The sequence below is a fragment of the Muntiacus reevesi genome, chromosome X (genome assembly GCF_963930625.1).
Source record: "Muntiacus reevesi chromosome X, mMunRee1.1, whole genome shotgun sequence".
Taxonomy (NCBI): Eukaryota; Metazoa; Chordata; class Mammalia; order Artiodactyla; family Cervidae; genus Muntiacus; species Muntiacus reevesi.
In genome coordinates this window covers 121562844-121633408 of record NC_089271.1, presented here as the reverse complement: position 1 = coordinate 121633408, position 70565 = coordinate 121562844, and the positions used below count along the sequence as shown (strand labels likewise).

The 70565-nt window shown below is 49.1% G+C and overlaps 2 protein-coding genes across 2 annotated transcripts; both read left to right on the top strand.

Moving 5' to 3' along the window:
- The first annotated feature begins 18962 nt into the window (after positions 1-18962).
- XPNPEP2 (X-prolyl aminopeptidase 2) lies at positions 18963-45537 on the top strand. The gene is made up of 21 exons (XM_065916212.1): positions 18963-19276; positions 22389-22459; positions 23773-23883; positions 25005-25068; positions 25881-25985; positions 26185-26271; positions 27296-27442; positions 30084-30185; positions 30825-30906; positions 31189-31384; positions 32156-32245; positions 33618-33727; positions 34424-34501; positions 35505-35576; positions 37847-37907; positions 39162-39231; positions 39675-39779; positions 40228-40287; positions 40549-40625; positions 43054-43143; positions 43428-45537. Exons 1-21 carry the CDS (start codon positions 19228-19230, stop codon positions 43620-43622), a joined length of 2022 nt encoding a protein of 673 aa, XP_065772284.1. The 5' UTR covers positions 18963-19227; the 3' UTR covers positions 43623-45537.
- A 7310-nt stretch (positions 45538-52847) lies between these two features.
- SASH3 (SAM and SH3 domain containing 3) lies at positions 52848-67356 on the top strand. The gene is made up of 8 exons (XM_065915696.1): positions 52848-53070; positions 60458-60553; positions 60926-61072; positions 62871-63012; positions 64485-64633; positions 64774-64983; positions 65108-65258; positions 65766-67356. Exons 1-8 carry the CDS (start codon positions 53014-53016, stop codon positions 65954-65956), a joined length of 1143 nt encoding a protein of 380 aa, XP_065771768.1. The 5' UTR covers positions 52848-53013; the 3' UTR covers positions 65957-67356.
- The last annotated feature ends 3209 nt before the right edge of the window (positions 67357-70565 follow it).

Sequence of the window (70565 nt, the reverse complement as noted above, 5' to 3'; positions counted from 1 at the left end):
AAAGCCCACGCAGCATGAAGACCCTGCACAACAATAAATAAATAAAATCATTAAAAAAAAAAAAAAAAAAGTATATGGATGTATCAGTTGAAAGGGATCCCTGTTACTAACATTGCAACTCAAGGACAGGTTAGTGGCCAGCACATCTTTGTCTCTGAGGGGGACCCTGTCTTCCCACAGTGCTGGGGTTGTTAAAAAGTGTTCTTGCCTAGTGAGAGCAATTTCTATGATGAAAGAAATCAATAAATTGCTATTGAATGAAGTCCAACTTCACTTACTCAAACTAATTGGAGGTAGCCCTTCAAAATTAGTGAATCATTTGTATTGTAGGTTACTTATAAAGAAACGAAGCTTTATTGCTTTGAATAATTCACAATCACTCCAAGTAGGCTAACAAATTGTAACCTAATCGAGCTCTTAGGAGACTTGCCTGAATGAAAAGATTCCCCAGCATCAATCATTTGTACACAAATGATGCTGCCAAAGGAATAACAAAGTTTGTTGCCTTGAAGTATGGAAACTCAGTGCATGGAGCCCATTTATTCAGATAACTCTTGCTGCTGAGAGTGAGCAAAGTAAGACCAGGTAAGGACCAAACCACCTGCATTTGGTACTCATGGAGTGTCTTCTAATGAGGTTTTACTGTAAAAGGAAACAATCATAGAGTGGCCTTAGGAGTAGCAGGTGCAATCTATCCACTGATGGAATAAAAGATAGTTTTGGAATACTGTCACTTCCTTTCATTTTTATTCCTGAGAAGACATTAAGGGGGAAAAAGTTACCAACGCAAGTCAAGTACCTCAGCGCTTTGTCAAAACCCGGAACAAACATTAAGAGGAAAAAAATCTGAAGGTCGAGGAAGGGAAATAAACAAGAAGAGTAAGTAAAGCATGAATCATCCACCACCACCTGATGGTTCCTTAAAAATAAAACCAGGGAAGGAAGTAGAGTCCGTGCCACAGCTTAGCATTTTGCTAGAGGACCTGGCACCGACTCTGCGCCCTTTATCTCACAGAAGGAACTGACCTTTGGCTTTTGACTTGTATTGCCTTTTCCTCAAGGCTGCCGAGAGCCCAGAGTGAGATGATGCTCACCCGAAGTACTGGTACCCACCTCTCCTCTGGATGCTGGGAGTGGAGACAGAAGAAATACATCCTATTTGCTTCAAATTGAATTACTTACACCTTGTTTCCTAAAGATTTCAGGTGGTTTACAGCAATAAAATAACAATAAAATAAAGAGTCAGGAGCAGTGGAAATATCAGTAGAACTTTTTAAAAGCCAAGTGTTAAATACCCTCAAGGCCATCTCGTGTTGAACCACAGGGAGCTAAAAAGAACAGAGTTGAGATTCAATCTGGCTCAGTCCAATGGACCATCCCCTGAAAAAGCACAGGCTCCCCAGATGGACCAATATTGAAGTGCAATCTTGAGCTAGATCGCTAACCTCTCTGAGCCTCAGTTTCTTTATCTGAATGATGAGTCTAATAAATATTATCTGTTTCATAGAGAATTCAGTGAGATGATGCCTGCAAACCACTGAGCCCCACTGTCTGGCAGAGAACACATGCTCAATAAATGGTAGCTGTGAGAACCCACATGAAGACAGCCTCACATTAGGCAATGCAAAGCATTTGCCCATGATGGCTCTTGTCTGATTCTCACACCAGCCAGGCCTTGAACCCAGGATCACAGAGAAGGGCAGCAGAAAATGGTGGGATGTTTTAGGGCAAGCATCTTGCAGACCGTGGTACCTCTGAAGGATGGATGGGATTGTCAGAGATGGAAGTGCAGTGTGGCCGTGGAATGAGGCAGCAGTGTATAGGGACAGTAAGAAGACCCTCCCTAGAGCAGAAGAACAGGTAGGAAATAAGAGAGGGGAGGGAGATAGGGCAGGATGGGCTTGCGGAATTGCTTGACTCTGGCCAGATGGTGAAGGAATTTGGATCCCATTTGACAGGAAATGGGGAGTCATTGAAAGATTTTGAGCAGGTTGAGCAGGGAAGGATGTGACATGTTGAAAGGGATGTTTTCAAAGGTGGAGTCCGTCTGCTGCTGTCTGCTCTGTGCAGGCTGGGGTGGGGGTTGGAAGGAGGCAGAGATGGCAGGCCAGCTGCAGGGACCCAAGGAAGAGACAGATGGCAAGAGCTCAAGCTGAGGCAGTGGGGATGGAGAAGGCGGGTGATGACCAGTCCCAGTGAGAGGGGCACGTATTGTGCATCTAGACTTAAAATTCCATGAAGGCAGGGACAGTGTTCACTTAGCTCATCATGGTATCCCCAGAATCTAGCATAGTGCTTGGCACAGAATAGGTGATCAGCAAGTATTGAATGAATGAATGAATGTGTTTCTGCATGCCTCCATGCAGACAGATACTGAATAAGCATAAGAATGGATGCTCGGCTGACAACAAGCAATAGTACAAGGAAGACAAAATGAGATGATCATCCTCCCAAAATCTCATTGCTTTCACTAACTTTCTTTCACTGTTCCTGGACCTACACTGGACAGTCTGATATAGGAAGGTGTCCCAGGAAAGCCAAAGCAGGCTGAGAAAGACGCCACTTAAAGCAGAACACGTATTGACATTAATGCTCTGTAGGAAGCATACCAAACACACATTCCCCAGACAGTTCACACAATATAGGAACATCACAGAGAAGGTAAATATGGATGAGAGGAGATTTTTTTTCAATGGGAGTATTTACCTTACAAAAGAATTAACTGAAAATCCACTTAAAGAAGCAAACTTCCTTGTTATTATACTTAAGACCAGGATTTTACTTATAAAATCAGATTTCCAACCAAGACAATGTAGAATAGTGATGAAAAGCCCTGATTTGGGAGTCTGGAGACCTAACCCTTGGTCTAGACGAGTAGCAGAACAAGGTGGTTAATTGAACAGCCCAAGGATCAGGCTGCCTGGGTTTATGTCCTAGCTGCACCTCGGGCAAATGGCTTAGCCTTTCTGAGCTTCAGTTTCCTGTGATAAGAAAACATCCGATTTGGCCTCATAAGGTTACTGTGAGGCTTAAGTGAGGTCATGTGTGTAAGGTGTGCGGCAGTACCTGTAGGATCTCAGTGAGGATTGACTTTGACATTGAATCTTAGCTATGTAACGATGGGCAAGTCATTTCCTCTCTCTAGGTTTTGGTTTCCCTTCTCATGAACCTGAGGTTTCTTTCATCCCTACTTTAGGAATGTGGTCCCTACCTATACTACAAATTCATCACTGAACACACATAAAGGTGTCTTCACCTTCTAGGGCCCCCAGTTGATAATTCTGCCCTTAGAAGGACCAGTGGGACTCCAAGAAAAGGGAGAAGGCAAACGGACACAAGACTAGGATAGATGCATTTCTTTAATATATTTGAGAACATCCCAACTTAATCACTTAAGTTCCACCCCTAAATTCAAGCTTTTTCGGCCCCTTGAAAGCTGCCCTACTCCATGAATCATATTCATTCCAGAGCCTAAGGGAGAGTGATCCCGAGAGCATGTCTCTTCTCTGAACCGCTTCCCCAGCCCAGTTTGGAATTAGGATCTCGAGTACTCTTTTAGGTTTCTCTTCCCCACCCCAACTCCAACCCAGGGAACTGTGATAGAATCAACCTCTGCTGCCCTCTGCTGTCTAGCCCCAGGCATGCAGGCTCCACTTGGGCAGGTTCAGCCTCTCCAGCCCCTAGCTGTGCTCAGGAGCACAATGCTAATGTCTTCTGCAACATTTGCCCTCAACCCTAATCAACACGAACACGCACTTAGTCTTTCCTATTCAGACCCAGCAACGTTCCCAAGCCACAGCTGCCATGGTCCATGAGTTTGGAGCTGCTGTTTTCAGCAAAGAAAGCGAGCTGCTCGAGCCAGCCATGTTCCCACCTATGCCTCCTTCTTGAAGGTTCCACAGTCTTTTATTGATCCTGAGCCCTTGCTGTATGCGGGGCACTGTGCTAAATGTTGCATATGCATTATCTTCATGAATCCTGGCCACAACCTCGTAAATAGGTAAAATCATTATCTCCTCACATGCCATAACTAAAGATCCCCCATGCTGCAACCAAGATCAAAGCTCCTATGTGTGACAACTAAGACCCGGCGCAACCAAATAAATAAATAATTTTTAAAACTTATTGTTATCTACATTTTACAGAAGAAATTGAGGCTCAGAGAAGTGAATGTCTTGCCTGAGGTCACAGAGCCAGGGAATGGCAGAGATGGAGCAATTGCCACCAGTCATAACTGTTTTGCCTGCCTCTACTCTCTTTCCCTCAAACTGGCCTCCACATCATGGTCAGTGGGTGAGAACACAGACTTTGGAGCTGCTCTAGCAGCTCACCGTCTTGGCTGAAGGAAACAGCTCCAAGCTCATGGACCACAGCAGCTGGGGCTTGGGTATGTCAGTTCTGATTTGTCTGTGCTGATCAGCGGAGACTGCAGATGCTTCAGAAGACAACCACAAAGATCTTCAAAAGTATTAGGAGGTGGAATTGACAAAATATGGTACCTGACTGACTGTGAGGGCAGGGGGGAGGGAAGGGTCTGAAGTGGTTGTCAATGTTCTGGCTGTGGCAACTGGGTGCCTAGGGATGCCAGTCACAGAGTTGGGAACTTGGAGATGCTGGGTGAGAAACCTTTTGGGGTACAGGAGAAATGAAGAGATCCATTTTGGAAATGGTGAGGGTGAGAGATCCAAGTGGAAACAGTCTGGGGGTAATTGGTTTTATGAGTCTTGAGCTCAGAAAAGAGGTGTGGACTGGCATCCCCTTGGTAGATCAGTGAGATTGTCCAGGGAGAGCGACATACAAGAGAAAAGAAGATGGCTGAGGGCAAGGCATCAAAATTTAAGGTGGGGAATATAAAGGAGTGTAGGCAGAGGACTAAGAAGCAATCATGGAAAACCAGGAAAAATTGTCAAGGACATCAAAGAAAGGGAACGTTTAAAGGAGGGGACATTTCTACTAGATCAACTACCACAGAGAGGTCAGCGCCCTTAAAATGGTCTTTCAGATTTTGTCATTAGAAGGCATTCTGGTTATCTACTGCTATGTTGTTGTTGTTGTTGTTGTTGTTTTAAAGAAAGTCACTCTAAAACTTAACGGCTTAAAACAACAAAAATCACTGTATTATCTATCCTATTCGCTTTTGTAGTTTGCATGCATTGGGAATTTGGGGCACTGAGCAGTCAGGCTCAGGGTCTCTCGCACAATTGAGCTAAAGAGTGACTGGAGCTAAACACTGGGTAATAGAGGCGGTGGAGCAGCTGAGGCCTAGCCGGGCAGCTCTCTTTCTCCATGTGGTCTCAGGGCCCCTCCAAACCACGTATCTGCATGGGCTACCTTAAGCTTTCTCATGGTGTGGAGGTCTCAAGCTATAGGTGGGCTACTGACATGGCAGCTGAAGGCTTCCAAAGTGAGGCTCCTGTATTTGTATATGCCAGAAACAAACAATCCTAGAAGAACTTAAGAAAATAATTTCAATTATAATAGCATGCAAAAAGATACAATATATATCATTAAATATAGCCAATGAAGTAAAAGACATGTATACTGAAAAGTACAAAACATTGCTTACAAGAATTAAAGAACACCTAAATAAATAGAAAGATATTCTGTGATACCCTGATTAGAAGATTTAATACTATAAAGATGGCAATACTGTCCAAAGTGATGAACACGATTCCTGTCAAAATTCCAGTGACCTGTTCATAAATAGAGACACATAGAGAACAAACATTTGAACACCAAGAGGGAAAGAGAGGGGTGGGATGAACTGGGAGGTTGGGATTGATATATATACACTTCTTTTTGTTGTTGCTCAGTCGCCCAGTTGTGTCTGACTCTTTGTGACCCACTATGTATAAAACCTACTGTCCAGCACAGGAACTCTACTCAAAGTTCTGTGGTGACCTAAACAGGAAGGAAATCACAAAAAAGGGGGATATATGTGTATGTATAGCTGATTCACTTTGCTGTACAGAAGAAATGAACACAACATTGTAAAGCAACTATACTCCAATAAAAATTAATTTTAAAAAATTCTAATGGCCTATTTTGCAGAACTGGGAAAGCTGAGCATCGAATTCATGTAGAATCATAAGGAGCCTTGAGAGCTAAAACAAACTTGAGAAAGAATAAAGTTGAAGTACTCACATTTCCCATTTTCTAAACTTACTAGAAAGCTAGAGTAACTAAAGCAGTGTGATACTGGCATAAATACACACATATAAGCCAATAAAATAAAACTGAGAGTCCAGAAATAAACACATATCTATGACCAATACATTTTCAATAAGGACACCAAGGCTATTTCATAAAAATTAACTCAAAATGAATCAATGACATAAATATAAAAGAAATAATTATAAAACCCTTAGAACAAAACATACAGGTAAATCTTCATGACCTCCCAGATTTGACAATGGATTTTTAGCTGTGACACCAAAAGCACAAGCAACAAAAGAAAAAAATAGATTAATTGAATTTCATCACAATGTAAAACTTTTGTTCATCAAAGGGCATATCAAGAAGGTGAAAATGTAACCTACAGAATGGGAGAAGATATTTCCAAATCATGAATCTGATAAGGGATTAGTGTCCAGAATATATAAAAACTCTTACAATTCAACAAACAAATTTTGAAATAAGTAAGAGGCTTGAATAGGCATTTTTACAAGAAGATTTACAAATAGCCAAAAGGCACTTGAAGAGATGCTCAGCTTTATCAGTCATTAGGAAAATGTGAATCAGAACCATGAGCTACCACTTCACACTCCCATTAGCATGTCTCTAATTTTAAAAATGGAAAATAACAAGTGCTGACAAGGCTGTGGAGAAACTGAAACTCTCAAACATTGCTAATAGGAAGGTAAAATGGTGTGAAAAATACTTTGGTGATTCCTTGAAAAGTTAAACATAATTACCATATGACACAGCAATTCGAATCACTCCTAGTCATAGGCACAGAGGAATTAAAAACAGATGTTAAACAAAAACTTGTACATGAATGTTCCTGGCAGAACTCTTCACAATGGCCAAAAGGTGGAAATAACCCAAATTTGGATTGGATCTATGGATGAATGGATGAGCAAATTGTGATATCTATGCAGTGAAATATTACTCAACCATAAAAAGAATGAAGTACTGATACAAGCTATTGATCCAACTTGCATGAACCTGGAAGACATTATGCTAAGTGAACGAAGTCAGACACAAAAGATCACATAATGTATGATTCCATTTATTTGAAATTTCCAGAATATATAAATCTACAAAGAGAGAAAGTAGATTAGTGGTTGCCAAGCATGGGAAGATGAGAGGGAAGAATGGGGTGTAACTGTTTAAAGGGTGTGGGGTTTCATCTTGGAGTGGTGGAAATGTTTTGAACTAGATAAAGATGATGGTTGCACAATGCTGTAAATGTACTAAATGTCACTGAAGTGCTCACTTTAAAATGATTAATTATATATTATGTGAATTTCACTTCCATTAAAAAAATGTTCCAACAAACAGGGCAGGAGCCTTTTAGCCTTTTCTGACCTCTCCTCACAAGCCACATGGTGTCACTTTCATCACATGCTATTGGCCAAAATTGTCACAAAAAACTGTTCAGCTTCAAAGGGAGTAGACACAGTCCCCCAGTCTCTGTGGGGGAACACCCAAATCTCCAAAGCTTATGGCTGACTCTAACAAGAGCAGCTGGAGTGGAGTGGTAGGGGCTAATATTGGGCCACAGTGGAGAAGGATCAGGATGGAAAACATAACCAAAAGGCATAAAATACCTGAATCAATAAAAAGACATGAAATGTTCCAGAATAAAAAGAAGTCACCTTAGAAAGACAGACACTTGGAAAAAAAAAAAAAAAAAGACAGACACTTGCCCCAGATTAACCCATACATTTAAGGCAATCTCAACTTGAATCATGACATAGATTTTTAAGGGACTTGAGGAGCTGATCTTGAGATCATGTAGAGCAGAAAATGTATAATTATGACAAAAGTATTTGAAAAGGGCTGGGAGGGGGAAGGCTTGCACTACCGGCTCTCAAAACGCAACACAGATTCTACTAATTAAAAGAGTGTGGGACTTCCCTGGTGGTCCAGTGGTTAAGAATCCGCCTGCCAAGGCAGGAGAGATGGGTTCCATCTCTGGTCTGGGAAAATGCCACGTGTCAACGGGCAACTAAGCCCATGTGCCACAACTACTGAGTCCTCAAACTCTAGAACCTGTGCTCCACCACAAGAGAAGTCACCCCAATGGGAAGCTCATGCACCACAGTGAAGAGTAGCCCCTGCTAGCTACAACCAGAGAAATCTCACAGGCAGCAGCAAAGACCCAAAGCAGCCAAAAATAAATTAAAAAAAAATTTTTTAAAGAGTGTGATGACACAGTAACAAACAGATCAATGGAACAAAACAGAGAGTCTAGTACAGTCCCAAGTATGTATGAGACTACAATACACACTAAAAAGGCGTTGCACATCAGTGAGGAAAGGTATACTAGTCAATGGGCTTCCCTGGTGGCTCAGACGGTAAAGAATCTGCCTGCCATTTGGGAGACCCAGGTTCGATCCCTGGGTCAGAAGATCCTGGAGGAGGGCATGGCAACCCACTCCAGTATTCTTGCCTGGAGAATCCCATGGACAGAGGAACCTGTCAGGCTACAGTCCACGGGGTCGCAAAGAGTCAGACATGACTGAAGTGACTGAGCACGCACACACATATACTAGTCAATAAATGGTGTTGCGACAATTAGTTCTCAAACTGGGGGGAGGGGAAAGCCACAGTACTATTGGATTTGTACCTCTTACTGTTGCAGGAAGGGGGACCCCTTCCAGGGCCCGAAACCAGGCTCTTGTCTAACACTTGGAAATGAACTGTCCAAGGAGACATATGCTGAAAAAGCAAGAGATTTTATTGGGAAAGGGCACCCGGGTGGAGAGCAGGAGGGTAAGGGAACCCAGGAGAACAGTTCTGTCACATGGCTGGCAGTCTCGGGTTTTACGGTGATGGGATTCGTTTCCAGGTTGTCCTTAGCCAATCATTCTGACTCAGAGTCCTTCTTGGTGGTGCACCCTTGTTCAGCCAAGATGGATGCCAGAGAAGGATTTTGGGGGTGGTCAGACAGGTGGTGTCTCCTTTTGACCTTTCCCGAACTCTTCTGGTTGGTGGGGGCTTATTAGTTCTCTGTTCCTTACCAGGACCTCCTGTTGTAAAACAACTCATGCAAATGGTTACTATGGCGCCTGGCCAGGGTGGGCAGTTTCAATCAGTGTGCTTCCCCTAACAACTCCCCCCTGAGAGACTTCATACTCAAGATGCTTCTTGGGAATTGGGACGGAGGTCTCTTTCTTCTGTAACTTCTTCCTGCTGTGCATGGGTGTAGGTCTGCCTAGGCGAGCAGAGGTCTCTCTCTACCTGATCTAAGTCAAGGTATTTTTTTTTTTGCCTGAAACCAGAATTCACCCTTGTAATAACAGCAATTTAGTTTGAAACTGTTGGCTTCTCTCAGAGATGAAATAGAAAGGGACCAAACAGGAGACCTAACAGGATGGTCATCACTGGTCCCCAGAAACAGGAAGCAACATTTGGGGTGAGGGCTACAGGGTTTGTGACTTTTTTTTCTTTTTTGATTGGTTGGTGGTGAAGCAACAGAGCTATGCTCCAGGAATCTTGTGTTTAGTCTGAAGTTACCATCCTCCACCTGGGAGGGGGCTCCAGTTCTGTAGAACTCAAAGACATTTTTATGCATATTTCTTTGAGAAGGAACCAGGACCGTCTCAGGGCTGTACCACCATTTGATTCTCCTGTTTCTGTATCCTCTCCCTTCCCTGATTAGCAATTGTTTGAATCCACGCTTTGGAACTCACGGAAGGTCAAGGAGACTGAATGAAGCCTATATCTTACAGATAAGAAATGGAGAACACACAACAGATCTGTACTCCAGAGCCCCACAGAGTCCTGCTCAGTTTTAATTTAGGGAACAGGGCAGCTATGACTGTGATAACTTCCTGTCAAAATGGGGCATAGGACTGCCTCAGCTTGGAGAATAGACACTGAATTGGAAATATTCCTGAGTTCCAAGTCCTAGATCTGAGCCTTGTATGATTAAAATATCAATCCCTTGGTCTGCCATTTTGTTGTAACAGGCCCAATTAGAAGTAGCTGGATGAGGGATAACTGGAATTTTAATAGACAAAATAAATCTCATTTCTTTTTAGAAGAATAGGCCTGAAACCCAGTCTGGACCTGGCACTTCGGGGAGACTTGTAGCCAGGTAGCCAGTTGCCTAGTTTTATAAAAAGTAAGGTTGCAGTTACTAACCTCCAGCAGACATTGTTTTGAGAATGGTGGCATCTAAGTCTGACACGACTCAGAAAACCCAAGTGTTTAGCAATACAACATCTAATCTGAAATTACACCCATAGTATCACCTAGTTATTTCCCAGGATATCTGAACCATAGCTACTCTATTTTGACTTTTAATTGTAAAATTTTCCTTAATAGCCAAAGCAGATGTCACCATTAATGATGTCAGTGTTTTTCTAGGTATGAGAAGATGCAAGAATTGGAACTTGTCTTACTAGCCTCTTGGTCCAAGAAAATATTTCCTTTTGTTGATTCTTCCCATATCTAGAGTTACACTGTTACCATCATCGATCTCATATGGGACTATATATTATTCTATTAGAGGCCTCAGACACACATTTGGCAGTGTAAGAAACAGCAATTTTGTAAAACAGGTGAAATACAAATAAGCATATTTGTTGGTTCATTCAGTCCTTTGTTAACTTTTGTGAAGTCATCAGGTTTTTCATTAGAATACCAGGACATATCAAAATGTTAAGAACTCCATATAATTTCTAGGATATCTGTATTAGTAATTTTACCATACATTATAACATGAGCGTATTTATTACTCATTTGATAATCTTTTTCATGTAATTTAACCAACCAAATAAACACAGTTGAATATCTCTCTTTGGGATGTTTCAGGGGCCCTCTGAAGCACCCCAAAGTTAGCTAGAGGTCAGAGGAACTTCAAAAGAATTTGATTTAGGAAGTTTTATCAAAAAGATCAATTAAAAGCATTTAGAACATTTGGTCAGATTTAGTCAATGTTGATGGGTATATTGAGCGACTGAACTGAACTGAACTGAACTGAACTGATGGGTGTATCATTTAGCTTGTTGATATGTCACAATGGGTATAAATACCAAGGTTCACGGTCTAGTGAAAGTCAGCTCCACCATCTTGGACCTAGTTGGCTCTAACCAGTTTTCTTATGGCTGTGTCATTCCTAACAAAATCCATTTACCTAACTAATTGTAATCCAATTTTAGAAAATTCTGATCATGTATAACTCTTTTTATATTCTTTCATACCTTTTTTTTTTTTTTTTTTTTACTGAAAACACACTTTCTACTTTCCTTTAGCAACCAAGAACTAACTTTTATATTAGCATTTTATAGATTGGTGAGCATAAATACCAGTGATAATTTCTAAAACCTTTGCTTTCTTAGAACATTTTAGGATGGCACCAAACATTATTCATTTATAGTCCCAAATGTCTTTAGTTTCTCTGTAGAAGGAAATTAGTGTTTAGTAGTAAATGTTTCAAAATCTTGTTTTATTTGGAAATGACGTAACTATTCAATAGACTTCCAACACTTAGCACAACCCTTAGAAATTCAAGTTACACCAATCTGGAGAGACTATTTTAGACAGATATTCCTAAAGAATAATTATACTTAATAGAGTTTATATAAAAGCCCATATCTGATTTACAATTTTTTAGAAGTTTCTTCACTCAAGGTAATTTCCTTGTTGACAAACTTGTAACAGATATAATGTTTAACTTATATTAAACCTAGGTACAATGAAAATATTTTACTTAATGTTAATTATTCTAAGACATGTCTATATTAGATAGGTCAGCAAACAAACATTAATATCAGATATTTAATACTGAATATTTCCCAGTTCACATGAACCTGGAATTTATTTTTTAATTTAGAATTATTTGATTTGTAAGCGCTTACCTTTCTTAAAGCCAGTTAAACAGAGCTCATTTACAAATTAACCTCAAAAATATTACCCAGAGACAAAGACATACCAAGACATATTTAGACAGACACACTGCAAGATCTAGCTTCATTTTCTAAGCTTAGTCATGAATTACAATATAAAATTTACTAGTTTATTTTAAAAGTTGAAATAAATACAAAATTTAAAGGCTTTTCCCCCTTTTCCCTCAGTCTCAGGAGTTAGAGATGGTCTAGATAAGTGTTCCTGAGAGCCCTGGTCTCAAGGCACAGGGAAAGAAAATTAAGTTTTAACAAAATGGCGGCAGGCCTAAACCAAATGGTGGCCAAACAAAGCAAAATGGCCATGAAAAATCACAACACAGAACACAGAGTTAAAACACACATATATAAACCTGGCAGTCCTCATCAGACACTCCCTTAAATACAAGAATACAGTCTCTCAGAAAACCTCTTATAGAGACACAGAACTTCAGATCCAAGAACTAACAGAGCAAAGGAAAATATCTCAGGTCTTCAAAGATTTCAAAGGGAGGAAAGGAAGCCAGGTTGAAAGAAGGGGGAGAAGGCGGGAGAGGGGGGCAAAGGGGTGGCCTTACAGACTTCTCCTGCCACCTGTAGATACCCAGGCGTTACGGGACTTTATCCTGGGCCTCCAGAGAAGTGAGGACTGGAACTCAGTCCTACCAGAAATCAGACCAGAATTCGAGTTCTCTGCCAAGAGGAGGTGATCAGTCTCCAATCCTCCTCTCACCAGAGTCGCCATTTGTTGCAGGAAGGGGGACCCCTTCCAGGGCCCGAAACCGGGCTCTTGTGTAACACTTGGAAATGAACTGTCCGAGGAGACATATGCTGACAAAGCAAGAGATTATATTGGGAAAGGGCACCCGGGTGGAGAACAGGAGGATAAGGGAACCCAGGAGAACAGTTCTGTCACATGGCTGGCAGTCTCGGTTTTTACGGTGATGGGATTCGTTTCCAGGTTGTCTTTAGCCAATCATTCTGACTCAGAGTCCTTCTTGGTGGTGCACCCTTGTTCAGCCCAGATGGATGCCAGAGAGAAGGATTTTGGGGGGTGGTCAGACAGGTGGTGTCTCCTTTTGACCTTTCCCGAACTCTTCTGGTTGGTGGAGGCTTATTAGTTCCCTGTTCCTTACCAGGACCTCCTGTTGTAAAACAACTCATGCAAATGGTTACTACGGCGCCTGGCCAGGGTGGGTGGTTTCAATCAGTGTGCTTCCCCTAACATTACCATATCCAAACATAAATTCCAGATGAAATAATGAGCTATAAGCACACATCCACTCATAAAAAAGAATCTAAAACTCTGAAGAAAATATGAGATAACATTTCCTTTTCAAGTAAGTCACAAATTCTAGAAATTATAAAATAATCTCTTGATAGATTTTTTTGATTACATAAAAAATCTAAGTCTTTTAAATAAAAAACAGACAAAACTAAAAGGAAGAAAATATTTGTGGTTTATAAATATTTGTCATATGTCAAACCGATAATGGAAAAATATGCAAAGTATATAAAGATCTCTTTTTTAGCCATGTCATGCAGCATGTGAGATCTTAGTTCCCTCACCAGACACTGAACCTATGCCCCCTGCAGTGGAAGCTTGGAGTCTTAACCACTGAACCACCAGGTAAGTCTCAAAGATTTTTTTTTAATCAATAAGAAAAAGACAAACCACCCAATAGGAAAATGAGCCAAGGCTTTCCTTGGTACTCAGAATGAAAAAAGTAAAGGGCAAATAAAAGCATATAAAACATATAAAAATATAATTAACCTTTACTAGCAATCAGGTAAGCATAAACAAAAGAATGTGAGGCCAATTTTCACCCATCAAACTGACAAAATTTTAAAACATTGATGAGGGACTTCCCTGGCAGCGTAACTGTAAGGGTTAATTTTGAATTCACCCTGGATCTGCTTCTGTGACTGTAAGTAACCCTTATTTTGCCACTTTTGTTATTATAGGCATACATAATGACCTGCCTCAGGGAGATAACCTAAACCCACCCACCTGTGAAGGGCTGTGACATTCTTGAATTCTTTGTGTGACAAATGGCACTGCGCCCCTCTTCTGCTGTTTACTGCCATGGCTCAGAAATTCACATTTGGGGAGGCCTGAATCGCAGATAGATGTGGCATCTTTGTTTGTTGATATGATAGAAGATACTCCATTTCACACCACCTGTGAAATGGCTGTAAGGAAGTGAAAGTAACACATCCTCCTGCCTGAGGCTTGCCACTCTAGATTTTATTTGAAGGATATCTCCTAGAGGATTAAATGGTCTTTTTACTTTGTTTCCTCACCTCCCCCCATATCTGATTCATAAAAGAACTTGGCATCCAGGCCCCAACAAGATGGTTCTTTTGAGACGGTGGCTTTCCAAATAAAGTTGTATTCCTTGCCTCAAGCCCTGGTCTCTCAGATTTATTGGCCTATCCTGCAGTGAGCAGAGAGCATGGACTCTGGTAATAGCAGCCCAATGGTTAAGACTTCACCTTCCAATGCAGGGAGTGTGGGTTTGATCCCTGGTTGGGAAGCTAAGATCCTGCATGCCTTGGTGCCAAAAAACCAAAATATAAAACAGAAGCAATATTGTAACAAATTCAAAAAAGTCTTTAAAAATGGTTCACATCAAAATAAAAAATAAAACATTGGTGAGATCCAGTGTTGATGAGATTGTAGAAACAGTTATTTTCATACCCTGTTGGTAGGAGTGTGAACTGGTACAGATGTTCTTGGAAGGCAATTCGGCAGAATCTATTAAAGTGAAAAATGTACACTTTTCTACTTCTAGATATGGGAACAAGAAAGGGAGCTAAGGCAGGACAAGTAAAAGGATTGCCAGGAAGCATCGAGAGACCTGCTGAGGTTGGACACCATGCGTTTGGAGTGGATCCAACCAATAGAGTTGTGATATTTTCTCCTGTGGAGAAGACACATGGTTCAAAAGCCCTGGGGTTCACTCAGTCATTAAATATTTGAGTGCCCACTAAGTGCTAGGCAGTGTTCTGGGCTGTGGGATACAGCAGTGAACAAAATAAGCAGGGTCCCTGCTCTCGTGGAGCTTGCATACTAGTGAGAGAGATGAACAAAAATAAACAGATACAAACTATAATGTCAGGTAAACGCTCTGAAGATAAAGCAGAATAAGGGAATACAGAATGATAGAGGTACTGTTTAGATAATGAGATTAGGGAAAGCCTCTCTGCAGAGGTGACATATGAACGGAAGTTTGAATGAAGTAGAGTGAGCCATGTTGATATTTGAAAAAAGAGCATGCCTATTAGTGGAACAGTGTATGCAAAGGCCCTGCAATAGAAGCACACTTTGCTTGAGCATGGAGATTGGCAGGATGGATGTGGTGGAAGGAGGAAGGGACAGGAGAGTTAAATGTGCTGGTAAAAAGGTTGGAGTGATGGGTTACATCATTTGAACCTAAGGAGGGAAGAGAGACCAGGGGATGCTGGTAAATGGAGAGGAAGAGCATAGGGTAAGTGACAGGAAGTTTTGGTGAAGTTGAAAAGCAGGTGTAATAGAAGTGAGGGAGGGAGGACTATTGCCAGAAGGATAAGAGGATGTGGTCACAAAATGGGAGGTCAGAGTTCATATCAGAGGATGGCGATCCCAAGAAATGATGAGGCCAGAGAATGTTGCTTTGGATGGAGGGTGGGGGTTGAAGAGGAATGGAGGAGAAAGAGCTCTGAACTTGAAAAACTAGGACATGAAGTGGATCATGGACAAGAACCTTGTTGTCACCCATAGTAAAGGCAGACATGTAGGGGAAAGGCAGACAGGAGCTGGTTGCCATGGTTTTGAGCCCACTCTTTGCTGGGCTCTGTCTTGGATGACTTGGTGCATACAGTGGTTTATAAAAGCAAGATTTTGCCCTCAGGGATGGTGACCTAGGAAGAGAGAGTCGAGAAAACAAAGGGTCAATGCAAGCTTTTAATATAGAAGCTCAAATGAAATGCTTTGGGAGCCTCCACAATGGAGGGATGAATTTGAGATAGGGGTCAGGACTGCTGGGCAAAGTGACCTTTGAACTAGACTCTGATGGTTGGAGAGAATGTGGGCAAAAAGAGAGAGGTGATGGGACATATCAGGGAGGAAGGCCTTGACTGCTCAGCTGGAGAGGCTGACTTCTATCCTGAGGACAGTGGGAGCCATAGAGGAATTTCAGATGGGGGTGACAGTAAGGTCTAATGGAGGAAGCAAGGGCTTTGAAGCCCCCAAATCCAGATTTGAGTCCCAGTTCTGCCACTGATCTGCTTGGACCTGGGCCACACCACTATTTTTCTCCAGCCTGCCTCCTCTTCTGCAGGTAAGGACCACTCTGTCTCGCAAGATGGTGGACTCACATGATGGAAGAGTGGAAAGGGGCTGGGAAGCAGCAGACATGGGCTCCACTCACATGGCAAGGGGGGCTGGTCTCTCACCTCAGAGGTCACATCAGCAGTTAGATCCGAAGTCCCCTCCCACCTGCAGAACCGCAGGAACACAGGTCCCATTTCAGGCTTCATCCTCAATACCTTGGGACATCCCCAGCATGCTGTTTCACAATGCCCCAAGTGCGCACCCTTGGGTCTCTGACTTTCTGGCTGCCACAGGCTGCTCCAGGCCATGGTGCCACCTGTTTGTAATCTCTCGGGCTGTTGTTTATGTCAGCACCACCAATCTGCCCCTGACCCCCATGACCACTGCCTGCGGGGCTGTTTCCACACCTCTCCTGCCAAAGCTCACCCCACTGGTACTGCGAGAGGCTGCCAGGATGCTCTCTGCAGCTCTGGCTCTCCTTTGCTCTCGGGCTATCCTTGGATTTCACTCTTCCAGAGAGTCCCACAGCAGGACTGCTTGCCACCCTGGTGCTAGACCTCCTGGCACGCTAGTCACTTTACATGCATTTTTCTGTCTCACACGAGATGGGCTGTGGTAGTGATCGGGACAGTGACTTAGGGCATCTATTTTCACCCAGTGGGAGAAGATGCAATTTATGAAGGTACATTCTGATGACGTCAGGCCATCCTGGGTGCCCAGATCAGGCGGATCCAGGTCAAAAGGCAGAGTGGCAAGCCTAAGGTGGGATCAGGGTGCCAAAAAAGAGATATGGACAGGAAGGACCCTGAAGAACACCTTTTCCCATTTCAGAATTTGGCCTTTCAGCTGGACTCGGACGTCTTGGCTGCCTGCGCTGTCACGCCCAGACTCCAGTGAGCAACGGATCATCTGAACAGCACTGATACAGAGTCTTGGCCATTCACCCTCTCCACCCTGAATCACTCTTTTCCACATCAGGTCTATTGCCAATGTGGGTTCAAGTCCCCAAACTGATGAGTAAAGACATTGCTTTTGAGATAAGGGAGGAGCTGAGGGTGAAGGTAAATGAGGTCATCTTTACCACCAGGGCCAAGACAGGGACCGTGGGGACAAAATCAGAGGGCTGAGTCCTGTGTGCAGCCCTGGGACCATCCCAGGGCAGAGTCCAGAAGATGGGGGAGGGATGTCTGGTCAGGTTATTTTTTTCCAGCTGATCTTTGCTAAAACATTAACTACCATTTCAGCAGTACTAGATGCCAGGGGCAGAGAGCACCAGGTACAGATGAGAATGGTTTGAGTTCTAGTTATGCATTTGGTTTAACAAACACTTAGACAGCATTTACTCCTTGTGGCAATGCACATTCTGAGAGCTTCACAATCATGAATGCATTTTGTCCTCATCATATCCCTAGGAAGATACTACAATTATTACCCATTTCACAGGTGATGAAACTGTGGGCTCAGAGATATGGCATCATTTGCCCAAGACCATGAGGCTAGTGGCAAAGCCTTCCCTAGTGGCTCAGCAGTAAAGAATTCACTTGTGATGCAAGAGACACAGGTTTGATCCCTGGGTTGGGAAGATCACCTAGAGAAGGAAATGGCAACCCACTCTAGTATTCTTGACTTGGAAATCCCGGGGACAGAGGAGCCAGGTGGGCTACAGTCCTCGGGGTCACAAGAGTCAGACATGACTTAGTGACTAAACCTCTATGAGGCTAGTAGGTGACAGAGCTGGGATGGAAGCCCTGGCAGTCTGGCTCCTAGGCCATTGATCCAGGCAGGGTTGTTTGTCCTAGAAGACTGTCTTCAGGGCCCCTCCCCTGCGTGACCCATGAAGTCTACCTGCTTGCAGTGAGGATGGCAAATACAGTGCACAGGAGAGGGAAAGGCCTTTGAGGGGGCATTTCCCCAGTCTTTTGGTCTTTGGCATAACCTCAGCTCCAGTCCTGGTCTGTCCTCTGAGGCCCTGGGCTCTGCCTCTACTTTTATTCCTGGAGATGGAGTTTCCTGAACCCCCTCACTCATTTAGACTCCCTTCCTTCAACGAGTCCCAAACTCCTCTTTCTGGGTGTTCCCTCTTCAATGTCATCCCCTGATCCCTCCGAATAGGACTTCGTTCCCTCAGGTGCAGATGGCACTAGCAGCTGAATGGACGCCACCATCCCGGTCATCCCAAGAGAAAGGAATCTTCCCCTTGGCCAGTGGCTGCTGCCACTTCTGCAGAAGGGGCTTTCCTGAGGTGATTCAGCCCTCAGTTCAGGAAAGTCAATCTCCGGCCATAACTAACTTTCCTGAGGGTCTGTGGTGCTTTGCAGGCACTAGGGAGAGAGGACACTGGCTTTTTCTGAGTCAGGCCAGCTCAGAAGAGGCGGAAGGATAAACATGCATCCCGATCTCGAAGCAAAAGTGGGGCCGTAGCCAGAGCCCGGGTGGGGGAGCTAATGGGAAACAGCTTGCAGGAGGGAGGGGGACAGAATTCGGGAATGGCCGGGGCTGGCTGCTGAAGAGGGGGCTGGGAGAAACAGGCTGATTGAGACCAGCTGCTGCTCCTCTGTCTCAGATCTTTGGACTCTGCCCGGGGCGGGCTCATACCCTATTCTGGATGATTGGGAGCCAGCAGAGGCTGCCTGGGGCAGTTGAGTCTTCTTGACCCAGCCCAACTCCTGGAATCCTCAGAAACGAAAGACCAGAGGAAGACTCTCCATCTACAAGCTGGACACCTCCTCCCCATTGCCAGCCCCCACCCTCTGGCTGCTGCTGCTCCGGAAAGGCCTGGAGGAAGAGGCCAAGGAAACAGCCTTGTCCACTCTCCCTTGACCCTACATTCACCCAGCACCAGCATCTGAAGACCCCATGGCCTGGGCTCGCTGGGGTGGCCACCCCTGGCTTGTCCTCCTCTGTGGTATGTGCATCCTGGCCTCCCCCCTCTGGGCTCAGAAAGGGTTGGCGTGAAGGCTGGGCCCAGGTTGTCTCTCTTTTCTTGATTCCTCTCTCTGTCGAACAAGAGGAACCCCAGGACAGTCCTGGGGACCCTCAAGACCCATCTCAAGTCTGGTTTGGCCCCTTTTCCATTCCCACCTGTTAAAGAAAAAATGATTCTGGCACTTGTTAAAAGAGTAAGAAAGATTTTATTCAAAACTATTGCAATAAGACTATTGGACTTATAGTCCAACTACTGGGCTTCCCTGGTGGCTCAGACAGTAAAGCGTCTGCCTACAATGCGGGAGACCTGGGTTCAATCCCTGGGTTGGGAAGATCTCCTGGAGAAAGAAATGGCAAGCCACTCCAGTATTCTTGCCTGGAAAATCCCATGGACAGAGGAACCTGGTAGGTTATAGTCCATGGGGTCGCAAAGAGTAGGACACGACTGAGCAACTTCACTTTCACTTTATTGCAATAAGCTAAGATTTAGTCACTCAGCCATGTCCAGCTCTTTGCGATCCTAGCAAGAATACTGGAGTGGGTAGCCGTTTCCTTCTCCAAGGCGTCTTCCCAACCAAGGGGTGGAACCTGGGTCTCCTGCATTGCAGGCAGATTCTTTACTGTCTGAGCTACCAGGGAAGCCCTAAATTGTTAATCACTCAGTCCTATCTGACTCTTTGCGACCCCATGGACTGTAGCCCTCTGTCCGTGGAATTCTCCCAGCAAGAATACTGCAGCGGGTTGCCATTTTCTTCTCCAGGGGATCTCCCTGACCCAGGGATCAAACCCAAGTCTCCTGAATTGCAGGCAGATTCTTTACCCACTGAGCTAGCAAGGAAACCCTCTACTGCAATAGGGGCACTGCAATAGGGGAGAAAGGGCTCAACTCTGAAAACGGTAAAGATGGATGAGAACTTCTTGAGCAGAGTGAGGGGTTCAGATGGATGAGAACTTCTTGAGTAGAGTGAGGGGGGTCAGTGGATGATGTAAAACTACCAAGAGGAGACATCAAGGGTGAAGCGATTTTTACTAAATTGACTTCATAGGATTCTTGCTGAAGGCAGGGTGATGAGATATCAAGGGTGGGAGATGAGGAATTTGATCAGATTTCAAGGCTGATAAGATACAAAAGGTGAGTGATTCTCTCTAAAGTGACTTACCAGGACTCTTGCTAAGGCTGGGCTTGCAGGCTCAGTAAGGACAGGATGGAGGTCTCCAGGCCTAATGGAGAAGAGGACTTGGAGGAGCCTAACTACAGTTTGGTCTTTGTCACCATTATGGTGTCCTGTTTGTTCTCTTTGTTCACAACCAAGTGCCCACCTCAACATCCTCCACACCCACTCCACACTGACCTTAGGGAGGCCCCCTTCCCTTTGCTCTGTGGCAGCAGGTCCCTGCTCATTCATTCAGTACCCAGCTCCTGACACCTCCCCAGTGCCAGGCCCTGTGCCAGGGACCACAGGCGGCAGAGCTGACCCTTGTGAGCCACAGCCCAGGCCTCAGAGAACAGTAATTGGGGTATCTGGAGGGACACGGGTTGGCTGTGTCTTGCTTCTTATGTAGATGTTTTAGCCCCACCATTTTGCCAGATCTGTTCCTGTGGAAACAAGTATTCACTTTCGAAATCAACAGGGTAGGTCTCATCTCCCCCTTGAGTTTATGTGACTGAGAGAGACAGCCAGGCGTGGCATTGACAGTGTTAAGAACCCAGCTGTACTCCTTCCATCTGTGGCTCAACCCCCTCAGAAAGGATTCCCCCAAAACATGGGGGGCTGGAGGGAACGCCTATCAGAAACCACTGGACTTTCAGGGTGCAAAGGCCCAGAGCCTGCAGGAGCTAGCCCAGGACCTGGCACACAGCAGGCACTTAGGAAACGTTTGCTCCATGAATACTGGGCGACTCTTCTTGGGACACACCAAATTTGTGGCAGAGTCTCAAGTAAGTAAGTAAGGAAGCGTTAGTCGATCATTCATGCCCGACTCTTTGCAACCCCGTGGACTACAGCCCACCAGGCTCCTCTGACCATGAACTTTTCCAGGCAAGGATACTGGAGTGGGTTGCTATTTCCTTCTCCAGGGGAATCTTCCCAACCCAGGGATCGAAACTGGGTCTCCTGCACTGCCGGCAGATTCTTTACCAACTAACCTACAAGGGAAGCCCGTGGCAGAGCCTCAAATGGAAACTAACTCTCCATATATTCTGTCCCTTCTGGGACACCAGCCTTCCATGGTTGGCTCTTTTGTACTCAGATGGCCCAGGTTCAAATCCCTGCTCTGCCACAGACTCACTGTGGCAAAACTTGGGTGAGTAACTAAATCTATCTGGGCTTCGACTTCCCCCTCTGTAGAAAGCAGACAATAATACCCAACTCACAGGGTTGTTGCAAGTATCAGATGATATATAGAGTTAGCCAAAAAGTTCGTTCAGATTTCTCTGTTGCTGCAGATGGGGCCGTAATCTAATACTATATAGATAAGTAGTGGAGTTCAGGGTCTAGCACACAGTAGGAGCTCTTTAAATGCTAACCCACCTTACCCCACCAGGGGACGATGTCAGCCTGGGATTGCTTGTCTTCTGTGGCCTGGAATGAGCCGCAGTGATTTGGAGTGTAAGAAACGGTATAAGTGGGCCTTGAATTTAAGTAAACCCAATATATATATAATTAGAGTTATAGAAGGGTAAAACGAAGGTGGGGTGATTATTTAGCGAGATCCTCTAGAGCATTTAAGGGAAAATCTGATTACAAAAATTTAATTTACACACAACTTTTCCAGTTCGGTAGACCCTGAAAAGACCCAACTAGATTAGAAGGGAAAAATTGATTTAATAAGCACTAAAACCCATCCAAAAGTGGCAATCACTTGTCGATGAAAAAGGTTTCTTTGATTGTGACCCAGGGTGCCATGCAATTCAGCCTGATTTCCTATGAAATGTGATTATTTTTATCCTCAAGTAGAGTTGGACAGCATCTCAGTGCTACAAAGGATGGCGGCTCTGCCGGGGTTCGGAGGCGGGTTGGGGGAACATGTCCCTGTGCTATTTAGGACCTATCTGGTCTCCGAGTGACCCTGGATTTTTCTCCGGTTTCTAGCTTATGCCTGGGGCCACCCAAAGTCACTGGACCAGAGAGACGATGTGAGAAACTGTTCCATCAGCCCTCCGGTGAGGCCCTCCCTTCGCCCCGCCCCACCGCTCCCACCTTCCTGCCCATCCCCCACGGGCCCAGCTGCTAGCCTCGCCCTCTGCCAGCCTTCCTCGCGATTTCCGGACCCGGGGGCCACAGTTTCTGATTAACCTCCCGCGGGCCGGGCTGCACATTCTCAGGTGTCTGACATCTGCCCCCATCCCGCCCTCTCAGCCATTCCCACGGCAGGTTATCTCCTTCCCTCCAGGCCCGGGCCTGGGCAGCCCCTGGGAGCGGGAGGGCGGTGGGAGGAGGGGCGGTAAGGAGGCGGGAGGCCCCTAGCTAGCCATTAGCTGAAGCTAGGCAGAGGCCAGTAGGAGGATGGGAGGAAAGAAAACAACAGTTCTGGAGGAACCGGGAGGAGGGCGGAAGACTGAGGGCTAGAAGAGCCAGCGGAAGGTCAAGAAAGGGAGGCCTCGGGTGTGAAGACTGGCCCAGCACATTGGAGCTGAACGGTCGTCAGCTCCTACCTGGAGACCAGAGCGATTCTTTCCACAGCTAGTTGAGAGTGTGAAAGAGCGGCCCAGGCAGGAGCAGCCCAGTCGGCGAGGGCTTGCGGGCCTGCTAGCAGGTCACTACAGTCTCAAGACACATGAGACACATGTGCGTGCCGTGCCCACTGTATGTGACCCCTGGGGCAGGCAGGTTGGTGGGCACTTTTATATTACAACCAACACGGATGTGTCCTTGAGTAGAAGGCAAAACCAAACAAAAAACCCGCACTTTTTATTTTTAAGATCAAATGACCTTTAACAAGGTAGGGCTGCCAGCTGAAATACAGGACAGCCCAATTACATCTGATTTGCTGATAGTGAATCGTGTTTTTAATATAAATATGCCCAAATAGTACATGGGACTTCCTTATACTAAAACATGATTCATTGTTGACCTGAAATTCAAATGTGACTTGGTGAACATCCTGTATGTTTATTTGCTAAACTGGTATCCAAAGAGGGGCCATTCCCTGGCCTGGCCCAGTGCCAGGGCTCAGACCCCCTACAGTTCTTACCCTCCCCTCCCTACCTCAGGTCTCATTACTGTCACAGAAAGTCCCTCTCCAAACTCGTAAACACCTCCATCTACACTTGACCCAGGCACTTTAATCTAGAATAATCCATAACATCCGCTGCTGCCCCTTCTCTGTCCAGGCTGGCCCAGCCTATGCACCCCCAACCCCTACCTAAAAGGAGGCTGGAGGCCCCTGCATTTTCTCAAAGCAATGTGTGTGTGTGTGTCTGTGTGTCTGTGTGTCTGTGTGTGTGTGTCTTGGTGTCTTCCTGTCACCTGTCAGTACCTTCCAGTTACTGCGGTCAATACCACAGCGCGGCTCACAGCCCTCCGCCAGCAGATGTACACCCAGAATCTCTCTGCCTACATCATCCCTGACACGGATGCCCACATGGTGAGGGATGGCTCTTCCCCCCAACCCCCACCCTCTCTGCTACCCAGGCCACAAACAGGACCGTTGAGACTCAGAAGATGGAAGACAGAGAAAGGGTTTGACAGGCAAAGGAAAGGAAGTGGGGAACCTGGACACGGGTGTTTTAGGGCAACTGAAAGAATGTATTCCTTTACATAGAACAGAAGACATTGCCCAATTTCCTTGACCTCAGGCCATGAAACTATAAACAACTTCAGAACAATTTTGATCAGTTCCTAGATGGTGGATCCAGAATGAATGTTTAGGATACCCCTGCCCTAGGAGGTTAGAATATAGCCTAGAAATTGAATTAGAGGAACCCTGAGCTGCCTTCTGGCTCAGCCCTTCCCATCAGCTGATGGATGGAGCGCTGAAATGATCTCACGTCCAAGACTATGAGGTACAGGCTGGAAGAGGGAGAGTAGTCAGGGAAGATGCTGGTCTGAACCAGAGCTGCCCACCCATCCCACTCTTGCCCACACTGGCTCAGCCTCCATCCCATTCACCCTGCCAGCACCTACCCAATTGGAAGAGAAGGCATTTTTAGTGTCAATACCATTACTTGAAATAGTTTCCCCACCTGCTGAAAAGGGCTAAGAAGCTTGGGTAAGGATCTGAACTTCTCAGAGCCTCAGTTTTCTCTACTGCAAAACGGGAATAATGAGATCTGTCTCCAAGAATTATGGGGACCAAAATACAATAATGTGTAAAGCTCTCTGCAGAAGTTATTTATGATATACCCATTCTACTGTGCTAGACTGGGGAGGGGGTCGACTGGAGGGGAGAACCCAGTAAAACAAAAAGGCATGATCCCAGATGTAGAGAATTTGCATCCTGGCTGGGGAGACAAAACTTCTTGGCAAAACAATCCAGTGCAGGACTGTGGGGTTTCGATGCCAAGAAATACAGTTGTTCAAAGGAAGGAAAGATCCTGAGAGCTGGGGGAGTTCCAGAGGGCTTCCTGGAAGAGGTGTCCAGTGTGCTCAGGCTTATAGGACTGATTGATTCTGACTAGACAGAAACAACTGGGATGTGGTTGGGGGCCTTCCAGGTGGGGTGTGACTCCATGAAGGAGACTAATGACAGTGTTGTTGATTTCCTAGAGCGAGTACATTGGTGAATATGACCAGAGGCGTGTGTGGATTACGGGCTTTACAGGGTCTGCAGGTAACAGTTATTACCTGCCCCTCATTGCTTCTGTTGGGAGACCAAGAGTGGTCAGAGAGGCCCTAATGTGACTAATTCTTAGCAGCCAGGACCCCAGGACTTAGTGTCCAGAGGCCCCTGCTACTCTCTCTGTCTCCCCTCCACTACTCCTAAAAGGGTCACCAGAGCACATCTTAAGGTTGACCAGCCACACTTCTGCACGAGGCAAATGGTCCTCTTGACTTCTTTCCTGTGTTCACAGCCTCGGCCACAGCCAGGCCCAGCCTCACACTCCCTGGGCTCCATTTCTGGGTCAGTTGCTACCTCTATATCTAGCCACTGACTTCTTTCACCCGATGGCTCATTTGGGGACAAGGTTTTACTTTGCTGGGCCCTTTATGGACAGCATCACCTCACGTGGTCCAATGAGATACAAACATAGAGACCCTTTCTGGGGTACCCTTTCCGGTTTCGGAATGGGCCTCTAACCCTGATCCTGACTCCTTGAGTGAAACCTAAGGTCCCCTTGCTGATGCTTAAACATCCCTCCCCTGGGCTTCTAACTGCCTGGCTTGCCTATCACTGGCCCTTCTTCTGTTTGCCAAAGTCACCAAGTTTGGCTTCTCTGCCTGTCCTCAGCAAAGCCCCTGGGTTAGTGTCCACATCAGCCTTCCCCCCAACACTCTCTTTAACATATCCTGGCTCACTTCCTTCCAGGGGAGGAGACTCTTTCCAGAGGCCCCTTGTGACACTGCACTGCATCACGCATGTGCTAACTAAAGCCATGCTCTGCACTGTCACCCTCCCCTCCAAGAGTCTCTGTTCTGCCCCAGGAGTCGCAGTGGTGACCATGGGGAAAGCCTCTCTCTGGACCGACAGCCGCTATTGGACGCAGGCTGAGCGGCAAATGGACTGCAACTGGGAGCTTCATAAGGAAGGTAAGAGACTCCGCTGGGGAAGGTACAGGTGAGGGGGTACCTGCGAGGCCATTCTGGGCTGCTGTGAGGAGCTCAGGAAATTTGGAGCCATCCCTAACTTTGAGATGAATATCATGGAGGACAGACCTGACAGGACTGTCACAGACAGAAGCCCGACTGCAGGGCTGTGGTAACCTCAGTGTCCCTTCTTGTCTTTCAGTTGGCACCACTCCCGTTGTTACCTGGCTCCTCACCGAGATTCCTGTCGGAGCACGTGTGGGCGTTGACCCCTTCCTCTTCTCCATCGGTAGGTTCTTCCTTCAGTTCCCCTGTGTGTCCACACCAGTGAGGGAGTCTCAGGCCCTCGGGATGTAAAGAAACACATCCTGGCAGAAAGAGGTGCAGGGGGACTCTAAAAATAGAGTGTTTGAACTTGTGGTTGCAGAGTATTTTGCAACAAGGCTGTATTCCAGGATTGTGTAATGAAAATACATTTAAAAGAATAAATAGAGTTTTTTAAAAGTCAGGAGGGCAGAGACCCAAACTAAAAGACTCAGGGAATTGTTAAGACCTAATCAACAAGTAGGCTAAGATGGTCTTCAACCTAGAACCATCCTCTGTACCCTGGAACTCTACTGATCAGAGCACTAGAATCACTTGAGAATCCTCTTCTGGAAGGCAGCTTGGAAGGGTTGGAGGAGATGGAAGGGTTTCTGAGTAAAGAAGCACAGTCGCTGGGACTTCTCTGGTAATTCAGTGGTTAAGACTCTGCACTTCCACTGCAAGGGGCATGGGTTCAATCCCTGGTCTGGGAACTAAGATCCCGCATGCTGTATGGCATGGCCAAAAAATAAATAAAAAGAAGCAGCAACACAGTCCCCTCATCTCCCCTCTAGGAGCATGGCTCCTTGAGCCCTGGTGCCCCCACCACTGGCCAGCCTGCCCCCAGTGGTGGCGTCCCCATGTATATGTACTGGAAGGCTCCCACTTCAGACCTGGCTTCTCTGCCAACCTTTCCAGTGGCCTGAACCTCACCATTCCTTTGGGCTGTGGCATGCAGACAGGACCGAAAAGAGGGCCCCACAGCCATTGACACTTAAAAAGATGAGCTTAGCCAGCTGACTGTGGGCAGCATTGGGGTGGGCTCAGGGCAACTGAGCTTTGAAAAGTGAAGTAAGAAGGTAAGAGGGCAGACCTCAGAAGGTTCAGACTGCTTGGACAGGCTCTGGCAGTCAGGCTGCAGGAGTGGAATGAGAGACAGAGGGGACAAGAGCTAACTTTGCCCTAGTCACAATTTTTCCTCAAGTCTGAACTCCTTCCTGTCTTTGTAGACTCCTGGGAGAGTTATGACGTGGCCCTACAAGACTATGACAGAGAGCTGGTGTCTATCACTGTCAACCTTGTGGACCTGGTGTGGGGGTCAGAGAGGCCTCCAGTGCCAAATGAGCCCATTTATGCCCTGCAGGAGGCATTCACAGGTAATTTCCTACGCTGGTCCTCTTTCCCAGCTTGAAGCAGCACCCACCTGCAGTGCTACTCCTTTGGCTGAAAAATTCATCCTAAGAGGTTCCAAAGCAATGGTTTCATGTGCACCTTTAATGCAGGTTTCTAGACCCCCTCTCCTCAGAGAATCTGAATCCAGGGTCCTCAGACCATACTTAGAAAATGCTGGAATAAGGCAGGAGGGAACAGGAAGGGAGGAAACAAGGGAGTCAGAGAATGATGAAAAAATCCCTACCCCTTTGTAGAGAGAAAAAACATGAGTTGCTTCTCTGGTACTGAAGACTGCTTTGTATTGAATCATTCAGAGCTTGCCTTCTGGCCTTCCTGTGATGAGGAATTCAGATGTAAGATGGCTGGGGTCAGATGGGCTGGTATGGACAAAGGAAGCATAAACTAAACTCAAGGTCAGTCTGTGGCACAGATTAAAATTCAAGTTTTGGCCAAACCACAAAGGAAAGTTAACTGACCCCCTAAAGTTCTAACATCAAAAATCTTGACCCCATTGACACTATCTAAATATGTCATAAGAGAACAGTATGCTCTATGATTCTTGTAAGTAGTAACTAAGCTCCTGATAGGACCCAGGTTACTAACTATGAATCAGTATCTTGACCGCCACCACTCCCTACCTTCTTAGGAATTGTGATACAAGCCCTTGACTTGGATTCCTGGGAACATTGGGCAATCTGAGAGGCCCATTTCCATACACAGGTCTACGTACACTTCTTGTTTGGAAAGGAATCTGGAAAACAGGAGAGAAATTTCAAAATAGTGGATCTGATGAAACAAGTCACAATTGGGTCCAATTTTCTTTATCCATTCTGATGTAACTTGCAGAATCTTTCTGCTGCTTGACACAGTTTTTAAAGAAACTTGCTATCCAAGATGGTTCCATCATAAACAAAATTCATCCCATTCAAATAAAGAAGGCTGCAGTTCCATCAGAAAGAGGAGGGGATAAAGAGGGAAAACCTTCCAGGGGCTGGGAAAGAATTCACATGGGTTTTATCACTTCCCATAAGTGAAAGGAAACCGAGCCATTGCAGGCTGCTAGTCTTCAAGGAAGGGCCACATGGAGCCAGAATTGGGCCTGGAAGCCCAAGAACAGAGTCTTTCTAAGCTTATAAGAGAGACTTTCTCTCCAGTCACTCACAGGTTTTAAAGGGGATGAAGTAAAGAACATGAAAAGTAGTTACTCAAAGATACCTCTGTGTATTGAGTCATTGAAGTTGGCTTTCATTTGTCATCTCAAAAATGTATCACATCCATGAACCTTGAAAACATCATTCTAAGTGAAAGAAGCCAGCGAAGGCCCCATGTTATATGATTGCATCTGTGTAAAATATCCAGTATAGGCAAGTCCATGGGGACAGAAAGCAGATCAGTGGTTGCTGGAGCTGGGGGTAGAAATGAATGAGGGGGACAGCTGGAGGGCAGGGTTTCCTTTTGGGATGATAAGAATGTTCTGGAATTAGTGGTGGTGGTTGCACAATCTCGTGAATGTTCTTAAAGGCACTGAGTTGTGCACTTTAAAATGGTTAAAATGATACATTTCATGGTATGTGTATTTTACCACAGTAAAATAGAATCAACCTTAAAAAAAAAAGTATTAAACCCAAAGTTTTGGTTCTTGTTGAATAGTTTTACCTGTTTGCATAAAGATTTTTTAAATTGAATTATGTTATTTATGCTAATCTCCAAGCCCAGCTAGAACCCTTCATGCTTATGATCTTCCACCAGCAAATTCCTGGCCCTGCAGAGGGGCAGACTCTTTAGAGGGATTGCAGGGAGTAAGAAAAAAAGATGAAAATCAAAGTCCTAGAACCAGTATACAAGCATCTCCAAAAGGACAGCTCTGTGACACAAAGTTTAAGGACAAGGTGGAGACTAGCAAAGTTAGCAAGGTCATCCAATGTCTGTACCAGTAAGAGTGCAAGCCATGTAGTCAGACAGACCTGGGGTCAAGTCTCAGTTCCACCCCTTGCCAGCTATGAAAGCCATAGATAAATCACTTTACCTCTCTAAAGCCTCAATTTCCTTATCTGTAAAATGGGCCAAGTAAGGATTAAAACAATGTACACAGAATGTTTAGCTCAGACCCAAGTGGCTCTAGTAAGTGCTGGGCTTACTGCAGAGAAGAGGACTAAACATAGCCGAGCCCTATCCATTTGCCCTTCACCTCAGGCTGCTCTGCTGATCTCTCTTCTGCATGCCTATTTATTACTCAGAAAGTTATACCAGACTTTCTATACAGCAAGACACCATTCTACGTACATTACAAATTTTAGTTAATTCGACCCTCACAACAACTCTATTGAGGTAGACACTATTATTATAATCCATCTCCACTTTACAGATGTGCAAAATAGGGCACATAGCAGTAATTTTCTCAAGGTCACCCAGCAAGTAATCACAGAGCTGGAATTTGAACCCAAACAGTCTGGATCGAGAGCCCCATGTCCTTACTGACTACAAAAGTAAGAGTCTGGTTAACGAAAGGGTTCTATTGCTTTTTAAAGGAATGGAAAACTATTGCCCTAAGGGAGCCCTCTCAGGAACAGAGTGGCAAAGAGAAGGTATGTCACTCATGCTTTCTTTGGGCTCTTTTATTTCCAGGGAGCACCTGGCAGGAGAAAGTAACTGGCATCCGTAGCCAGATGCAGAAGCATCATGAGGCCCCAACTGCCGTCCTTCTGTCCGCACTGGATGAGACAGCCTGTGAGTATAGATCTGTGGGTGCAGGGAGGGTCTGGCTTCCCCTGGGACCCCCAAGCTTTCTGGGCCCTGCAGCAGTGACCATGTACCTGTGGGTTCTGAGAGCTCCTTGGCCTTGGCCTGCAGGAACTGAGGTGAGGGCAGTAGCTCATGCCTACCCAGTAAGGAAACCAGGAAGCCCCATGTGATCTGGGGCCAGCCCGCAGGCCATTGGAGTACCAGGCAACCAAAGCAATAGAGGTTTCTGTCTCATGAAGGGGAGGAGGCCCAGCAAACACCTCTTACCGCCTGGTCATGAGTCCAGGGCGCTCACACGCCCAGCCTTAACACCCCATGCAGCCCTACTCTGTCCCAGCATGGCTCACCTGACCCCAGCTCTGGGCTGGAAGCCCACTGACACCCGGCGCAGACTACTGGCTGGGTATCTGCTTTTCCTGGGAGAAAGAGTCCCTAGAGCTCATTAGTGCTTCAGAGACCTGCCCCTCTCCAGAAAGACTGAGAAACATTCAGGGATAGAGGATGCAGGTAGGCATGCTGCTGGGGATCTTTGGGGGCCAAAGCAAGCAAGAGGGCAAAAGGCGCCGTTTGTAATTGCCTCAGGCAGGTCAGCTTCAAGTAGGCCCCATCCATTCTCTTCTCCAGGGCTCTTCAACCTGCGTGGCAGTGACATCCCTTATAATCCCTTCTTCTATTCCTACACGCTGCTCACCAACTCCTCCATCAGGTAGGACTTGTCTTTGGCTTGTGGTCATTGACTTCCTCCAACTCCTCACAGCCCCGACCTGCAGCCTTCCCAGAAGTGGGGTGCCTGCCCCCGCAGGACCCTCTGGGAAGCCTCTGATCACCTTTTCCTGACCCCCTTGATCTCTGTCCCCACATACTCCAAATCCGCTCTGCACAGTTGCCTGGTGCGGGCCACCTGTGACCTCCAGGAACACAGGGCCTCTGGTCTTTTGCATTGTCCTTAGAGAATTCTGGACCCTCCTGGTCTTCCCTATCCACCCAGGTTATTTGCAAACAGGAGTCGCTTTAGCTCTGAGACCTTGCAGTACCTGAACTCTGGCTGCACGGGTCCCCTGTGTGTGCAAGTCGAAGACTACGGCCAAGTCCGTGACAGTGTCCAGGCTTACACCTCAGGAGACGTGAAGGTCTGGATCGGGACCAGCTATACCTCATATGGGCTCTATGAAGTGATACCCAAGGTGGGTTTGCCAGGCCCCGGCTCATGCCAGGCACCATCCCCCCATCCCCACCAAGAGCCCCGATAAGTCTCAATCTAACAGGGAAGGGGGGACAGCCCCTTGGCCATTCTGGCAGTTGGTCAGTCAGCAGTGGTGCAGTGAGTCCCCTTCTAGGCCACCCTGGAAAGAGACAGGAGAGGCAGCAGCAGGACATTGTCCACAGAGAGCCCAGACATTGTCACAGAGGCTGGGGGAGCAGAGGCTCTGAGGTCACCAAACGAGAGGCGGAGAACCATCTGTGCCAGGACCTTGGATGAGTGACTTCGTCAGTCTAGGCCTCTGCTTCCTCATCTGTAAAGTGGCACTAAGAGTCACAACCTCAAAAGAGTTGCTCTGAGGAGCTTAAAAGGAGACAGTGCATATAAAGCCCAGTGCCTGCAGCAGCGCAGGCTCTCAGTAAGTGGCAGCTGTCATGATATGAGATGTGCAGGAAATAGACTGTCCGAACAGCCCACAACTGGCAAGGGCCAGACTCGCATCCATCTCAGAGCACTGTGGGGATCCAGGACCAGGGAGGAAGGAGGAAGCAAGGGAGGGAGGGAGAAAGGGAAGGTTAGGCTGGACAGAGAAGACTAGGAAAGCCCTGCCTAGTCAGAAAGCACACACAGGAAGGGCACTGCCACTCCAGGAAACGGCAACTCTCATCTCAGCCAGGATTTCCTGCCAATCCTTTTCAAACCCCACCGTGCCCTAGACAGGGCTCCCAGACCATCTCCTCTCTGCTCCTCACAGGAGAAGCTTCTAGCAGACACCTACTCTCCAGTGATGGTGACCAAGGCGGTGAAAAACAGCAAGGAGCAAACCCTCCTCAAGGCCAGTCATGTAAGTCCGTGGGCAGGCAGACACACAGGCCTCTGGGGAGCTCCCAGTCTGATGGGTTAGAAAGGAGACCATGCGGGAGAAGCCTCAAGAAGGCCCTTAGTGAAACACAGAAGTGGACACCAAACTCCTGGACACCCATTTATGCTCCACCCCGTCACTCACAGCTTGGTTCAGTGGGTTAGAACCTGAGCCCCGGAGCTACAGTGTCTGAGTTCAAATCCTAGTTCCTCTAGCCACCTCCTAGCTGTGTGACCTTAGGTAAGTCATTTCACCTCTCTGGGCCTCAGTTACCTCCTCTGTAAAATGAGGATCATAGCTGTAGCCTGCAACAGAGGATTGTTATGATAATTAAAGATATATATATATATCTACATTATATAGTATAAATAGTAGATAATATGTTTAAATATATTAATTGTAATACATAATATAAATATATACAATATGTGCATGCTTAATCACTCAGTTGTGTCTGACTGTTTGTGACCCCTTGAACTGTAGCCCACCAGGCACGAATACGGGAGTAGGTTGTCATTTCCTCCTCCAGGGGATCTTCCCAACCCAGAGATTGAACCTGCATCTCTTGCATCTCCTGCATTGGCAGGCAGGTTCTTTACCACTGCACCACCTCAGAAACCCTAAATATATACAGTATACATATATGCATTTATATACATTTATGTATATGTGCAAAATATACCTATAAATATATAATAATTATGTAAATATATGATACTTATATAATAATTATAGAGTTCTATGTGTATAAATACAGTTATGTACTTATATATATTAAATATGTAGATAGCTTTTAGTACCGCCACCTGGCACACCCCAAGTCTTAAATGTGTTAGATATTATAATTTCTTCACCCTGGGGAGAGGATGGCTTGCCCCTTTGGATATTCCTGTTAAAATTGGGATATGCTGCCTCATTTTTTAAAACTCTTCTTGTGGAAAATGTTAAGCATGTACAAAAGTAGAGGAAATAGCTTAGTAATCCCATCACTATCATCCAGCTTCAATAATCATCAACTCAAGGCCAATCTCATTTCCTCTACAACCCCACAGTCATTACCTCCACTCCCTATCCTCTGCTGCTGGATGATTTTAAAGCAAGTGCCATCTATCACAGTGTTTCTTCTAGCAACATTTCAGTATCTCTGACAAGACAAGAACTCTTTTCAAAACATGACCATACTCTGATCAGGTATATAGATGTGAATAAGAATCCGTTAATAGTATCACATAGCCAGTTAAACCCTCACGTTTTTAAAGCTCAGCTCCCAGAGCAGTCACCCCATCATCTCCTGCATCCTGGAGCCCCAGCTGAGACCGTTCCTCGGTCTGCCTTTCTGCTTGCCCTGCTCCAGGTGCGGGATGCTGTGGCTGTGATCCGCTACTTGGTCTGGCTGGAGAAGAATGTGCCCCAAGGCACCGTGGATGAGTTCTCAGGGGCAGAGCAACTGGAGAAGTTCCGAGGGTGAATGACCACCTTTTCAGCTGACTGTCTAAGTGTGGGAGTGGGGGCAGGGGAGCCTGGTCTCCCTACTTACTGGGGAAGGAAGATCCTCCTTGTATTTGAGGGCTCTCTGGAATAAGAAGTGACAGGTTCTTGAGTGGTCAGGAAGCTGGGCAGGGGTATTGGATGACATTCCCCAACTCTGCTGAGAGCTGGACACCTAGAAGGGCCACAGCCCAACAGCGCCCCCTAGTGTCTGCTTCAGGCACGGGCCTTTCTGAGGGGAGACCAGCTCAGGCCTGTAGGACCTTGGATCACTTGAGAATATCAGGCTGAGGAGGGAGGTTTCCCGAGGGCATACTTAGCCCAAAATGCTGCTCCTGGACTGGGGGAGTTTTCAGATACAGGGAGTTAGGTTTCTTCACTCTTGCTTTACTAGGAACTCACTTTGGGACACAAAGCCTTGGTTTCCCCATCTGTAAAATGAAGGTGGAGGAGGAATAATTGGTGTCTGCAGTCTCTCCTTCTCTGACCTTGAGTTGTCTATAAGTGACAGGTCAGGGCTTAGAAAAGGACAGGAGGTGGGACTGGGAAAGCCAAATGGAGCCTGGCCAAGGTAGAGGCAAACATGACTTTTCACTTGCCTTTGCTAGCTCTCCTGGGCCCAGCCTAGTCCCTGAGCCCATTCATTGACCATTCCTGCCTTGTCCTTTCTAGAGGGGAAGATTTCTTCTCTGGATCCAGTTTTGAAACCATCTCTGCAAGTGGCCTGAATGCCGCCCTGGCCCACTACAGGTACTTCAGGAGGAATTTTCTGGGGCCCTGTGGAGGACTTGAGTCCACATTTAAGCTTTGAGGTCTTTAGCACTGTGGGAGCTGGGGGTGGGGAATAGAGCCCAGTCAGGTGTGGGGAGTCTCCTTTGAATTAAAAGACTTGAGTAATTTCACTGCCCAGGAGGCTAGGACTTTATGAGCACTTAGGGCAGAAGGATCTGGAAGGCAGATGGTGGGACTGCTGCTGGATGTTTTTCCTTTGCTTCCTGTGAGTTATTTAATTCTTAAAGCTCACAAACACGTGGGGAAGAAGGGCCCATTCAAGACAAACACCTGCAGCCAGCCTGGTGAGATTGGGCAAGGGGAGTGGTCAAGCTCACCAGATGCCTCAGGCTGGCAAGGGCAAAATTGGGAGAGGGCAAAGACCTTCCAGTGGTTGGCCTAGCGTATCCCAGACTTCCTTCTCCTGGTGGCCCCAAGCCTTCAGCTGCCTTGGCCCAGCCCCCTCTCCCTACTAAGAAGAGCAGGGTAGGAACTCCTCAGCTCTACCAACTGCTGCTCTCCAGCCGCACCCTTGAGTTCCCTCCCTTCCTGTGCCCTGGCTTCTTGGGGCCCTCTGCTCCCAGAGGCAGCAGGAAGTTAGAGAAAGCTCTAGACTGAGCACCTGGGTCCAGGCCCAGTTCCCTCATGGCTTTCCCGAGGGGCCTCCTGATGTAAAAGATGGCTGGACTGGGTGCTTGCTAAGGCCCTCTCATCTCCCACATTCAGGGCTCTTTCCTTTCTCCCTCCCTGGGGACGAGGACTTGGCCTGGGGAGATGTAGATACACAGATGTGCCCTGAAGACATTAGCAGCAGAAGCTCATTAGTCTTCCAGGGCCCTTTGGGAGATGATGATGTCCCCAAAGGAGTTAGCTAAAAAGCCGACCCACAGGGAGGAAGGGGTTCCCCTGCTTTCACACAGGACCCCTCCCCACCCGGCTCAGTGTTAGGCTGTTCCTTCCTCAGCATCTCTCCCCTTCCCAGCCCCACCAAAGAGCTGCACCGCAAGCTGTCCTCTGACGAGATGTACCTGCTGGATTCTGGGGGACAATACTGGTATGTACTCCACCTCGTCCCCGCCCTGGCCTGGCTGTGTCAGCTCAGACAAGAACCAGTCAAAGGTTTCCCTTCTTGGGCGTGGATCCTGCATCTGAGAAAGGAGAGGCCTGGATTGAATTGCCTAAGTAGCCTGCCCATTTTCACACGTGGGAATCCCTGCCCAGTGGGCAACCGACAGAGGCCAGAAGTGGGGCTGCCCACAGATGCCACCCTGTAAGAATCAGGAAAAGACTCCCCTTGTGCAAGTAAAAGGTATTTTTAAGCCTGAACATTATTACACAGTCCGAACTGCCCTGCTTGACTATGCAAACAGTATGCTCGTATTCTCACCCGAATACCCTGGACACAACCTGCATGCCATGACAGCACAGTGCCTACCCCCACCCTGCCCCTCACTGCATGCTTGGTGAGGTGACCGCATCATGTGGAGTGGGAGCAGGATCAGACCTTCAGGAGAAGTAGGCAGGTGAGTGACACAGCATCAGAGGACAACCAGCAGCACAGTTGGGACAAGGCACTCCCATCAGCATGGGATATGTTTATGAGTAGACATGTGTGTGTTCTGAGTATGTGCATGACGACAGATAGGGTTATGTGGGAGCGCACTGTCGCCTGCTCCAGGACTCCACAATCTGCGTGTCCATCTATGCGCTCTCACTGAAATTAGTATATACCCATTTGGTGAGTGGCATTTTTTAGGATGTGTTGCTTTTGTACAGTGCACAACCTGAACACCTAGACATGATAGCCATGCGTACTAAGTCAATGCAGTCATGTCTGACTCCTTGCGACCACATGGACTGTAGCCCACCAGGCTCCTCTGTCCATGAGATTCTGCAGGCAAGAATACTGGCATGGGCTGCCATATTCTCCTCCAGAGGATCTTCCTGACCCAGGGATCGAACTCGCATCTCTTATGTCTCGCATCTACTGGTTAGAGAACCAGTAGATGGGTTCTCTAACACTAACACCACCTGGGAAGCCCCTTTACGGAATACTGGAGTGGGTTGCCATGCCCTCCTCCAGGGGATCTTCCCAACTCAGGAATCGAACCCAGGTCTCCTGCATGGCAGGCAGATTCTTTTCCAGCTGAGCTACCAGGGAAGCCCACGATAGCCATGAGAACAGGCTAAGCCCATTCCTTCCAAATGTATGACCAGTCATTCACATGGGAGCTGAGTTGAAATAGGCTGGAAGATTTTCCCTTCTCATCTAGGAAGCAGTTGGACTCTGGGAAATTTGAGGGTAAGGAAGGGATGTGCTGAACTGATGCAGGAGCCAGGAATCGTTTCCCATCCTCTATCCTGTGGTGAATGTGCTAATGACAAAGGCCCTTCACTGGGAGCCAGCCTGGCAGGTGCTCAGCCTAGCAGCCTTTGCAGTCACCAGTATGGCGCAGTGCAGACTTGAGATGGCTGATGTGCAAAGGGGAAGTGAATTCTCGGCGTGTTGCTGGATCGGGGCGTGCTCGAGCTGGGTGAGGCCAGGGAAACGGTCACCTCACTTCCTCTTCTCTCCTTCTGAAGAAGTCAGCCACATCCTGTGACCTGCTCCCGAGCTGGAGTCCCAAAGGCCCTGGGACCATTCCTCACTTCCCCGGGGGTGGGGGGTGGTCACAGGGGCCATTCTGGGGTAACGACTGCAGGTGGTGGTTGGCAGTCAGACTGTTTGCCTTCTGGCAGCTTCGGTTCACTGAGCAAATCCCTGGGGCAGACTAATGTTTACAGTGGGGAGAACTGTATAAAGCCACTGCTTGAGCCAGGCCTGGCCTCCCCGAGGCCAGCGCGGGAGAGGGCCTCGTGGCCTTAGTTGCCTCTCCGGTGAAATGGGGATAATGAGGTTTGTTCTGCATCCCTCATTCTGTAAATAGTAAATAAGTGTATGAATGTGTAAGAGTGTTATGATCTCTCAGTTTCCTCATCTGTAAGAGTGGGACAATCCCTTCCTGCCTCACAGGAAGCCTGGAGGGAGCCTTTCTTTTAGAGCCAGACTGGCCCAAGGAAACTTGGTCAAACTGGGTGGGATTGGGGTGAAGGATGTATGTGGGGACTCAGGATTCCTGACAACTTTGCAGAGCTCCTTCAGGCGCACATGCTGAGGATGGGAACTGCATCATGGCTGCCATCTTCTTCCCTTGGCCTCCTTCCCCACCCCATCCCAGTCCTGCCACTCAAACACCAGTGGTGAACACTCCAGAAGAACATGGCCACCATCCCTACCCCAAAGTGTTCACCCGAGCTGGACCTGATGATTGCCCTTCTCCACAGGGACGGGACAACAGACATCACCAGGACAGTCCACTGGGGTACCCCCTCAGCTTTCCAAAAGGTAGGCATCAGACCAGATTTCCCTGCCCACACTCACCCAAGGGACACCCAAGCAACCACTCCTGCAAGAGCTGTTTGATCATACAGAGGCTGAAACCGAAGCCCAGGGAGGTTAAGTAGTTCACCACAGGTCACACAGCAAATTAGTACCAGGAAACCCAGTGCCCCGGACTACTTCCCCAGAGATACTTCATGTCCCCAGCAGGGCCTCAGTCCAAGCTTATCATCATCCCATTTCAGAAACTCAATGAATATTTATTTAGTGCAGTCTATGAGCCGAGCCCTGTGCTGAGCAGAAAAGAGGAAGACAGGCATTCCATTCCAGGGGGAAAAAACTGGCACCAGCACAGTCTCAGAGGTGGAAAGGGACTTCACTGTTCAGGAAGCGATGAGGGCTGGTCCGCTGGGGGTAGGTGTGGGGACACGGTCTGTGCACCTCTGGGACCACATTCATGCATTCAGCAAGTGGACTGTGGCTCAGACATTGTACCTGAAACAGAGAGACAGAGAAAACAAGCATTGGTCAGGCCTCCAGGAGCTCAGTTTAGTGGGTAGATCCACTGCCCCAGGCTGTCATGCTCAAGATGACAAGCCCTGTGTGTGGGGGAGGGGTGTGTGTGTGTATGTGTGTGGTGAAGGGGACTCACCACATCACCACCGGGAGTGACTGGGAGAAGACGCCTCCCTCCCTCTTTCCACAAGGTAACAGCCCCAACAGAGCAAGACTGACCTGCCCATTATCAGGCCTCAACTTAACCATAAGGCCATAAGAAAACTCAAGGGTGATCATGATAAGGGCAGTGAGGGCCGCTGACCTCTGTTTGACCCATTTACTTTGTTGAGAGCACCCTACATGCACGAGTCTACCCGCTCCTCCCAATGACCTTCTGAGCTGGTACTATGATCATCCCATTACAGACCACGAAACTGAGGCATGGAGAAGCTCAAAACACTTGATCAAGGTCAAGTTTGTGAGTGGCCATGTTAGGATTCTAGCCCAGGGAGTTTGCCTTCCAAACCCTTACTGTCGCAGCCTCAGCTCACCCCCCACCTAGACCAGCCAAAGGAAACCATGTGGACCAAGACCCAGCTTTGGGCAGGCACCCCTCAGCCTCCTCTGGCCATCTTCCGAAACCCATGTGCCCACACACAAGCATGCATGGGCCCCCCATATCCCCCCACCCTCACCTGGGCCCACATATGAGTTTCTAGCCACTCGGGCTTCGTGCACATTTTGTCGCCTTCTCTCCATCAGGAGGCATACACCCGTGTGTTGATAGGAAATATCGACCTGTCCAGACTCGTCTTCCCAGCTGCTACCTCAGGTGGGTTTTGGAAACCAGGCTTGACCCAGAGCCTTAGGCCCTGATTCCACTGCAGCCAGACCCTGGGAAGCCACTGGGGCAGGGGTTATGTCATACCCCCTTCACTGTATAGATCCAATCCAGCCCAGAGAGAGAAAGCCACTTGCCCGAGGTCACACAGAGGGTTCGTGGGAGAGCCAGGCCTTGAGCTCAGAGGCAGGGGCGGTCACTGTGCTACAGCAGTCATGGGAGGATTCCGGGAGGAAGCGGGTGTCTTGACACATGGGGAGGTCCAGGTAATGGGTACAATGTAGAATAGACTGGAGACAGGGCATGCCTACCTGCCTTTCGGGCCCCTCTCCTCATGCACCATCCTGGTAGTTAGTCTGGGAAAAGTTAGCCAGAAGGGGCAAAGCCAATACTATGGCGTCCAGCCAATTGACTGGAGGTCACCTCTCTTCCAGGGCGAATGGTGGAGGCCTTTGCCCGAAAAGCCTTGTGGGATGTTGGGCTCAATTATGGTCACGGGACAGGCCACGGCATTGGCAACTTCCTATGTGTGCACGAGTGTACGTATCTCTTTGGCACTCCCCTGCAGTCCCGCCTCTTATGAGAGAGGTGGAGTATTTCACAGGTATGGAAAGGACTAGGACCCATGGAGGGGCAGTGACCCAGGCCAGGGGACCCAGCTGGTGGGAAGCTGGTTCTCCACAGGGTAAGTGAGAAATGCTGGCAGTTGGCCACTCCAACTGGCATCTAGGACAGCACCAGAAAGAAGAGAGGCAGGTCAAGACACAGTGGCTGACTGGCCTAGACCCCAGAGAAATAAAAGCCAGAGCCAACCTGGTCCATACCAGTCACTGGTAGATGAGGATGTGGTGGATGCATGCTGCTGGGGGTACCCAGTTACCTGCTCTTCCCCAGAACCTACTAGATGCCATGGAACCTGCTAGATGCCATGCTGGTGAGTGCAGGAGAGCTGACACTGGCCTTGCCTCTCCCTCTCTCCCTTTCCAGGGCCAGTGGGATTCCAGTCCAACAACATTGCCATGGCCAAGGGCATGTTCACTTCCATTGGTATGGTTCTTGGGCTCCTCCACGACTTCATTCTAGCAAATGCCAGCCTTCAGGGAGCACAACCCCACACAGGCCCGCCCAGACTCCACTGCTGTACTCCCTCACCCACCTCCCCAGTCCCAAATAGGCTGTCCCACCATAACACCAAGCCCCTTCTAACATCTAACAAGTGGTGGGACTGCCACTCCTCATTCAGTTCAGGAAACCTGGGCTTGGGTCTTCCCCCTACTTAATGTCACCAGCATCTCTTCTGTCTCCCAGAACCTGGCTACTATCTGGATGGAGAATTTGGGATCCGTCTGGAAGATGTGGCCCTTGTGGTAGAAGCAAAGACCAAGGTAAAGACAGGCTGGAGGGGTGGACAGCATGGCAGGGACTTTGGGCTGCATCGGGGGTGAGGAAGGTCAAAGGAGAACTCAATGTATGGGCATGAATTTCTTTAGAGTCTTCCTTAGCACCAGAATAATTCTATAAATCAATTTCTCAAACCTGTTAGCACATTAGAATATTTGAATCATCTGGAGTTTTTTTCAAGCCAATGCCCAGGTCTCATTCTGAGCCAAATGAATCAGTAGCCCTGCCCTAAATCATTGGTTCTTCATGCACATAATAAGTACCAGGGGAGCTTGTTAGGTATAAAGATTCTGTATAATAACAACCAAGAAGATAAAATACCTAGATATAAACTTTAAAAGACTTACGTGCAGAAAATCTCTACTGAGGGACATAAAAAAAGATTTAAGTAAATGGTGCTCTCTGGAAATAAGCCTCAATATTATGAAGATGTCATTTCCCCCTAAATTAATCTATAAATTCAAGACAATTGCAATTTCAACGTTAACTGGATGCTTTTGTAACTTCACAAAATGATAGTAAAGTTTATTTGTAAAGATAAACATACAAAGATAGCTCAGTAGCTAGGATAATTCTGGAAAAGAACAATAAGGGAAACTAGCTCTTGCAGATACTAGCCCACACTACAAAGCTGCCATTACTAAAACAGTAAGACACTAGAGATGGGAAAGACAGATGGAACAGTGGAACTGAATAGTTAGTCCAGAAATAGACCCTCTAATTTCCACAAACAAGATGGGAATTTAGTTTACTATAAAACTGTTGCCTCAAAACAGTGAAGAAGAGAGATCGTTTGATCACTGGGCAAGGGAGACAAATGGCTAATCATTTGGTTGGGGGAATTAAACTGAAGAACCTCCTTGTTACACTAAAAAAAATTGCAAATGGATCAAGGTTTAAAGGTGAAACCATAAAAGATCTAGAAGAAAACCTATATGAATTCATTTATAATCCCAGGGCAGAAAGGGGCCTTTATAACTCTGACTCAGTTAAGCAAAGAACGTCTATATGGTAACAATGCCAAAATGAAGTCAAAAGATGTATGACAAGTTTAGCATGTATATCTGAAAAAAAGGGGGATGTCCTTCTTTTACAAGCTTTTAAAAATAAGACCAGGCTTCCCTTGTGGCTCAGCTGGTAAAGAATTCACCTGCAGTGCGGGAGGATTGGGTTCAATCCCGGGGTTGGGAAGATCCCCTGGAAAAGGGAAAGGCTACCCACTCCAGTATTCTGTCCTGGAGAATCCCATGGACTGTATAGTCCATGGGGTCACAAAGAGTTGGACACGACTGAGTGACTTAAAAAAAATTAGTAAGACCAAAATAAGGAAGACAGAAAAAATGGTTAAAAGACATAAAGAGGCAATTAACTAAAATCAACACAAATGGTCCATAAATTCGAAAGGATGCTCAACTTTATTGTTAAAAAGATACAAATCAAAGTGACAATGGAATACCACCTGATTGACAAAAGCAAAAGACTTTGATGATACCCAGTGCTTGTGAGTTTGTGGGGAAAAGGACACTCTCATATGTTGCTTGGGTAGGTACAAATAGCTACAACCTTTCAGGAAGGCAGTATGATAATATCTATCAAAATTAATACTAAAAATGCTTGTACTTTTTGTCTCAGCCTTCCCACTACCAGATGTGTACCTTCTGGGTATAGTCCCCAAATGTCACTTTTGTATAAAGATATTTATATGATGATGTTGATTGTAGCATTCACAGTAATAGTTTAAAAAATGGAAACAGCCCAAATATCCATCATTGGTTAAATAATCATCCACATACTATGGGCCCTTAAAAAGAAGGAGGTAGATGTTCCTGTGCTAATATGGAGCACTCTCCTAAGTTTATTGTGGGGAGGACAGAGTGGGGGAAGGTGCAGGAAAGTGTATAGTAGGATCCATTATGCTTGAATTTTTTTAGAATACACGTGTATATATATTATATATGCCAAAAATGTTTTCAGGAAAGAAACCGGGCAGGGAGGAATCTTTCCATTTTTATTGAGTATCTTTTTGTAGTTTGAATTTTCTAAGCACATACAAGCAAGAGCTCTCTGGGAGGTGGGAATTATGGGCTATTTCTTCTTCTTTATGCTTGTCTCCATAGATACATCAATTGATAGAAACAGAGATATGGATAGACAGATAGAGAGACGTAGAGATGGAAATTCGATCTCTACATCTGAGAAACATAGGCCGAAGTCTAAACTTCAGGAATCATGAGGGAAGCACCAAAGGCAGGTGGCGAAGTGGTGGACACAGGGGTGGCCAAAGGGGCACTGTGGGGACTCAGGCTTGACAAGGCCAGTTCCCCGTGCCCTGGGCTTCTGGGTGGAGTGTTCTCTCTCTCCATCTAGCCTCACTCACTTCCTGCTTTCCTTCTTTACCGGTGGGTCCCCCAGTACCCAGGGACCTACCTGACTTTTGAAGTGGTATCCTTGGTACCCTACGACCGGAACCTCATTGATGTCAGCCTGCTGTCCCCTGAGCAGGTGAGCGGGCACCCCTTGGTGCTGTCTATCTCCAGCCCTCGAGCCACTGACTGCCTTCTCCCTGGCCCTGGCCCTCTCTCACCTCTGATCCCTCTACCCTAAGACCCTCTGCCCCTTCCCTCACTTTGGGAGGGTCCACACCAGTGGCACCTGTAGACTCACACTGGGGCATCCCTCCCCTGCTCACCTGAGGATGGCTGGGGACCTGGGCCGAAGTGGGACTCGGTGTCACCGAGCTCCCACACCTTGGCCTGGGAGGCCCTCACCCCTCCTATATCTTGCAGCTCCAGTACCTGAACCGCTACTACCAAATCATTCGTGAGAAGGTGGGCCCGGAGCTGCAGCGGCGCCAGCTTCAGGAGGAGCTCTCCTGGCTACAGCGGCACACAGAGCCCCTGACCGCCAGGGCGGCGCCCACCGCCTCCTTGGCCCCTCTGGTGACTGTCTCTGCTCTCGCTATCCTAGGCTGGAGTGTCTAGAGTCTGAGACTCCCCGCCTGACCCTCTCACTCAACTCCCCTCACCCCACAACACCCATGCCCCAAGAGCCCCCACCAACCCATTGCCTGGAAACCACTGCCCTCAGCCTCCTTCTCCAGAACCAAGCCCTAGGGGTGTGCAGCTTCTTGGTCACTGTCAGCACCTCCCCCCAGCCCCCTCTGCCCTACACTCCCACCCTCAGGCTGGGACATTTCACCCTCAGCTCCCAACTCCTAGCCCCTGGATACAAGAGCCAGGTGGTCCCCTTTCCTCCTATGAGTCCAGCAGACCAGACACTGACTTGGCAGAGCCTGTTACCCACCTTCTTCCCAGCTTCAAAAGATCAAATCAAGACAGCACCCTACCTCCCAGGAGCTCCAAGGCCCTGTGAGAGCCCCACTCTGTCACACCTGCTGGATACAACCTGACCTACACTGGCTCCTGACTTGTCGGTATTCGCACCCTTGAGGCCGCCACTGGCCTCCCGCCCTGGCCCTGACCCTACAGTGGCCTCCTGGTTGCAGTCCACAGGCTGAAGGAACAATTGCTGCCTCCAGGCTGCTGCACCCCTGGAGGGAGAGGATGGGATGGCGGCCGAGTCCTTTGGCTGTGTTACTGCCACTCTGGGGTCAGACAGACCAGCCCCCCTACCTACCCATGTGTAAACACATCACTCCTAAACCCTGGGTGGGCTCCATGCCTACTGACAGCATAGGGAGTTAAGCCATAGGAATCTACCCAGGGGATAGGAGGGGACTCTGGAATGTGGCCCTACTCGAAGTTGGTAACAACCTGAGCAACTCTACCCAATCACTACCCCGGACTTCCCAGCATGTGGGTCACCCAGTGAGCTTTCCAAAGCACAGCCACTGGGACCGTGCTGAAAAATTCTCCAGCATCCTTGGATGGTCATTGGCCTGTGTAGGTGAAATCTGTTCTCCCCATTTTACAGATAGGAGAACTGAGTTCCAGATGGGGTAAGACCTGCCCAAGGACACACTGTGTTTGGTGGGAATATGGTGGGGCCAGAATGGGTCAGCAGTCCAGATCTTTTGCCCCTTGGTACCATGCAGAATGCCATAGCCTACCTGCCAGCCCTTTCCAGGTTCGCCGAACCAGCGGCTGGGGCAGGGGGGAGGATAGGGAAGGGCTGTCCCTGGCCAAACGAACCGTTAGCCACCTGGGCTCACATCCTGCTAAAAGCTTGAAACAGCCTGGCAATGAAGCCTGCCTCTGGGTTTTGCATTGTCTGCTGTGCAGCCAGGGACTGCTGTTACCTGTGGCTTTTGTGGTGGGGGAGGAAGGGGAGGAGGTGAGGTGGGGGCGGGGATGTGAGGCTCCCAGAAGCTCGGTTGGGGACCACATGTGCTTGAGAAGGTGCAAGTGAGCATGCGTGCGTGTACGTGGATTCGCATGCATGCCACGCCCAGCCAACCACCTCCTGTGGTAAAGGTTGTAGCTTTGTCGACAGAACCAGGGGAGCCCCATGCTGGGGGACTTGTCAAAGGTGGTCCTGGAAATTTGGGGCCAGTGCCAAGGGAGCACAGTCAGGGGAGGAGAAAAGGAGAAATCTGGGGCAGAGTGCTGAGCAAGGGCACCCGGCTGAGGAGTCCCCCGGGTGGGACCACCAAGCCTAGCTTGCCAAGTGTGAGGGTGACCTGTGACAGTTATCACCACCAATGCTTGCACCCAAAGGCCCCAGCTCTGACCCATCCTCACTGAGAGCCTGTAGCACCCCATGGTGGGCCCCTGTTTGCTGAGTCATTTGCTCCCTCACAAGCTCACCCCACAAAGACAGGTAGTCATAATAAAATGAGTCGCCACCATGGTCATCAAACCTACCATCCGCTGAGTGTTCACCATGTTTTTTACATTTTTCAATTTTATTGTGCTAAGAACATTAAAAGTGAGATCTACTCTTAAATTTTTAAGTGTACCATACATTATCACATTTTCCCGTTTCATCCCCACAACCTCTGAGAAGGTACTTCTATTGTTTCCATTTTACAAGTGAGAGACCGGAAGCTAGGTTCTTAGAGATTAACCAAGTTGTCAAAGTCACTTGTCAAGGAAATGAACAGCGCAGGATTTAAACCAAGCAAAGGACTCCAGGACCCATTCCCTTAAAAAGGGGTAAAAGTTCTGGTTCTCACTGTTTGACAGATGAGAAAACAGGTTCAACCACGATCACACGGCTGGTGAGTTGGGACTTAGCTCACGTTCTTCACACCATCCTGCTTCCCCAGGGCCTGCCCGCCCTGGCCTTTACCTTTGACCCCTGACACTTGCTCCTGGGGTTCCTGGGCGGCAGGGGGGGCCCAAGTCCCTGGCCAAGACCCCCTCACAATGCTTTCACCCTAGGGCAGCTCACACCCCTTTCCTCCCTTTCGTGCAAGACCCAGGGCTTTGCCTCATCTCCCCACAACTTAACTGCCTGTTCTGATCCACCATTTTGGGGTTGAGAACCCTGGCCCCAGAATCCTGGCTGCAGAGGGGGCCACAGCCCCTCACCACCTCCCTTCCTGGACCTCGGATGCCCAGCCCGCAGAGCATCCTGCTTCAAGGGCTTCCCTCTGCATCAGGCAGGGAGACGTTCAGGGCACACAGCAGGGCTAACACAGGGCGCTTGAGATATCATTAGGAACCAAAGATAAAAAAATGCCCCCTTGGGCTCTGATCCTTGGTTTTTATACTGGAGGATAGAGCTTACCAAACCCCTCCTCACCTGCCAATCGCCACTGTGGAGCGGGCCATGTGGAAAACTCCCTTTTCCTAGGAGTTAGGATTCTAGAGTTCTTGTACCAGCTGTGTGGCCTTGCTCAAGTCACTGCACCTCTCTGGTCTTCAGTTATCCCTGCTGTAAACTCCTTGGCCCGCCTTACTCATGAGGTTATGATGAGAGGCCCATGAGATCCGGATGTGACAGCACCCTGTAAGCCAGGAAGCCTCACAGATGAAAACACCATCATCTGCCCACCTTTGGAGGGAGGTAAGGAAAAGGTTTGGGCTCAACTTTTACATATAAATTGTCAAAACTAGACAGGCTTTTGAACAAGTCTCTGTGTTTTCCCAGCTATGCTCCCTGGAGCCCAGGACTCCTCAGAAATGCCACAGGGCAAAGCAGAGTGCCAATTCACCTGAAACTGATGCTATGTTGTCAATCAACTATACTTCAATTAAAAAGAAAAAAGCAGCTGAAGGGGCTTCCCATACAGTTGTATTAGAAGCAATTGCAGGGCCACATTCTGACTGATTGATCTGTGCAGTTGCCTGAGGCCTTGTGCTTAGAAAGGCCCCACACTTGATGTGATATTCTGATGTCATCATCTTGAAATCTTTTAAGATTTTTTCTTAACAAGGGGATGGTTGGATGGCATCACCAACTCAATGGACATGACTCCAAGCTAACTTTGGGAAGAGAGTGAAAGACAGGGAAGCCTGGCATGCTGCAGTCCACGAGGTCAGGTCACAAAGAGTCAGACTCAACTTAGCAACTGAATAACCCAGCCTTTCACTTTGCACGAGGCCCCACAAATGCCATAGCCAGTCCTGACTAATAGCTGGTCAAATAAACAAAAAGCAGGTTTGACCCTTTCAGTATCCAGATGGGGAAACTGCAACAGCAGCCCAGAAAAAAGAAGGGACTTGACCAAGGTGACACTGTTCTTTGGGGTAGGAGCTCAGATGAAGCCCCCAGTACTCCTGACTCAGCTCTGAGCTAGCTCCCCTCCGACTCCCAAGGTGGGCCTCAGTTACTCCCCTACTGGTGCTAATGAGCAAACTGAGGTGCACGGAGACATCTTTGAGGTCACACAGTTGTGATGGCTGTGGTGATGATGGGATTGACCTCCATTTTTGACCTTTTATATCCTTTCTGGAATACAAAAGACCGTGGGTAAGATGACATACCTGCATATGTAAACAGAGACTAAACGGTTCATTTTCAAAATTATGACTTAGTCCTCTCTCACTTGCCCGCCAGCTGCTCCAGCTGTTCATGGGCTAGAACCACAGAAGGGGCGGGGCTAGCCACCCTTCACCCCGCTAAACCACGTCAGCAGTGAACGTTACCAACTCGCTGGGTACTTCCTCATTCAGTGATTGGACCCTCTTGGTGCCAAAAAATAGAAATATGAAAGATTCAATAACAACCGTTTCCTCTCTGTCCATCTTGTCCCTCAAGGTTCTCTCAGCGGGGAGTGGGAGGCACTCCCCAGCCCCGCCCCGCCCAGCCAACCCTTGCCCCGACGCCGGCCCATCTCTTCACTTCCTAGTTTCTTTGTGAAACAGGAACTGAGCAAGCAGTTCAAGTGAGGTAGGCTGGTGGTTGAGAAAGCCCCAGTGGTCCATGGCAAGACCCTGAAGCTGAAAGGCTGATTTCCCTCCCAGTGGTCCTGAGTAGTCCTAGGACTTCTTGCTTGTCACACCTCCTGTGTTCTACAATTGCTTGGGCTGAAGGACCCTGCCCTTGACAAGGTGGAGACACGCAGGATATGGGCTACCAGGTCACGAAGCAGAGATTTTAGCTGGGGTTCCAGATAAGATGTAGGAGTAGGTGCCAAGGCTGGAGGAGAAACTCTGGGTGGAGCCTGGAGGGAACTGAGGTGGAGTCACCCAGCAGGGACCAAGCTTTCCAAGCAGTGGACACTGGGCCAAGAGCACTTTCTCTATAAGTGTCGTCTGAGTAACACTGGTTATACTTACACACACACACACCACACTCCTCCCCTCCAACCCCCATGCAAGGCCCACATCATTGTCATTCTCTTCATTAGAGCTCATGGCCCAAAGTCACTTGCCCAAGGTCATAAAGCCCAGCCTCTTCCTCTGATGGTAATTGCCACAGCTGCCTGCAGGTGTTTTTTTGTTTTTAAACCCAGACCTTATCACGAGTTCAGAGATTCAGAGATGACTGTCTTTCCCTCCCATCAGCCCCTGCTGCCAGGGGCTCCCCAGCCTTCCCAGAGCTGCAAGCTCCTCCTGTGCTGTCTATGTGTGCGGGGATGGTGGCTTCCTGCCCAAGCTCCTGGCTCTCTTCTGCCCTCCTCTCACTTGCACTTCTGCTCTCCTTGCCCCTGACCCCGCCTAAAATGACCACCATGAAGTGTGACAACAGCTCTGACTTCCAAGATGGACTTTACCTTGGAAATGCCCAGGTATATCCAAGGGACTGTGTGGTCTCTGCTTGAATGTTTCTAGAGATAGGAAGATCACTATTTACCAGGGCTGAGCTAGTACCATCTGAATATCAAAAAATGTCTTCCATGAAATGAACCCAAATCTTCCATTTATCTCTTCCCCATCATTCCTGGCCACCTAGAATACTGCCCTTTCGTCTATACAACAGCTGTTTGAAGTTGATTGCTTCCCCATCCCAACCCTCTAAGCCAGGTATTGCAGATGTGAATACTCCCTAGGTTGACAAGGATGCCCCTGTAGATCGCCTGCATTTAATCAACCCTAACTCTCCAGCTGTGTCCCTCCCAGATGCCCTCTGCATCCTCTTCACTCCCCTTTGTTTCAAGGTGGCCCTGTGGTACCCCAACCAGGATAGGGTGGCAATTCTCTCACCTTGTTCAGAAACTCTATATCAGAGGCACTTGAACCTAGTGGTTAATAGCATGGACCTTGAACCCAGACCAAGCCTATGTTTAAGTTAGCTCTGTTACTTCCTAGCTGTGTTGGCGTACACAGTTTGCTGAACCCCTCTGAGTCTTGGCTTCTTCCCTGGAAATGAGGATAACAGCAGTGGCTGCTTTATAGGGTTGATGTAGAGCCCACTGCCTGCCACATAGTGTTCTTATTTTCAACTGGATGCATGTGGGTGTCAGGGAGAGGTGAGAATCAGAATCATTTGGGAAGTTTTCCAAATTTAGATATCGCTTATCTAAACTCTTACTCTCTCACAGCAGGATTGTACCCATTTGCAGAGTGACGGATGCATTCATACATGTCTGGGTCGCATCAGCCACAAATATTCCACCCATGATCATCTAGTAAATTAGAATCTCTTGGGATGAAGTGCAAGTGGGGGGCTGCTCTTTGTGAATGCAGTCTACAATGACCTTAGTGTCTATGGAAGCCCTGGATCTGCCCTCTGAAGATCTATTTGTGTAATACTCCCCCTACCCCACAACACACACACACACACACACACACACACACACACACACACACACACCCCAAAATACTCCTGCCCCACCTATTATACTATACATATCTTTGCCATAATAACCCCAATTTAAACTGCTTACCCTGGTTGGGGATGGCGGGGCCTGTGGTGGTATTAAATGTTTTGGAAGTGCCTCCTATCGTGCTTGGCAAAGAACAATGCTGGGCAGATGTAAGCATGCCGCCCCTACCTGGGATGGAAGCTCCCAGGTGCAAGGGATCCTGAGAGCTACTATCTCACATCTCCTCAGAATGCCTGGCACAAGGCTCTGGGCAGAGAGCTCCATCCTGGGTCCTGTTGCCAGCCCATTATCAAGTTGAAGGTGGCCTTGTTCCCTGAAGTACTGACCTGGATCGCTTTTTCAACTGATGGCTTTGTGTACCTGGAACAGAAACTATAAAATACAAATGTGTTGCCTGGAAGGCAACACCTATTAAAAACGTGTTTAGGGCCCATTAGCCAGCTGGGGCCTGACCTGATGGGACCGGGGCCAGGGCAGTCTGCTGGGACTAACGTTCCGAGAAGGCAAGTGCGGAGGAGGGAGCCCAGGACCCCCTGAGTGGACACAGCGGACCAGAAGAGAGAGATCTGAAAAGAAGCCAGAGGGAAAGGGCTGAAAACCCCCGCTCCCTTCTGTCCCGGGGGCGGGTCGCCCCGCTGTACTTCTCTCGAGGTCCCTTCACCCCCTCCCCCACTCCTCTGCCTTCTCCGGGCCTCGACGAGGCGGTCGCGGCGCCCAGCGCCGGGCTGAGGTGGCTGCCTTTGAAGACTCTGCGGTTAGTGTGTGAGCTCGGCTCGCGGCCCGGGCTGAGCAAACAGGAAGCCTGCACATCCTGCGCGGGCCCGGGACGCGCGCTCGCGGCGCGGGCCGGGAAGGTTGGGCCCGCGGCTCCTCCCCGGCGGCTCCGCTCCGGCCGCCCGAGCCCCAGGTGCCCCAAGCCCCGCAGCCGCGGGTCCCGCGTCCGGCGCCCCCGATCGCTGTCCTCTAAGGCCCGCCGGGTCCCCCACACCGCGCACCGCGGCTCGGCAGTTTCCGCGGCCCAGGGTCGGCCTGGGAGGGACTTTGGGGCTGGAAAGCGCAGACCCCGGGGAGGGTAGGCGAAGGAGTGCGAGCTGGGGGTGCTGGTCTTTTTGCGAGTGTACCGGGCAGGCTGAGTAGGACGGAGCCAAAGAAGTATGCTTTCAGCTTGGGGGGGAAGGACCTAGGCTTTCCTGAGCTCACCCCCACCGATGGATGGTGGGAGGGCATAGGGCAGGCTGGAGAGTAGGGGGAGGAAGTCAACAGAACATCTTGGGAATAACCTCGGATTTCACAATTGCCCCGTAATGGAAAGCCTTAAAAGGGGCACATCTTTTCCCCCAAGGATTCCCCTTCTGGAAATGTATCCTAAGGAAAAAATAAATAAATATTTCCTTTAAGGATGTACGATGAAGAGTCAAAATATCAAGCCAACGTAAATTCATCTGTAGAGGCCTGGTGAAATAAACGTGGTGCATTATGCCTGGGCTTCCCGGCGGCCATTACAAATCACCTCTAGCAGAAACGTGCATAGCACCAGAAAATCTTGATACTGTGGTCAGCTTGACAAGCAGATACCAATGCATTGTGTGAAGTGGGACTTGAACTTTTGAAAATTTAAAACAACTTTATTTAGGTATAATTGAACTACAAGTTGCACTTTTGAAAAGTATACGGTTTATTGAGTTTTTACATTTGTATACAATGATGAACCATCTCCACGACCAAGAATGTGAACTATCCATCACCCCCCAAAGCATCGTTGGGTCCTTCCAGATTTCTCCCTTCCTTCCCCAACCTCCCAAACCACTAATCTGCTCTCTGTGCAAATTGTACTGCAGAGAGAGAGAGAGAGAACAGAAAAGGATATTTGAACTTTGTTCTTTTTGTTTATCCTTCTTTTCTAAATTGTATATGATGCATATGAATCGCTTTTGTGATAAGATTTTCATTAATGCTATTTAAATGTCTGCCACCAAAGACCCACAAAGTGAACACTCTAAACTTAGCACATAGAAGTTCGAGAAATGCCTGCCCAAAGGGACGTTTGCTGGTGGTGTGGACTGACTTGCAATTGCTTTTTTTTTTCGTGATGATGACTTGGTGGTGATAAATATAAGTGGTGATGGCCAAGGGATGTTGACTCTGGGTGTGACTGCTCTGGTGAGGATGGCGGGAGGTGTGCCGGTGGTGGTGGGGATGACAGCTGCAGGGTGATGATGAGGGAGGGTACGTGGCTCTAGGAGTTATGGTTGTAGGGGTGAGGGCATCACTGGGCACGACTGGCTCTAGTGATAGTGTCTGGAAGGGTGGTAGCTAAGAGGATGATAGCTGCATGGGTGACAGTGGCAGTCGGGAGGCAGATACAGACAGATGACCCAGGTGTGTTGACGGCAGGGATGAGAGCCCAGAGGTGTTGGCTGCAGGAAAGTGGTCATGGTAGTAGAGGTGATGGTCGTATGGGGAAGAGTGTCATGGGGATGACTGGTTGTAATGTCTGTAAGGGTAACAGCTGAAAGGATAATGGTTGTGATAGTCACAGAGGCAGTGATGATGACTGTAGGGGTGATGGCTGTGGTTGTTCTAGCAATAATGGCTGTAGATATACTGACGGCAGTGGGGATGACTTCAGGGCTGATCTGTAAGGTGATGGCTGTAGATAGGAGTGATGACTCTAGGGTGATGGTAGAGGTTGTGATCGCAGTGATGATCTTGGTGATACAAGGTGACTGGGAGCATTGGCCCAACACCAGCAGAGAGATGGTCCTACTTCCAGTATCTGGATTCTGGTCAGTGAGATAAAAGACTCGAGTAGGCTGTATAACATCAGGTTGATTGGCCGAAGGACTGGCAAGGATTGCCATGAGATGGCAGGGTAGGGACTTTTCTCTGCTTGTTCAACCCAAAAGCCGTCTGCATCAGAATCTCTGGAGACTGAAGCTGGGACTTCCTTCCTCCCCAGGGGCCGGCAGGGGCTGCGATTGCTGTAAGAGTAGGTCACGTGACGGGGCTTCCTGTATGCCGCTGCCGCCGGGTGTCCATGGCCCGCACCCCCAAGCTGCCAGTGCGGCAGTCAGAGTGGCAGCCACAGGCTCAGTCCATGCCGTGCCCCCTGGACGGTACTGGCGAGGCTGAGCAAGAGGCCTCCGCGTCTCGACACCTAGGAGAGCAGGCACGGAGTATCACCAGGATAGAGGACCATGTTGCGCCGTAAGCCCTCCAACGCCAGTGAGAAGGAGCCTACTCAGAAGAAAAAGGTGAGGAGCATCTTTGGGAATTGTTGCTTCCTTCCCTCTGCTCTCTCAGCCCATCCTCTCCAGAACTCACAGAAGTGGGAAGAGCCAAAGACCTTCTGTTGAGTCTGTAGGTGAGGACCATTCTCCCAAGGGCATGGGACTAGTAACAGAAGTCCAGGAGAGACTTCCCAAATTGTAGAAAAACGGATTTATAGAATACACTCTCGGAAACCTTGAGTTGCAGGATTCAACCCTACCATGGTAAGATACTTAAAATTGGGGACTAGAATCCTAGACTAGAATTTAAGAATTACAGAATACAATTCTCAAGTTGAAGCCTAAGACTGTATTTAGCATAGTCTCTCGCCTACAGCAGTCCCTCACGAGTCTGCCTCTCAGGAGCCATCTCACTCACAGGGCTCCGCTGGGCTGCCCAGCCAGGAGCCATGATGCTCCCAGAGCCCTCGCCCTTTGAGCCTAGCCTGAGCTTGGCCATCTTCATTCAGCTTTGTTGTAGCTCCTGGGGGCCCATAGGAGAGGGGGCCACCTGAAGATGCAGCCCAGATTTCCAGATTCAGGGAAAGAGCCTCCAAACCTGCAGTGGGGTTGCAGGGGGCATGCAGGTTCTTCCGAGCCGGGGAGAAATTATTTGTGAAGAATGAGAAATGAAGCTGCTGAGATGAGGCGTGGGAGTGAGGACTGAGGGGGAAAATTCTGTGGGCGGAGAGTGGGCATATTTTAAAGGCCAGGAAGAAAAGCAGCTGCTCATCTTCCTGGAGTTTTGAGGCCAGCCTAGAAGATTCCTTGAAGGCTCTGCCACATTTAGGTTTCTCTAGTTGAATTTGAGGATTTCTAGACTTCAATCTTGGACTCAATTGTCAGATTCTCCCCAACTATCAGAAGGTACATCCCACACACCCAGCAGGATCCTAGGACCATCCCAGCTAGGCCTGGAGCAGGTCAGAGAGGCTCGGCATAGCCACAGGCCAAGGTCTAGGGCCTCCAGGCCTCCATGGTGCCCTGCTGCTTTCCCCTGGAGCCTAGCCCAGGTGCTCCGTGGGGGAGCCCCTTTGTCAGAGGAGCGGCTCCCAGGCAGAGACCGAACCAGCTGAGAAGCCGAGCCTCAGGGCACTGGGGTGTATATCCTGCTCCCCCTCAAGTCCTGGGGTGGCTGCCACTTCCGGCTGTATTCTCCCCCACCCCAGCCGCTTCGCTGAGGTTGCAGTGGAGGTGGGTGGGTGGGAAAGAGAGTCACGACTCTTCACACAGGCTCTGTCACCCCTGTCCAAGCCCTACACGCCACCAGCCCTGGCAGACTAACCTGGCAGACTTGCCATTGGCTGACCCTCCTCAGCGAGTGGGTCCACTTCCCCTTGCTTTTGGGCTGATGGGGGTGGGAAACGGAGACCGCCCGAGACACTGCTGGGCCTCAAACCACAGGGGAGCTGAGCGGAGAAAAGAGTCTGAGAAAGAGCTGACACTTCCACACGGGCAGCCTGTGCCGCCTCAGGTGGAGGTGCCTGGAGGCTCATAGGAGCCAGAAGTCCCGTTTTTTCTCCCCACTTCCATCATCCAGATTCTGGGTTTGGTGGGTTTCTGGGATTTCCCACAGGCCTCTCCCAGGAGAGTCCAGGCTGTCACAGCCCTCTGAGGGCCATGTCCTCTAGGGCAACATCGGCCTGGCAAACCCCGCCTCAGCCCAGCAGAGCCTGGGCCAGCCCCCAGAGCCACTCTCCCAGCCGCATCCCCTGGAAGCACTCTTAGACAAGCCAGCTTTCCAGAAGGTAGGCACAGCAGCTTCCCCAGGCCAGGAGGCAGCGGCATAGCTCCAACTCTGTGACTTGGGCATGTCCCTGCCGCTCAGAGGCCAAGGCGACGTGGTGGAGGGAATAGCGCAAAGGCTAGTGTGAAGAAAGTGAAGGATGTGCTGGGGACCTTGATAAAGAGGGATAGGTCCTGACCTCCCCACCTCAGGAGGTGGGGATCACCTGTACATACAGTACATGCGAGTACAACAGTACATGCGAGTGCGCTATCACATGTGTGCCTGTGCACACGAAGGGGTGCACGCTGAAGCCGTGGGTGGGGGCAGAGAGTCCACTGCCAAAAACAAGCCTCGGCCCCAGCCCTGAAGTGGAGAAAACAAGACCTTGTAGCTCACCAGATGCTGGGCGCTATGCTGTACACTCATCTCTTAGCTCGTTGGCTCTTCACAACAGCCTTGTGAGGTGGGGGCCAGTGTTGTTTTTACTTTACGGCCAAGGCGCAGAGTGGTGAAGTGACTTACTCAAGGACATACAGCTAGGAAGCTGGGAGTGAAGCAGGGAGTGAAGCAGGGAGTGAAACCAAGATCTGTCAGTGTCCAGAGTCTTAACCCCTTCTCCCTCTACTCTTGTCTCCCTACTGATCTCAAAAGCACTGGAGAAGTCTGATGAGCATAAAAGACTCAACCTATCAGCAGAAGGGCTCTGCAGGGTGGGCCCAGATGGCTATGGACTGAGTGACCTTCCAAGGAGCCCCGAGCAGAGTCAGGAACAAGCCTTCCAGGGTAGTGGGGTCAGGATGTGTGTGTCATGAAGGACTGAGGAGATGCCCAGGTTGAGAGGGGAGGGAGGTTGGGGGAGGCAATACCCCTTGGCTGTCTTTTGGAGACTCTTGCCTCCATCAAAGCATCTCTTTGCACTCTCTCTGATCTGTTGGAATGTAGGCAGTGGACAGGAGTTTGACCTAGGACCTGCCTCCCCTAAGGATAGTCCTACCCCATCGCACACCTACTCCTCACTATGTCCCAGACCTGCCACCAGGTAAAATGGAGTGGAATCAAGGCTCCCAACTGAGGGGTCACTTGTCCACTCCTTCCAGTCTCTCCCTGCGTCTCTCTTCCGCAATCCTGGCACATTACTTTTGCTGGCTTCCTTCCTACAGCACGCCTTGGTGTGCCACCTCCCACCCCCGCCACTAGCATGCACTTCATATGTCTCATGGCTCCTCATTGCCCACAGGCTAACACCATGGCTGGCAAGGGCCTTCTGTGGCCTTTTCTGCTCCACCATTCACCCCATGCACTGGTGTACCCACCATTCCATCATCACTCTTGATCAAACCCTTCCCAGCTGCATCTGGAGCAATCCTGGATCTCCAGGACAGCCCATCGTAAACGTGCCTCCTGGAGCCCTTCTCCCTCCATGCTCCCACCTACTCTCCTCGTAGCTTCTTCCAAATCCCACCTGCAGTCGTCATTACCCTTAATCCACTTCTGTATGAGGGGGCGACTTCGTGAGCTCTGAGCACAGAAACAAGCAGAAGCTTCCAGACTCGCAGACATGGGTTTGACGCTGGCCTCCACCTACTGTGTCACTCTATCTAGGATGCTTCATTTCTCCCAGTCTCAGTGTCCCCAGCTGGAAAGAGTGGGTGTAAGACGGGGCTGCAGGGAGGCTGAAGTGAGTGGACACACACACAGTGCTTGGCAAGGCACCAGGCATAGGGGAGGTACTCGACCTCTCGTTACTGGATCCCACACATGCACAGGCCAGTGTCCAGAGCCCAGAGGGTGCTCAGTATGTGACCGGTACGCTGAAGGAGCAGAGAGCATAGCAGCAGAGACACCTGGGATGGAGTTGGGGGGACGCTGGAAAGCCGTGCTTGCTTAAAAAGCTGGGAAGAAGATGCCAGGCCCAGCAGGGTGAGGCTCTGAGGGGGCAATGGGGGAAGCTGCTTGCAGGGGAGCGGCGCCTTTAAAATTAGATTTGAAGATCCTTTTTATTGAAGTGTAATATCCATACAAAGAAGTGTGTACATCACAAATGTAACACTCGACGGATTTCTGTAAAGTGAACATCACCATGTAGGCAGCCACTGGATCACACAGAACACTTCCAGCACTCCAGAAGTTTCTCTCATGCCCCTGCCAGTCACTGCATGCCCCCTTTCCCCCAAAGGTAACCAACCACTTTCCTGACTTCCAGCTGCATGGATTAGTTTTGAACTTTGTGTACAGGGAACCATATCGTATACCCTGGTGGCAGGTCCCTTCTGCCCAACAGTGGAGCTGTGAGCGTTACCATATTGCTGGGGAGAGTTGCACGAAGTTCATTGCCGTGTGCTATCCCCTGCTACAGTTCACAGGTCCTCCCTACAGCTGATGAGCGTTTGAGCTGTTTCCAGTTAAACTGGGTTCTGAAGGATGGGAAAAGCTACGGTTGATTGTAGGGAAGGTGAGGGGTAGGAGCCGTGAGGAGCTGCCGTGTCCCATGCTCACCCCTCTCCGCCTCACAACAACCCAGTGAGATGGCTCTTCATTCCACCCATGAGGAACCAGAAGCCCAGAGAAGTTGAGAAATTCACCCAGCTTTACACAGCTTTACACAGCTGCTCCATGGCAGAAGCAAGATGTGAACTCTTGCCAGCTGATGCCAAATAAAGAGACTGAGGTTTGGGGAAGATAAAGAAACTTACCGAAGGTCACACTCAGCAACGTGTGACGCCCAAACAGTAGTTCTTTCCGAGAGGCCCACATACTCCCCTTAGACATGAAAATGGGGCTTACAAAAAAAAAAAAAGGAAGAAAGAAAATGGGGCTTACAGTGTACGGTACCATCTCCCGCCCAGGACCCCCAGGAAGGCCTCACTCTAAAGGGAGGCCAAGCAGAAGATCCAAAAGGGCTCAAGGATTTCCACTCATAGCTGGGTAGGGGATCACTTCAGACTCACTGAAAGGCATTCGGGATATTTGGGGCGCTCCTGAGTTTAGAGGTGGGTGGGGCAAAAGACCCTTATCCTTAGTCCCCTGAAGAATTTTTCTAGTCCTTTTTGTGTACCCAGGCCAGGGTTGAGGAGCAGCCGGCCAGGCACACGTTCCAGCGCGGTCCCCATGGGCCTTTTAAGATTGTTTTCTCCCATTTCGAGCTAAAGCTGGGACAGAGGTCCCAGGAGCCAAAAGCCGCCCTCCCAGCCACCCCCAAACCCCGACGACGGCAGATTAATGACAGGAAAAGGAAAGAACTGCAATTAGAGGGCAGCCTGGCGGTCAGCTTACTCTTCTTCAACAAAGCCCACTTCCGGCCCCACGCCTTCCCTGCTGCGTGCTTTCCAGGCTTACTGGTCCCTGGGGCTTCAGGGGCGACTCTCAGCCTCCTAGTCTGCAGACCAGACTCGGGCTTGTGAAGGGAAAGCCACAATAGGCCTGATCGGCCTAAATATAGGCTCCCAGCCTACCCTCTTTGGGCCCGGGCCAGCCTGGTGCCCACCCTCTCTCTGTTCCCTCTTTTCCAGGCAATAAGAGGAGGAAGTTATCCAGGCAGCTGCATCCTAGCTATACAAGAGGGGGGAAATGAATGGAAGGTGGAGGAGAGAAGGGGAGAATGAGGGAGAAAAAGAGGAAAGAATAGTGAGTAGGGAAAACCAGGGAAGGAGGATGGAGGAGATGCATGGGAATAGGAGCGGTCACCCCACCGCCATGCCCTGTACCACTCAGTCCCATTTCCCAGCTCCCCAGCATCACATGCAAGGGGCTTTCTCCCTAAGGGTGCAGGCACCTCACCCAGGAGGCCTTCATGGTGGTGGTATCTGCTTCACCTGACCGCTGGCTTGGTTTCTGGTCCTCTAGCTTGCTGTGACCTCTTGGAAGATGTGACCGCAGCTTCTGATTACCAACTTGCTCTTGGTCAAGACCAAGGGAACTGAAGTGTTCCACTGTAGTCCCTGGAAGCAGGGGACCGATTGTGTGTATGGGGGGGTGTGATACTGCCCCTGCCCTGGGGGATTGTCACTGGACCCCCCTTTCATAGGAAAGAGGATGTGAAACTTTCAACTTTGTGCAGGTTTGGGGCTTCGGTTCCTCAAGCCCTTATCTCTGGTGTCTGCAGCCGACCCCACTCTATCTGTCTGGCCATCTGTGAACCCTGGTTCCTGTGTGCACCTCTGGTCTTGACTGTTGATCTTGATTCGGGTTCAGCCTCCCCTTCTTGTGTCTCAAGTCGGCTCTCCTTACCTGGCCCCACTTTCTCCTGCTATCTCGCCATGTGCATGCATGTGCAGTTAAGAAAGCTCATTTCCTGAAAACAGGCTTATCAGCGCTGTTGACTGAAAAAAAATGCATAACCTAAAAGTTGAGAATTATGGTTTATTGAGTGGACTTTCTGAAGACTTGGTGGGGTGGGGAATGAGGGGAGCCTCTCAGTTCGGAGGGACTGCTCCCAAGAGGTAAGGGAGGAGCCAGAATACAAAGGAGTTTTGTAACAAAGATCAGGTAGTCAGAATATCAAAAGACTACTGTTAGTTAAAGGAAACTAGACAACCCAAGTAAATAAATTTAGCACTTCTCTGTGTTATGGGAAGATGCAAGAGTCTGTGCTTATTGAAATCATTCCCTTGCTATGCAAAGATAAGGGCCAGTATTGTGTTCTTTCCCATCCTGTGTCCCCTCAGGGAGCATCATCAGTGGTGGCCGAAGCGGCTAAGGGCCTGGCAGCCGGCAGCCAATCTCCATCCTGGTGCCTTCAGGCTCACCATGGGGTGACTGATGGTTGGATGACCACTGCATCCTTTGTTTGCTGATGCAGGGGAGATGGGCGACAGTTTTCATTCACAGCACAAACAATAGGTTGAGCCATGGACAGAGGAGCCTGGTGGGCTACAGTCCATAGGGGTCCCATGGGGGTCACAATGAATCAGACAGGACTTAGTGACTAAACAACAAATCTGAACACTGGCAAGTGCGTAGAGTAGCCAGCTCATTAGCAGCTGAGATTAAAAGCAGAGATGAAGACAGAAAATGGCAGCGTTCTTTTACTATGTTAGAAACAATCATTGGTGTCCCAAACCTTCTCTCATTCAGTCTGTACTATAGCTTTCCAGAACGCGTAATGCCAAGTCTTACTGGCCCTTGGATGGGACACCGATGTGTCACGGCCCTCTTTCTTCTTGGGACACTGATGTGTCAGGCTGGAGGCCCCAGTGTGTTTCCCACGATCAGTCACAGGAAACCACGCCTGGGGAAGAGAGAGCCTGGAGGCCGGGCTGCGGGGTTTTGGAGGGTTTGCTCTACTATATGAATAGAGGTGATGCTGTTGTATATGAGGAGGTAGGTCTCCAGTAATAGACACGCATTTCCTCAGGCACATTTAGTCTTTTACTACAGGGTTGTGGGGACCAGAATTAAGGTACTGGTAAAACAGTGGGCTCAGCCTGTGGACCGGGTTGAGGCTCCTGAAGTGAGGAGCCTGCTTCAGGGGCCCACTCACTGCTGAAGAGCAGGATGAGGACTTGCAGCATCACCTCCTCAGCGCTGGGCCCAGCCCTGGGTTATATGCACTGTGTTGGGAGCAGGAACAACTCTGTGCTCCTTACAGACCACAATTGTAATGCAACATAATTTAACCCCCGGCAACACCTCTGCTTCTCCCAGCTCTCCCTTCAGCGCTCCAGCAGCTTCAAAGATTTTGCCAAATCCAAACCCAGCTCCCCTGTGGTGAGCGAGAAGGAATTTAATCTGGATGATAATGTGAGTTTCAGAGCCTCCTTGGGGGATCTGGCTGCGGGCCCTGGGTTGGGGAGTGGAGGGGAGGAAGGGAGGAAGGGGAAAGAGGATTTTAGGATTGTGGAGGCAAAGTCTTTTTAAATACAATGGGCCTACCTCCGCACCCACCAAAATTCTGGGCCCTAAAGCTTCACCTGCATTCTTTTCATTTGCAAATTGCCAATTTAAATATGAATAAATAGGGCCAAGGATAGGTCTGGGGCTAAAATAAGGATGGGGACCTCTCCTTCCCACCCCTCCAGGGTCTACCTGGACCCCAGGGCCTCCTTCTGCTCCCAAGTGATGAACCCAGACATGGCCACCTGGCTTCCCAAATCTCCACATTTCTTGTCACAGATTCCAGAAGATGAGTCAGGTGTGCCAACCCCAGAGGATGCCGAGAAGAGCGGCAAGAAGCTGGGGAAAAAGTGGAGGGCAGTGATTTCCCGAACCATGAACAGGAAGACGGGCAAGAAGATGGTGAAGGCCCTGTCGGAGGAGATGGTGAGGCCTGGGACCCAGGGACGCCGCGGGTAGGGGGGACCACAAGGTCAAGCAGCGGTCTAGTAGGGGGTGAGCATGGCTGTCAGTAGAGCCGCTCCCTGGGCACACTGCCTGGCCCCATACAAGCAGGAAGGTCACCGTGGGAAGGGAGCTCCCCCAGTCAAGCAGGAAGGCACGGTCCTGAGGGAGCAGGAGTGGGGTCTGAGGAGGGATGAAGGTCTGGGAAACAAAGCTTCCTCGGGAGACAAGCCTGAGGAGATGAGTTAGCGTGGGGCATATTCATCCACCACGAAGTTTTACTTGAAACGAGCCACTGGGATTGGGAAGGCTTGATTCAAAGAAGCCCGAAGAAAGAAAATCGAGAAGGCTGGCCTTGGGGAGGGGGTTTGGGGTAGAATACATATATGTATAGCTGAGTCCCTTTGCTGTCCACCTCAAACAATCACAACATTGTTAATTGGCTATATTCCAACACAAAATAAAAAGACTTAAAAAAAAAAAAGGCTGGCCTTGGCCCAGGGAGGGAAAGGCAAGACAGACAGCTGTGGGGCAGGCACATCCAAGTAGCTGAAGTCACACCAGGCGTCTGCTTTGCTCCTGGCTCTCGGAGGAGGTGCCCTGGCAGCAGTGTGCTGGAGTTAGCTCCCGCTCGCGGACTCCTGCCAGCTCAAGACAGCAGTTGCTCAAAGTTTCAGTAATTTCATGAGCCAGGTGTGAGATACAAGTGAGCCAGGTGTGAGATACAAGCATTATTGAAAATTAATTTATACCAACTTAGAATTAAATCAATTATTTTAAGAAGAAATAGAGTAAAGTCAGTTTTCAAAATTCAGTTCCTAACTCTTGTCCTACCTTTCACTGTGCTCTGTGCCCTTATCCCAGTGGCTGGGGGGTGCAAATAGCCAATGCTGCTGCTCGCGCTGGCTTCCCTGGTGGCTCAGTGGTAAAGATTCTGTCTGCCAATGCAGAAGCCATAGGAGATGCGGGTTCGATCCCTGGGTCAGGAAGAACCCCTGGAGAAGGGCATGGCAACCCACTCCAGTATTCTTGCCTGGGCTATCCCGTGGACAGAGGAGCCTGGTAGGTTACAGTCTATGGGGTCACAAAGAGTTTCACATGACTGAGAACGCATGCACGCAGCTCATTTAGGGCCCACCATGGCGGTAGATCTGTTGGCCACTGTGGGAAGTATTTGCAACACAGAAGCTGGCAACCCCTACAACTCAGGGCTTTTATTCCCACTCAGTCACTAGTGAAAACTGCACTGAGGACTGGGGAGGTCCAAGAGCTGTGGAGTCAGGCTGACCAGGCTGTGAGTTCCTGCATGGCCTTGGAAACGTTCCTCCATGACTTCTCACCTGTCAGCTTGGCAGTACCAAGCACCTGTCCTCGAGTGAGGATGACCTGAAATCCTCTGTGTCACACACAGGAACATAGTTAAAAGTAGTGAGTCTCTTCAGCACTGTGACCTGCTATGCACTAGTAATACCTCTGAGTTCAGACTCCAGCACCAAGACTTTTTCTGTGTGTACATGGGCACTTCAGGCTGACACGGCACATTCACATGGCACCAAGGGAGCCTCATTCCATGGACAGAGCAAGCACTCTCAATCCCACTTCACATAAGAGGAAACTAGGGCCCAGAGGGTGCCCTGCAGCCTCGCAAGAGGCATGGTTGGAGTGGCAGCCAGACCCCAGCTCTCCCGGGAGCCCCGGCTCACTTCCTCTGCACCGGGGGCGGCACCATGGGCACCTCAACTGAGGCTACTCAGGGCTTCCTGCCTCTCCTCCCCTCCAGGGAGATACTCTGGAGGAGGGCTCAGCATCCCCAACGTCTCCAGACTGCAGCCTGGACAGCCCCGGCCCTGAGAAGATGGCGCTGGCTTTTTCTGAGCAGGAGGAGCGGGAGCTCCCAGCTCTCAGCCGCCAGGCATCCACAGGTGAGTGTGGGAGGTGGGGGCACACTTGCTGACCCTGGAGTAAAGGACAGGGTGAACACCATACAGGTGACTGTCTGGGAGGGAGTAGTTAGAGAAATTAATCTTTCCTGTTAATCTGCTGGGACCTTTCCCAGTCTCTTAAAATTAAATCTTCCTAACAATCTCATGTGGAGAAGGCAATGGCACCCCACTCCAATACTCTTGCCTGGAAAATCCCATGGACGAAGGAGCCTGGTAGGCTGCAGTCCATGGGGTCGCTAAGAGTTGGACACAACTGAGCGACTTCATTTTCACTTTTCACTTTCATGCATTGGAGAAGGCAATGGCAACCCATTCCAGTGTTCTTGCCTGGAGAATCCTAGGGACAGGGGAGCCTGGTGGGCTGCTGTCTATGGGGTCGCACAGAGTCAGACACAACTGAAGTGACTTAGCAGCAGCAGCAGCAGCAATGATCTCATGGGGGAGCACTATTATCCCCACTTCGTTGATGTGAAAACTGAGGCTCAGGCAAGTTAAGTGACTTGCCCAAGGTGACCCAGTCTTGAATTTAGTTCTGACCTCCAGGAGCCTCCACTAACTGGAAGAACCTTATTGCCCTCTTGGTCTAGGCCTCCCCCACCTTCCAAGGGGAGCTAGAGGCTATGGGCTCCCTGGACATCCTAGGCCGGGGGTCAGGGTATCGGCTCTCCTGCTGTGAAGACTCCACCTCCTGGACACGAGCCCTTGGTTTGCTGGGCCCGGGGCTCCACTTGGCATCTTCTAGATGTCCCTGGAGCTGGACAGGAGCTTTCAGCAGCCCTGTCTGGACAAGGTTCTGCAGGCTGTGGGCTGCAGACCTACAGAGACACTGCCTTTCTCACCCTTATGATTAGTTCCAAGTTCTCTGATGTTTCTCTTGCTCCAAAGACACCTCCTTACCCCCACTAAAAGTCACTTCCGCCCTTCATCCTGCCCTTCTCAGAAAGAATCTGAGTTTCCATGTGATGTTGTAGCTAGACACCGAGTCTTACTAAGTAGACAAAGAAAAAATGTTGGTGCACGCTGTGGTTTCTTGGTGGGAGGTGACTTCCAGGAACCCTGGAGTGGGAGTCGGGAAGCCTAGAGTCTAATAGACCCAGGGCTGCCAATTATAAGGTGAGACACCTTGGGCAGTTCACTTAGCCTGTCTGGTCTCAGTTTTCCTCATCTGCTCATTGGGCTGTTGGTCCAGTTGGTTTCTAGAGACCGTCCCAATTTGCCCAGTCTTTGATCCTCTTATGGTCAACTATTTTCCTGCCTGGGGCCCCTGAAGCTATGCTCGTTAGGGTGGCGGAGAGGTTGGCTCAGAATCACTTCTGCAGTGTGAGACTTCTTGGAGCTCAGTTTTCTTCCCTTGGGATTTCTAGCCAGACCCCCTGGAAGGTAGCAGCTGGGCACTGCCCCAGCTGTCCTGGGGACAAAGATGACCTTCCTCCCCGTTCCATTTCCTGCAGGCAGTGAACTCTGCAGCCCCAGCTCAGGTTCTGGAAACCTTGGGGAGGAATCGACTGCACCGCAGTACACAGGCCCCTTCTGTGGCCGGGCACGAGTGCACACCGACTTCACTCCCAGCCCCTATGACCGTGACTCTTTGAAACTGCAGGTAGGTTAGCATTCAGGCCTCTGCTGAGCCTGGCAGGCTGTACCCATACAGGAGGCTGCACTGAGCCAGGGTAAGGTGGTGTCAGCAAGAGGTCAAGGGGCCTCATCCTCCATCCGTTCTACTCTCCTCTCCTCCCACAGAAAGGAGACGTGATCCAGATCATTGAAAAGCCGCCCGTGGGCACATGGCTGGGTCTGCTCAACGGCAGGCTGGGCTCTTTCAAGTTCATCTACGTGGATGTGCTGCCCGAGGAGGCTGTGGGGCCTGCCCGCCCCAGCCGCCGACAGAGCAAGGGCAAGAGGCCCAAGCCCAAGACTCTGCATGAGCTGCTGGAGCGCATCGGCCTTGAGGTTTGAATGGGGGGCCTGCACGCATGTCTAGGAGCAAGGGATGGGGGCCAGGGCAAGTCAGTTCCAGTTGGAGAGATGGGTTCTCAGTGGGGGTGGCTGGTAAGTGGCCTGCCTCTGCCCACAGGAGCACACATCCACCCTGTTGCTCAACGGCTACCAGACGCTGGAGGATTTCAAAGAGCTACGGGAAACACACCTCAATGAGCTGAACATCATGGACCCGCAGCATCGGGCCAAGCTGCTCACGGCCGCCGAGCTGCTGCTGGACTACGACAGTGAGTGGGCTTAGGAGTGGGGGGTGAGGGGCGGGGAGGCCTGCCCCAGTCCTGCCCTGGCGCCCCTCTGCAGTGGGCAGGCACTTTCTACACTTGAATTCCCATCTCTGGGCAGAGCTTATGAGGAGAAGGGGTTTTAGGAACAGTTGAGTTTTCTCGACCTCTACAACATCCTGTGAGATCAAAGGGAGAGACTTGGGGCCAGAAGAGGTGAGGCACAGACTCCAGGCCTCAGCATCGGGTAATGATGGGGCCAGGATGCAAGAGCAGGCTTCCTGGCTACTAGCTCAGTGCTTAAAACGTTTGCACTCCTGGACAGGAGAGCTGGCCTGGACAGTACTCGGGGCAGGGGGAGGGTGGTGGTTGGCCCCCAAAGGGAGAGACAGCCTCCAGTGGGCTTTCCAGGGTCTCCACCCACAAGGGACCCCTGGGATTTCTGAAGCCCCCTCGCCACTAAAGCCTGAGCACCACCCCCCCAAATTCCTCTTCCTCCCTGGCCTCTGGCAGCTGGCAGCGAGGAGGCGGAAGAGGGCACAGAGAGTGGCCAGGAGCCAGCGGTGAGCACAGTGGCAGAGCCCAAGGTGGACATCCCACGCGACTCTGGCTGCTTCGAGGGCTCTGAGAGCGGGCGTGATGAGGCAGAGCTGGCAGGCACCGAGGAGCAACTGCATGGCCTCTCCCTGTCTGGGGCCCCTTGAGGCTGGAGCGGGGATGGACCCGGCCTCTCGTTGTGGCCCTAGGCCGGAGGACTGGCACTGATCCCTGCCCTGCTCCCCCAGGGGCCCCTAGGGCAGCAGAGGCTGGTCGGGCCTTACAGATGCAACTGGAGTGCATAACAGGTCACACGAGCCCGGCCACCTCCCTCCATCAGCTACTGACAGCACAGCTCTTCCAGCTGTGGCCAAGGCAAGGAGGGGGGGACCAAGAGGCCACAAAAGCCTCCAAACTCTCCTTGCTGCCACACCATCTTCCTTTGTCGTGATGATCCTGAAAAGGGGGCCAAGCCAGTGGTTCAGGTCCAATCTCAACACCCTAGGAAAGGTGACCATTGCAAAGGACTCTTAACTGATCACAGATGAATCCAGATTCTCAAAGGTTTGAAGAAAGCCACATGTATCTTTCCTACTTTCCTTCACCTTAATTTTCTTACAGGTTTAGCCACTAAATCATTGTGCCACTTGAACCGAGTGCTTTCTTCAGTCTCGGTCTAGGATGGGTCAGGATGAGAATGTATAGTTTCTGAGGGCCTTGCTAACTCTGACATTCTGTGATGGTTAAATATTTGTCTGCTGTCCTGTTACTATGGCTCAGGACACCAGTGGGGTTTACTGAGAGGGCTGGAGGGGCTTTGGGCTCCCAAATGAAATGGCTCCTGCTCATCCGTTCCATACCTTCCCATATAACTCAAGCCAAGCTGCAACTGCCCCAGCTTAAGTCAATGCCCACACCCCAATAAGCACCCTCCCAGGCCCTCAAATGACACTTCCCCAAGGCTGAGCCAGACCTGGCTTCCAAGGACAGACTGGCCCCTTAGAGGTCCGGGCCCAGACTTGGCCTCTCACTTGGATCCTTACAAGTAAAGAAAGCACAAAGCTTAATATTGTGGAGTCTGCTACTCCACCTTTACTCTGCTAAAGGTTTTGATGGACCTTGAGCTCCAGAATGGAGAGAGTGTCTGTTGGTAGGGGGCCTCCCTTGACCCCAGTACCAAGTTTGTGCCCAGAATTCCCAGAGTAACTTTCCCAGGGCCCAACTGGCCTGAGGGCAAACACCATGTCTTGAACTTGGACCCAGAACCAGAAACTCTGGTAGAAGCCATCTTGGGGGGACGGTTTCAGTGTAAATATGAGGGAGGTGGGGGGGGGGTGCTTCCAAGGTGCCTCAGTGGTAAAGAATCTGCCTACCAATGCAGGAGACATGGGTTTGGTCCCTGGGTTGAGAAGATCCCCTGGAGAAGGAAATGGCAACCCACTCCAGTATTCTTGCCTGGAAAAGTCCATGGACAGAGGAGTCTGGCGGGCTGAAGTCCATGGGATTACATGACTGAGCATGTGTGCACGAGGGTGGAGGGAAATGGGTTGGTAGCAATAAAGTGGTAGAACTAAATTATTGTCTCCTGCTGTCTTTCCTATGGAGGAGGTGGGAAGGTAAGGGGCAGGGTGTCAGGGGATGGAACAGATCAGTCTCCTTCAAAGCTGGACTCAGCAGAATTTCCTTCACTGTCAGGGCCATCTGTCCCTGCCCCAAAGATGCTCATGCCCTTGATCCTGCTGATGGCTAACCAACCCTCCTCAGAGCCCAGGCTCCTGTGGCCACCAGCCTTGCTCAGGTCTGAGGGTGGGGGGCAATAGCTCTCTCCTTCCTAGAACTATTCATTCCCCACCCCCAGTGACTGAGGAGCCTGTCCTGGGGGCTGTCCAGGGTCCAAGAGGGGGAGACTGGCAGTCAGCATGGCCTTTTCTCTAAGGTCACCTCTTCTCGGGTCCTACCATGTACCCACTAAAGCTCCGCTGTCCCCTGGGAGGTGGACTGGAGAATAGGACCCTTGGCTTTGCTTCTCCAAATTTAACTGTTTTAGGGATGGCAAACTGGAATGTGAGCTCCCACCAGAGTGAGGATGAGGCCACTCTGCTTCCATGCTTTGTTTCCAGCCACATTCATCCAACTACTGTGAGTGGCTGGGCAGCCCAAATGGCCTCACCGCCCAAGGGGTACTGAATAGTTGCTGTCATTTCGAAAGCAACACAGGCTTTGCATGTATCCTCATGCTATCCCCTCCCTCTGAGGGGATATCTTCCATCATCTTCCCAATTTACAGAGGAAACAGGTTGAGTGGGAAACCCAACAAGCTTTCAAAGCCTCACCAGCCCTCCAGAGGGCAGTCTATCCTCTGTGATGTGCCTCTGACATCCTTTGACCCAGTCATTCCCTTCCTAGGATTCCAAAGAGCCACATGAGTGCCACAGATATATGGACAAAGATATTCACGACAGCTTCCTGTAAAAAATTGGAAACAATGCAAATGGGGAATTAGTTAGAAACATTATGGTTCATTCATTACAACATCATTAAACACAATGTTGTAGAAAAATATTTAATGACACAGGAAAAATCTTTGTGATTTTTTATTGTTTAACTTGAAATGCTAAAATTATACAAATAACGTACAAACGTTCTTGTAAAAGAAGTCTGTGCAATATCATGGGGGGAAAGTGAGTAATAAACCTTATTTATAGAGTGATCCATTTTTATTTATGAAAAGAAAATATACACAAGAATAAAGACCAGAAAAATCTGCACCAAATGGTTAACCAGTGGTGATCTTGTGAGGAGGGTGGGTGGGATTAGGGGAGTGAGCAAGAGAGTATTCACCTAATACATTCTTGTCTTATTTGAATTTCAAAACAATGATTTTTGTATCTATAAAAAAGGACCAATGTTTTAATTTTTGAAAACAATGGGACTAACAGGCCTAAGCCTCCAATTTAGGGTAGCAGCAAAGTCGTTGCCCTGCTGCCTTTCTTTGCAGGCTTTTGGAAAGATGGGGAGTGGGGGTGAATAAGACCCAAAGTACTTAAAATCCACATACACCAAGGGGAGCCTATCAGAGGAGAGTCCTACAGTTTTCAAACCCCCTATTAACTCCCAGCTGGGGAAAGGAAAACCTCAGAAAAAGAGGAATGACTGAGAACATGATGTTTTGAAATCTTGCCCCACCCTGGAGTGGGGGATGGGAAGGTGTCTCACAGCTACTGGGCTTCAGTTTGGTCTGTAAGTCGAATATAGGCTGAAAGTAGGTAGTTGTGCAAGGGTTCCAATGATCATCAGATTTAGGGAGCGGGCCGTGAAGAAGGGCAATGAGGAAATGTAGACTACAGGCCAGGGCCTGTGGGGGAGAAAGGCAGTGCGCCTCTGTAGGTCTGCAGCCCACAGCCTGCAGCCCCTTGTCCAGGTAGGGCTGCTGGAAGCTCCTGTCCAGCCCCAGGGACATCTAGAAGATGTCAAGTGGAGCCCTGGGCCCAGCAAACCAAGGGCTGGTGTCTAGGAGGCGGAGTCTTCACAGCTGGAGAGCAGATACCCCAGCCCAGGATGTCAAAGGCCAAGGGAACCATAGCCTCTAGCTCCCCTTGGAAGGTGGGGGAGGCCTAGGCCAAGAGGGCAATGGGATTCTTCCACCTAGAGGAGGCTCTTCTAGGGCAGAACGGAGAGTACTAGTAGTTAGCAGCTGTGGCCAACCTTACTTCAAGTCTTGGGTCTCTTACTCATTAGCTGGATCATCCTGGACAAATCGTTAAACCTCCTTGAGCCTTACTTTCCACATCAGTACAGTGGGGATAATAGTACTAGCCCCCATGATGGGGCTGTTACATAGTTTGAATGAAGTAGTGTATGCAAAATACTTGGCATAGTGTTGCACACAAAATTCATGCACAATGAATAATATCATGTCACCATCCTGTGACCTCCATTTCACTCCCTTTAAGGCCCATCTCTCCTTGGACCCCTAGTTAGTGCAGTGACCCAGAGCAAAGGCTTTGGAGTTACTTAAGTGTCTTCAAATCCTGGCTCCACCACTTACTAGTTGGTTACACAATTTGAGGTAATTACATACACATACATTTCTTTTCCATAAAATAAGAATAACGATCTATATTGTGATAAATATATCAAGTGAACACTTTATACACCTTAAACTCACACAATACTACGTGTTAATTAAATCTCAAATTTAAAATAGTTTAAAATAAATAAAAATTAAATTTAACAAAAAAGAATAATGAGCTAATAATACCTACCTCTTGGGGTTGGCAGAGAAAGAAATGAGATAGTGTATAAAATTCCTGGCACATAGTGACAATAAATCGTGGAGTTTTAGGTTTTTTGTAACCTTCAAGGTACTGAGCTCAAGAATGGGCACAAAGGACATGCTGACATGTGCTTGTCTGCAGAGTAACTGCTGTAGCTCAGAGACAAGCTATCTCGAAGCTTCCAGAGGGTGCTAGCATTCAGGGTAGGGTTCCAGCTCTGGTGTGTGGAGAGGCTGGTGATGGGAGAAAGTCCACCTGGGAAGCCCGGGGCAACCCTTGCGGTGCCCAGCCCATAGGAAGATGATTAGCCCTGGGTACCAGCCTTACTTTAGGCAACTCCCTTGGACGTCCATGTGCTGCCAGAAAGAAGTGGATAAGAGCCAGATGCAAAAAGAAAGCATCAAGTCCAGCCAGCTCCTCCTTAGTTCAGGATTAGAGGCTGAACAGCTAGGGGAAGCAGTCGTGGGTATCAGCACCTTCCTCCTAAACCATCTCCCCT

What these genes read in the sequence shown, in the direction of transcription:
- XPNPEP2 (XM_065916212.1), top strand. Translation starts at nt 19,228, where the DNA reads ATGGCCTGGGCTCGCTGGGGTGGCCACCCCTGGCTTGTCCTCCTCTGT. An exon ending in CAACTGGAGAAGTTCCGAGG is followed by an intron (nt 33,728 to 34,423) that starts GTGAATGACCAC and finishes TGTCCTTTCTAG; the next exon opens with AGGGGAAGATTTCTTCTCTG. An exon ending in GCCTGCTGTCCCCTGAGCAG is followed by an intron (nt 43,144 to 43,427) that starts GTGAGCGGGCAC and finishes TATATCTTGCAG; the next exon opens with CTCCAGTACCTGAACCGCTA.
- SASH3 (XM_065915696.1), top strand. Translation starts at nt 53,014, where the DNA reads ATGTTGCGCCGTAAGCCCTCCAACGCCAGTGAGAAGGAGCCTACTCAG. An exon ending in AGGCCCTGTCGGAGGAGATG is followed by an intron (nt 61,073 to 62,870) that starts GTGAGGCCTGGG and finishes CCTCCCCTCCAG; the next exon opens with GGAGATACTCTGGAGGAGGG. An exon ending in GCTGCTGCTGGACTACGACA is followed by an intron (nt 65,259 to 65,765) that starts GTGAGTGGGCTT and finishes GGCCTCTGGCAG; the next exon opens with CTGGCAGCGAGGAGGCGGAA.